Genomic DNA, 72,089 nt, shown 5'->3' on the forward strand with positions numbered 1-72,089 from the left:
AACAGAAGTGCTCAGAGTGGGCATCCTTGATTGTTCTTGCTCTTAGTGAAAAAACTTTCAGCTTTTCACATTGGGTATGATGTTAGCTATGGGCTTGTCACATATGACCTTTGTTATGCCTAGGTACAGTCTTTCTATACCTAATTCGTTGAGCATTTGTATCATGAGAGCATGTTGATTTTATCAAATATATGTTATGCATCTATTTACATGATCATACGATTTTTCTTTCTATGGTTTATCACATTTATTGATATGCCTATGTTGAAGCATCCTCGTATCCTAGGAATAAATTCCACTTCATCATGCTGTATAATCTTTAATGTGTTATTGAATTTTGTTTGCTAATATTTTGTTGAGGATTTTTGCATTTATGTTCATCAAGGATATTGATTTATGATTTTCTTTCCTTGTAATATCCTTGTCAGACTTTGGTATCAGGGAAATTCAAGTGAGTTGGGAAGTGTTCCCTCCTTTTCTATTTTTTGGAAGAGTTTGAGAAGGACTACTGCTATTTTTTCCTTAAATAGGGGTGCCTGGGTGGCTCAGTTGGTTGAGCCTCAGCTTTCAGCTCAGGTCATGATCTCAGAGTCCTCAGATGGAGCCCCCCCCATCCAGCTCCCTGCTCAGTGAAGAGTCCGCTTCTCCCTCTCTCTCTCTCTGCTCTTCTCTCTTCTCTTAAACAAAAAGTTTTCCTTAAATATTTTGTAAAATTCACTCATAAAGCCATATGATCCTGAACTTTTCTTTGATGGGAGATTTTTGTCTTTATTTCATTTATTTCTGCTCTGATCTTTGTTATCCTTTCTGCTAACTTTGGGTTTAGTTTCTTCTTTTTCTTTTCCTTGGGGTTAAAGATATACTAATTATTTGAGTTCTTTTTTCTTAATGTAGGCTATAATCTTTCCTCTTAGAACTGTTTTGTTGCATCCCATATGTTTTGGTATGCTGTGTTTCCATTTTCATTTGTCTCAAGATTTTTTTGATTTCTCTTTTGATTTTTTCTTTGACCCAGTTGTTTTCAGGAGCTCTTTTTTTTGTTTTGTTTTTTTGTTTTTTTGTTTGTTTGTTTTTTAATTTCCACATATATGTGGATTTTCCAATTTTCTTCCTGTTATTCATTTCTACTCTCATAACACTGTGGTTCGAAAAGATACTTAATATGATTTCAACTTTTAAAATTTCCTGCCTGCACTTGAGAAGAATATGTATTCTACCAATTATTAGAAGAAATGTTCTTTATATATCTTTCAGGTCCATTTGGTCTAAAATATAGTTCAAGACTAATGTTTGCTTTTTGATTTTCTGTCTGGATGATCTATTTATTGTTGAAAGTCTGCTACTATTATTACATTGATGTCTTGTTCTGCCTTCATATCTGTTAATATTTGCTTAATATATTTAGGAGCTTCAATGTTGCATGTGTATATATTTATAATTTTATATCCTCTTAATGAATCCATCCTTTTATCATTATATAATGATCTTCTTTGTCTCTTTTTTCAGTTTTCAACTCAAAGTCTATTTTGTCTGAGATATGTATAGCTACCTTTCACCTCTTTTGGTTTCCTTTTGCATGGGATAATTCTCCTATCCCTTCTCTTTGAGCCTATGTATGACCTTATGGTTGGAGTGAGTCTTTTGTAAGCAGTATATATTTGATTCTTACTTTCTATACATTAAGCCATTCTATGTATTTTGATTAGAGAATTTAATTCATTTCCCTTTAAATTAATTATTGATAGGTAAAAGGTAAATATTGACATCTTATTAAGTATTTTCTGGCTGGTTTATAGCTCCTTTATTTTTTTCTTCTTCTCTTGATATTTTCCTTTGTGAGACAATGATTTTCCATAGTGGTAGTCTTTGATTTTTTTCTCTTAATCTTTTGTGTATCTACTATAGGTTTTTGCTTTGTGGTTACCATAAGGCTTCTAAAATAAGAGATGTTTATCTTTTACTTTTAACAGTCTTGTTTAAGCTGATAAAAACTTAACTTCATTTGCATACAAAAATGTCACTTTTTACTTTTCCCAACATATTTTGTCTTTTGATGTCACAGTTTAATTTTTTATGTTGTCTATCCATTAACAAATTATTGGAACTATAATTATTTTTATTTGTCATAAAACCTTTATACTAGAGTTAAGATTTACACACCACTATTAGAGTATTCTGAAATGACCATAAACTTATCTTTACCAGTAAGTTTTATACTTTCATGTTTTCAAGTTACTAATTAGTATCATTTGAATAATTCCTTTTAGCTTTTCTCATAAGGCAAATCAAGTGGTGATGAACTCCCTCAGCTATTTTTGTCTGGGAAAGTCTTTATCTCTCCTTCATTTATGAAGGATAGCTTTGCAGGGTAAGACATTCTTCACTGGCATTTGTTTTTTTTCTTTCAGCACTTTAAATATATCACCATACCCTCTGCTAGCCTGTAGTTTCTGTCGGAAAGCTCTCTAACACCCTTATTGGGGTTCCCTTTTATGTGATGATTTTCTTTTCTCTTGCTGTTTTTAAATTCTCTTATCTTTGATTTTTTTACAGTTTTATTATAATGTGTCTCAGTAAAGACCTCTTTGGGTTCAATCTGGTGAGAGATCATGTCCATATTTCTTCCCAAATTTGGAAAGTTTTTAGCTATTATTTCTTCTTTTTTAAATTCTTTTAAAAGGTTTTATTTATTTATTTGACAGACAGAGATCACAAGTAGGCAGAGAGAGAGAGAAGGAAGCAGGCTCCCTGCTGAGCAGAGAGCCCTGATGCAGGGCTGGATCCCAGGACCCTGGGGTCATGACCTGAGCTGAAGGCAGAGGCTTTAACCCACTGAGCCACCCAGGCGCCCCTAGCTATTATTTCTTTAAATAAATTTTAGGCTTTTTATTCTTCTTTTGAGATTTTCATAATTTGTAAATTATTTCTCTTGATAATGTCATATATATTATATGGCTTTCTTCACTCTTTTTCAATATTTTTTTTTCTTTTTTGTCCTCTGACTGGATAATTTCAAATGTTGTGTCTTTAAGTTCATAGATTCTTTCTCCTGCTTAGTCAAGTTTAACTTTGACACTCTTTGTTGCATTTTTAAAATTCTATTCATTGTATTCTTCATTTTCAGTATTTCTGTTTATTTGGGTTTTTCTTTCATTCCTATCTTTGAGAACTTCTCATTATTCTTCATGTATTATTTCCTGATATTGTTTTTTTATTTGTGTTCTCTTGTAGCTCACTGAGCTTTCTTAAAATTATTTTTTAAAAAAACTTTGTCACATAATTTGTAGATAGATCTCCATTTCACTGGTGTCAATTATTGAAAAATCATTGTGTTCATTTAATTGTGTTTTGTTACTTCATTATGGTGTTCCATGAAGTCTTAGTGTTGCTATATTCTTTAATGATTGCTTTTAGCAGAGATATTCCATCACTAGTCAACCTAGTTAGGGATTCTGAGGATTTCTCAGATCCTTTCTATGGATGTACACACTCTACACTTCTTGTTCCCCCTTGAAGGGGAAGTCATAAGATTATATGCCTTCTCTCAATTCTACAGTACTAGGCGAAGAACTGAGAGCCTCCTATTTCCTTTCACCAAGAAGTGTCCTAAATTGCTCACGTCTGTATGCTTTCTCCCAATCCAGTAGATTCAGGCTTGCTTTCTGCACATATGTACTAGCTGTTTTCAAAGGCTCTCATTTGTTATCTGCAGGGGTACACACAGGTAGTCAGCCACAAGATGGACAGGTAGGGCACACAGAGCATTGGGTATGCTCATGAGCCAGTTAGGAACTTCTGTATGCAAGATGTGGCCCTCAGCTTATGGGTGGTCTTCCTGATAAGTACCACAAAGCAGTTAGTTAGATATATATCCCTTTGATGGGTTCTGAGCCCTGGCTGCTATATTCCCAATATCTCCCAGCCCCTTGGGCATATATATAACCTTAGTATTCTGGGTGGGGTAAGGAAAATGTAGATCTCTTTGGCAACATTCTGCAAGCTGCAGAAACCATGCACTCATTGACCATGCTCTCACTTCCCCCCATTGGAGAAATCTCAGGATGAAGGGTTCTCTATTGGCAATGGGTTGTGCCATCTTGATGAAAGAGTGATGTACATGAAGTAAACTGTCCTTACTCTCTTCAAAGCATTTATTCTTGGATTTTTTTTTTCTATAACAGTATGATAGAACTCCCAGACTGCCACAAAGGTTTTCTCATTTGTGGGTAATTCTTCAAATAAATGTTCTGTGAGAGGATAACACTTGAAAACTCCTATTCCAACACCTTGCTGACATTATCTCCTACCAATTTTTAATGTCCAAGAGTATTGTGAGGATAAAACTCTATCAAGAAGGTAAAAATTCTCTGTAAACAATTGAATCTACAGAAATGTTAATTGGTAATAACAGACCTAAAAACTCAGGAAATAGTAAGACAGATCATTGAATTTCTTTCCCCCTTTCACACTTGGATCTGAAACACAAGGGTGAGATTACTTATGGTGAGGCTACCAGACTATGAGCCAATCTAAGGGAAAAGTCTAGTGGGTAACGTCATAGTCATAGTCAACCTGGTGCCAGGAATTTTCAGAGCTCCTAGAAAGGAATACCTCATTTAATCCATTATCCTTTTTCCCATTTTACAGATGAGAAAACTGGGCAAAGAGTAGTTAAACAACCTGCTTAAGATGATCCGCTAGAATCATCAGGCTGCTGGAATTTGAACTCTTAACCCGCACATAAAGTTGCTTCTACAACAGCCAGAAGGAAGTCTGAAGTGATCATGAATAGAGGACCAAACTCCTTAGTTTCTTTTTAAAGAGTCCTTTCAATTGATACCTTTTCTTAAAATACCCTTGAGTTCTTGGGGAAAATATAGAATCTGATTACCTGAGAGGCTTTTGTATAACAAGAGAAGGCAGGTTTGATGGTAAGACTATAGTAGTAATAGGATCAGAAGAGCTTCCTTCGTTTTTCATAATCTGCTAATTTACTCTAGTATAGATAGTATAGATAGCTGAGTCAACCATTCTCATTTTCCTGAATTTCTTTAAAAACAATCTATGGAAAAGAGAATTCAGTACTGAAAAATCAACTATTCTTTCTCCTACGTAAAGAGCAAAGGCCCAGAGTATAGTTAAAGGGAAATGAAAACTGTGAAATCATGCTTACTGTTTGAACAGTCATTCCAATTAAAAAATGCCCTGGGATTGGTTCACGTCTGCTCATAACACACGGCAGACATCAAGAGTTCTGCTGGAAGCACATGTAGAATCATTTTGGCAAGGGCCCTCTTGGAGCCAATTGATCAATAGGCATCCCTCACCTCTTTCAGAATACAGCAGAAACTGAACACAGTCAAAAACAGGAACACCTCCTCACCAGGATCACGTTAACCCAAACCACAGCAGTGCCAGTACCAGCTCCTGGGAAGGTAGCCCTCCTGGAGATACATCAGCTATGGGCAATGTAGTAGGGACATTTTAAATTGGTTTAGCCACAATCTGGGGGAGTATTTCAGGAGCTGCCAGCACAGTCATTTTCTCTACTTTTCAGAGATCCTTTCTTTATATGTCTCAGTGGGTCATCAGGCACATTTCATGCCCAGGTATAAACAAAAGGAGCTGATCTACAAAGGAGGGATAGACTTCACAAAAGCCCAGTTTTGCATCAAAGCTTAGTCCTCAGGTAAAGGACTAAATCAAAAACCTTTCAAGTAGAACTAATATATGAAAACCTGATTTAATAGAAGCTCAAAATTGAAAAAGAAATCTGGAAAAAAATCAAAAGTTAAATAGAAAGAGTCCTGATCAGAAATAATAAGGGACTATTGGGCCACTCTTAAAAAGTTACTGTAAATTAAAATGTTTTTAATAGCTTTTTTCATATTAAGAAGAGATTAAACATTGCATCTCCCAAAAATGTGGAGGGAATGGCATTCCCCTACCTCTATTTTCTGTACTGTTCTTTTCCCTTGCCCATCCCCCATATTAGTTGTAAGCCAGCAGACCAATAGATTGCAAACTGCAATCATGTTCTGGCTTCATGGTCTTTGGCAGCTTTTACATTCACTTACTAAGGGCTTGAAATACCCCAACACCACCCAACTTGAAAAAATATTAAAAACATACAAACTAAACACACACAAAACAATCATATCTAAAAATGGGCAGAAGATATGAACAGAGACTTCTCCAATGAAGACATACAAATGGCTATCAGACACATGAAAAAATATTCATCATCACTAGCCATCAGGGAGATTCAAATTAAAACCACATTGAGATATCACCTTACACCAGTTAGAATGGCCAAAATTAACAAGACAGGAAACAACATGTGTTGGAGGGGATGTGGAGAAAGGGGAATCCTCTTCCACTGTTGGTGGGAATGCAAGTTGATGCAGCCTCTTTGGAGAACAGTGTGGAGATTCCTCAAGAAATTAAAAATAGAACTTCCCTATGACCCTACAATTGCACTCCTGGGTATTTACCCCAAAGATACAGATGTCGTGAAAAGAAGGGCCATCTGTACCCCAATGTTTACAGCAGCAATGGCCGCGGTCGCCAAACTGTGGAAAGAACCAAGATGCCCTTCAACGGACGAATGGATAAGGAAGGTGTGGTCCATATACACTATGGAGTATTATGCCTCCATCAGAAAGGATGAATACCCAACTTTTGTAGCAACATGGACAGGACTGGAAGAGATTATGCTGAGTGAAATCAGTCAAGCAGAGAGAGTCAATTATCATATGGTTTCACTTATTTGTGGAGCATAACAAATAGCATGGAGGACATGGGGAGTTAGAGAGGAGAAGGGAGTTGGGGGAAATTGGAAGGGGAGGTGAACCATGAGAGACTATGGACTCTAAAAAACAATCTGAGGGGTTTGAAGTGGCAGGGGGGTGGGAAGTCGGGGTACCAGGTGGTGGGTATTATAGAGGGCACGGATTGCATGGAGCACTGGGTGTGGTGAAAAAATAATGAATACTGTTATGCTGAAAATAAATAAAAAATAAATTTAAAAAAATACAAGGCCTTGGTGGGAAGAGAGGGAAGTCTATATTTCTAATAGTTTCAAGACAGATGGGATCAGTAAATATTTGCCAAATTCCCTGTGATTTGTCTATTCATCTTATATACTTACCTCACAATGCCCCATTTGGTTAGGGTAATATTTTGAGATACTGACCTGTAAGGTTTTTTCTATTTGCACTTTCCCCTTTCTCTTCCCTTAATTCAAGTAAGTACAAAACTGTGTTCCTTGCTCAAACTAAATATGGAAAAAGGAAGAAAGTAGCCTCCAATCTTCCTATTATCTTCAAAGCCTAAGATTTGGAGCTCTGTAAAGGAGGTGAAAAGAAGAGGATTTTCAAACATTGACACTATATTAGCCAGAAACATAAAGGGAAAGAGATTTCTCACAGAAAAAAAAGAAGCGGGTGGGTGGGAAAGGGGAGGGGATTTCTCCTGGGCAGAAAGAAGAGAGAGACAGACGGAGTTCTATGGGTCTGCAAAGCCCCAGAAAAGCTTTGCTCTGCTTGCCAGCAGGACCACAGGAATAAGCAGCAAAGCCACTGAGAGAAAGTAACTGTGTGCAGTAGAAAGGCAGACAGGACCAGAGGCAGCCTTGCAAAAGATTCTAAAGATTCAAGTGAACTTCTGGACTAACAAGTCCTAAGAAAAGGATGATAAATATCGTCTCAGCCAGCTGTGTGAGGCAAGGCAAGAATTTCAGAGGTTCACCCCCTCATCCCATCCTCTGTGACTTTGCTGGTGCTATAGCAGACTTTGGGGGACTCTCTCACTAACCTGAGGTAAAGTTCTACTTTCCTTCCTCCTGCATGAGATATTGTCTGTACCTATAAATACTCTAACACTTGGATTGAGTCTTGATGAAACAGAAGCCAGGAAGGGAAATATTTGGCCGGCATCACTCTGCTGGTTGGCCTGCTGCATTTACCCCCTGGGAAAATAAACACAAAAAAGCACATTATCCATTTGACTCCATGGAAGTAAAAATAGGAACTACAGGAAGAATAAAAGACATATATTTCTCAGAATATAATCTCAGCCATGTTTCCTAAATAAATATTTAATACCGTTACAAATGAAATGTGCTTTACCTAAATGCTATTCTTGCCAGCTCCAATACTCCCAGCCTCTAATTTCCACATCCTCAATATCTGGAGTGGGATATCTGTTCCAGGCTCCCTAAGGATCAGAGAGGTAGATAAGCCTAATGTGACAATTTCTCTTCTGTGTTTGCGTATATGTGTGTTGGGGATGGAAGGGGACCGTGTGATACTCCCTACCCCAGGGAGATTCTTCTCCCTGTCAGCACTGATTCCATGCAACAGAGAAACAGAGAGCTCAGCCACAGGTAAAGGAAGTCTTGCCCTCTCATGGATCTAGAAAAAATGAGTGCTGAGCAGCTCTCTTGGGCAGAATGCCTGGTCAGATTGGTCAGGGAAGGTGGGATCCAACCCAACTCTCCTCTTGCATGCAAAGCCACCAAATTCCCCTACCTTCACCTCAGTCTCTATGATGAGACAGAATAGCAATAAATAAATGAAGAAATGCCTCCCCTACTTGCTTACCATCCTCCTCAGGAAGCCAGAGTTCCCTTGGGTTCTTTTAAAATCTCTTTGGGTGCCAGGGGGTGGGGGGCAAATTCCTAATTGACTAGGATTTTTCTATCCCATTTCCTTCATTGTTCAAAATATGCCCATTTCCTTAAAGTCTTATAGCAATCACTAAAATTTTCAGGAAAAAATACCTCTGGCTTCATAAAAAAAATTACTCATCTTCTCAAGATCTCTTATAACAAATCCTATGCAACTATTTGTATGGTTAACATTAAATTAATCCATTATTAAGTTAAAAGGGCTAGACATCAGAATATAATAATTGTTCCAGCTCAGACACTTGGTTGCTATTAATTTCCCTGATAATAAAAGAAAAGTATTTTAACTGATAGCACTCAGATTGCCAGATAATTTCAAACCAACACTTTAAGGTCACAAAAAGTCTGACTTGGTGTTACAACTTAAAGACGCAAAAAAGAAAAAGGAAAATCTTCCTTACACGTTCCCCAACCTCCTCTCCCCAAGCTTCTACATTAATTGCAAACACTGTTGTGAGAACTATCAATTGCAGACTTTGTCAACCAAAAACACTTTTAAGCCAAAATAAAGTTAACTGGGGGAGGGGGTGCAGGGAGAGGTTTGGGGAAGTTTTTAAAAATTTCCTCTAGTGTTAATTAATTAATAATTAATTATATTAATAATTAATCTAATATTAATTAATTAATATTAAGAGTCATGTTGAGGACATAGTTTCAAAGGAACTCCTACTCTAAACTCACTTATCTCAAGGAACAGAAAAAAATGTTTTACTTTGAAGTGCTACGGGCAAAATGCTTCCTCTCATGTGTTCTGGCTTATATATATGCACACATATCCTGCCTTATACCAGCAAGGATATGAAACATTTAGCAAAAACTCATGCAATACCACAAAATATAAGAAAACCAAATTTTAAAACAGGAATAAATTAGGAAGGGAAAAGAAATATGCAAGTAAGAAACATAAGATGGTGGCACCTGGGTGGCTCCGTCGGTTAAGCATCCAACCCTTGACTTTAGCTCAGGTCACGATGTCAGGCTCAGTGCTGGGCACGCAGCCTGCTTAAGATTTTCTTTCTCTCCCTCTCCTTCTCTGCCCCTCCCCCTCACCTCTCTCTCCTTCTCTTAAAATAATAATAATAATAATAATAATAAGATGAACCCATGAATGAGATTAGCAGAAAAAAAAGAAGGGAGGGAAGAGGGAAAGGAGGAGGAATGAAGGAAGAAGTCTGATACCTATTAATTTGCCAGAAGCAAGCCAAAAACTGGGAATTACATCAGTCATACCAAGAAGGAAAACATGAACAATTATGTGTTTCTCCGTGTCCATAAGATAAAACCAACCAGTTCCTTAGAAGCAGCACAACTCTTCCTGATACAAAGAACAGTGAAATGTTTTTCACCCGGATCTGAAAGGAAGTAAACTGCATGAAGTAGTAGACTTCACCCTCCAAGGCACTCTTACAGTAAGTGTGACATTGTGTCTCATAGGACTATTTCTTTTAACACCCTCAAAGTACTCAAGTGATGTAATGTCCGAGGGCAAGTTGGCAAAAGCAATTCTATGGGGGAGATCAGAAATGGGGTAAGGTTCCAGTTCTTTTTTACCTGGCATGAACTAGCAATCAAACTTTAAACAGACTGCAGATCCTTTGAGCAAACCAGCATGTATGTTCTTTCAACCAAATTATCCCTAAGGACTGAGCAATGGTTAACCCCTCTTTCAAGTACCTAGATTGTTATTATTCTAGGTTGAAGGTTAATGGCAGTTCTCTATGCTATATAACAGCTTTAACTTTCAAACAGCACCTTTACTTACCCTATCATAGCATTTATTACTGTACTGTAATTGTCCGCTTACTCTTTCTATTGGGATTCAATTTACTTGAAGTAACAGAGAATCTAACTAATAGTGATTCAAATACATAAAAACGTATTTTTCTCACATAATAATAAGTCTAGAGAGAAGAGACTATCAGCACTGGTCAGTTCCATGGTATCTCTGGGATTCTCCTGGTCTTTCCTTCATGGTTACCAGGTATCTGACAATGCTTCATATGCACATTTAAGACAAAAGAAGGTGGTAAAAGAGAAGAGAGGGGGTTGTGCCATCAGTGTTGCTTCATTTACTAGGACAATAAAAGTGTTTCTAGGCAAAAAAAAAAAAACAAAAACAAAAACAAAAACAAAAACAAAAAATTCCTCCCAGAAAATTTATTTTAACTTATGTTTCACGGGCCAGAATTGACTCACATGGCCAGCACTGACTCCAGGGAAGGCCGGGAAAGTAGAGGACAGAGTGGCCATGAAGTCTGAGGCCTAAATTCTAAGTCCAAACCTTAGACTGATCATAAAATACATCTGGGACTGAGCACAGTACAGGGCAAGGAAGAAATCCAAAATAGGTATTAGCTAGTAATAAAAGACTTATCTTGCTTATCTATTTCCTGAGTTAGATGTAATCTTCTTGAGGATAGAGATTGTATCTGTTTCTTTGTTCTATTCTGCAAAACCTGGCACAGTGCCTGGCACATAGGAAATGCCTAGTGAGTGATTGTTGAGTGGCTGAAGGAAAGAATGAAGAAATAAATGAAAAAAATGAATGAAATATTAATGTACCAGCTGTTTATCACCATAGTTTGTACTTACATAAGGAAACAGACATATACATGCACACACACACACACACACACATATATATGTACACATAGCTTGAACACATTTGCATTCTAAGTGTGTTCTATCTATTCTCTATTTTATTCCCATTAAGACACTCAGAAAATGCACTCCTGACAATAATGACAAAGTCTCTATAAGACACTTTTCTGTAGAAAATCACAGTGCTAAAATAAAAATATAGTAAATATGTTAAAAGTAGGTAAAATATTTTCATTGGCTCCATCAAAACACAAAACCTTGTGCATGACACTATAGGAAACTTGTCCCTCCAAACCCAAAGAAGTATATACATATGATTAGTAAGTTTCATGTAACCTGTCCTTGCAAACTTAATATTATAATAAATTGCTTAGGAAAAACTCCAAGTGGAAGAATTATCACTTGTCTCTGAAAAAAAAGGGAAAAAAGTGTGACTACAAGACACATAATTTATGGAAGCAATCAATGAAATGCAAGTATTATATTGGATTTAAACAAGAGCTTGCATAGAAGTTAAAGGAGGGTTCTTTATGGATTTAATTAAAATGCTGCATTTGAGACCTTTCTAATCTTACTGTGCTGCAACAGTATTAAGATGCTCACATCAAAATATTTACATTTAAATATTTTATAATGCCACATTTTAAAATATTAATGATGCCACAAGTAATCCATGACATTTCTATAGCATTTTCTGTAGTAAGTTCATAAGAAAACAGCAGAGTCTACCCATGCTATCCCTAGTCAGCTATTTTAAATTCAGCTTTGCAAATATATAAGCTCACTCATTTCTGCAATTTTAATGAAAACTCCTCAAAGAACTTAACTTCTTGCTATTTTAGATTGTTCTTATTCTGTTCTAGATAGTGGCACCTAAAGAGAAGAAAAAGAACTGTTCTTGTATCATTAAGTACCACTGCTGAGTTTAAATACACCACTTTCCAGAAAGACGGATTTATGGAAAGGTTTCATTTAAAATGTAAGAAAGGCAATGGTAAAACATAATAAGTGAACAAGTCAGTGTTATATCATGTGTTCTACTGTGAAGAGAACTTTACAGAGACCTGGGGCTATTTGGAAACACATGGTACTACAAAACACTGCATTTGCACAAAGTCTTTATACTCTTAAGATTCATTTCTTAATATTGCCTCCTTGAAAGCAACAGAGAACTGCCATCTGCATAGTCATGGATACAGCTTTTTTATTTCTACTGTCTTTTTGTTGTCACTGGCCAAAAAAGGCAACTGAGGAAGACATGATTCAAACTCTTATCTCTATAAACAAGTCAAGCACAAGTTTGCTGTGACAATAAATATGGTGTAGATAATAAATGTTGGCAGCATCACCTTGGTATATGAAAGGGGATTACTCCATTTTTGTGTGCCTTAGAGGAAGCTAATTTTTAGGACTAATCATAAAGGAAGTTAGTGATTAGACGAATGGCCACCAGGTAACAGGGACTCTATAAAACTTGCCAACTCCAACATGAATTTGCTGAGGATATCAGATGCACCTGGCTATCAATTTTCTCTACAGAAAAAAAGTACACCATATCATTTGCACATTCATTTAAGAAATTTAAAACACATGTTCTGCCTTCATTGTTGATATTATAAAGCGCTAAAATGGTGATAATCTTGGATTTGGAATTGAGATAGGAAATAGCTGGGAAGGTATAAATCCCTTTTGGCAGAGGATTTTCCAACTTGCAAATAAAGCCCATATAAAATAATAATGATCTGGGGCGCCTGGGTGGCTCAGTTGGTTAAACAGGCTCAGGTCATGATCCCAGGGCCCTGGGAACAAGCCCTGCATCAGGGTCCTTGCTCAGTGGGAAGCCTGCTTCTCCCTCTCCCATACTGTTTCCCCCATTTGTGTTCTATGGCCCTCTCTCTGTAAAATAAATAAACAAAATCTATTTTAAAAATTATCCATTCAGAGGTACAAAATATAACTGAAGTCTCTTCAGGACAATTAATACCAATGATAGGGCAGGGGGTTATTACCTTTCCTATTTTTCTGAGTCAGTTCTCAAATGCTGTTTATAATCACCATCTGAACTAACTTCTTATCCCTTATGATGTTTTTATCTATAGCCTCAAGTTTTCTCTCTCACTTTTCCTGGAAAAAATATAAGTTTCTAAAAGATAATTTCTCTTTTCCTTCTCATCCCTTTTTATGACACAGCTAACCACCTGATGATACCAGAGTTTGGCATGCATATATTCCTTCTCATAGAAGGAAATGTCTACTGTACTACTTTAAAATACATTTAACCCACCTTTATTAGTAATAGGAGTTTTGAATCTTTTTCAAAACATTTGCATCATCCAAAAAATTGGAAACATAGTCTGAGTTTTTAATTCATATAATAAAATTAGAAGATAAAGGTCAGATCACCAATACAATAAAACTCATAAACATGTTATTTTATCTCTATTTCAGCTTTATTTATTGAGCCTTAACAGTAGAAGACATCCCAGAAAACATGCATGACTTTCTTCTCTATATTTGAGAAATTTGCATTCTAAAGCCCAACGTCCCACAGCAATCACCTTCCAAGCACGAAAGCAGATTGCCTGAAATAACTGGACAGTTTAGCTGGATCAGTCTGAATGTTTCTAGACAGCTGAATAACATTTCACTTAGCTTTAGAACTGAAGGCCCAAATTTAATGAATAAAAAGCCTTCGAGACAACAGACACATTTCATTCTTCTCCCTCTAGAGCAAAGTAATTTAATTCAAATGTATTTAACAAAAATAGGCTGTTAAAAATGCTATGGAGAACTTTAGTGAAGTAGAAGGGAACTTCCTATCTTCAGGCAGCTTACAATTGAGCTCTGTGGAGAACAACATACCTATTGAGGATATTCCCAAATAACAAGTGAAATGTGGTAGGCAGAATTCTAAGATGCCCCCCAAATCTCCAGCAATTCTTGTTACTCTCATTATTATGTTACATAGCATGGCAAAAGTCATTTTGCAGATATAATTAAAGTTACTAATCAGTTGACCTTAAAATATATTATCCAAGCATACCTAATATAAAATAAAATCATATAAGCCCTTTTTAAAAGCAGAAAACAGTTTTCTCCATCTAGTTCCAGAAGAGGAAGTCAGAAAGATTCAAAGAATAAAAAAGGATTTGAAAGGCATTGCAGACTTTGAGAATGGAGAAGGACATGTAGCAAGGAATGCAAGCATCCTCTAGATGAAAGAAGCTGATAGCCAACAAGGAAACAGGAACCTCAGTCCTACAACCCAAGGAACTGAACTCTGCCAATAACTGCAATGAGCTTGGAAACAGATTCCTCACCGGAGTCTCCAGTTAAGAGTTCAGACTTTCTGACACCTTGATTTCAGATTTGTGAAGCCTGAAGCAGAGAGCCCAGTTGAGCCTATCTGGTCTTCTGATCTACAGAACTGTTAGATTGGGTGTTGCTTTAAGCTGTTAAGTAATCTTTTGATAATTCATTACACAGCAATAGAAAGCAAATAAAATAGTATATAATTACTGTCAAATGGGGTTGCAGCAAAAATGGGAAGTATATCAACGCCAAAAGGAAGGAAAGGTTAATATGGCTGGGATGAACAGTCCCCCCTCATTTTCTGTAAGTATCATGCTTATTCCTACACCTGGGATCTTAGCACATTCTATACATCTTGCTTCTTGCAGCTTTCACCTTCCCTGTTAACCATGTATCTACGGAAGACCAACCTCTTCACTGATGCCTTCTGTGACATCTCTAGTCTATAATAATATCTCTCATCAATAACTACCATTGAATCATAGTTATTTCTGAAGAATTTCCCACTGATCTCATTGTTTCAGACTTTGTCCTCTCTTAGTATCCAAGCTTATAAGCTAAATGTTTTTGTGTAGCCAACTAATCAAATAAATTATTATTAAGTACCTGACTAATTAAGAATATGTGCTGGCTACTCTGTAGAGAAAGTCCTGAATAAAATTTATGGATTTTTATATTCATCCTAAACCAGATTATTTCTATTTCTTTTTTCCTACCACAATCATTACTAAACCCATAAGCTTTCTTCCTTCTGAATCACAGTTAAAAATAACTCTGCACGAGCAGTTTTATATACTCAGCACTGACCACATATTCAATTACATTGAAGATACAGGATGGTAAAATGCCCTTGCTATAAAAACTTGCCTACTCAGTTGATTCGTATCAAGAGCTGAACTATACCAGGGTGCTATTTTTAGTATTGCTACAATTAATTCTTGAGAAATTATTTTAGGGATCTCATCTACTTCTTAGAACATAACAACTAATGTAGAAATATTATCTTTATATTCAGTTGATATGATGCTGCTGGTTGGGCAACAATCAGTTTACCTATGGTCATCTGAAACTATTATCTCAGGCTAAAAAACCTTGTTCCCCTCTCTCTGTTGCAGTTCTGTCCTCAAGTGATTGATTGTTTTGTTTTTTGCCTTTTAGTTCTTCCCAAGATAAATTTCTGAAGAAAAACAATTGTCTCCAAAAAAGTGATTGTTGCTTAAAAGCAGAAAATATTTTTAAAAACTATTAATATTCTTCAAAAATTCTTCAGAAATTTAGATTCAGGGGTACCTGGGTGGTTCAGTTGGTTAAGCGGCTGTCTTCAGTTCAAATCACAATCCCAGGGTCCTGGGTTTGAGCTTGTGGTGCCAGGTTCAACCACTCAGTCTACTTCTCCTTCTCCCTCTCCCTCTGCCCCTCCCCCCACTCATGCTCACTCACTCTCTTTCTCTCTCTCTCTCAAATAAATAAATAAAACCTTAAAAAAAGAAATTTAGATTTATACAGCATCAATACAAACCCTTTCAAATATATGTGCCTGCAGGGTCACATGAGTGGCTCAGTCAGTTAAGCATCTGCCTTCAGCTCTGGTCATGATCTTAGGGATTGAGCTCTTCCATTGGGCTCCCTGCTCAGTGGGGAGTCTGCTTTTCCCTCTCCCTCTCCCACTTCCCCTGTTTGTGTTCTCTCTCTCTCTCTCTCTCTCAAATAAATAAATAAACAAATAAAATCCTTGAAAACAGGGGGACGAGGCAGATGCCTTGAAAGACTTTACTCATCTCCCAAAAAGCCTTTTTAAAGCTCTTTTTCCTTTCCCCATCTGCCACTACTCCATCTAGGAAGTTAATGTTACTTTAAAAGAGTTTTCAGTAGTTGCCATATTCGTAAAGACAAGTCATTAAGAACAATAAAAAAGAATGGTGATCTCGGTCATTTTTACAGAAGGAATCCATAGGTCACATTCATAAAATTAGGGTTTAGTTCAATTCTTCCAATTATGGACAGTCACATCTTTTCTTCTTCCTGATCCCCAAATATTACAACTATAAAACACAAGTAAATATACCTACTCAGAAGAGATCATGGGATGACAGAGAGAATCAAGTTATGCTAAACACATTACATTTACTTTAAAAGAAGCAAAGTGTCTTAAGAATTCAATGTACCTGATTATTGGTAAATTGAGATTATAAATTATATACTATATACATAAGTAAAAATGTCTCAAAATCTTAAATTTTCTCCAAAGTCCAAACCAAAACTGTTGTCAACTTAGTAAATATTTATTGCCTAACTAAACGTAAAACATCTGGCTCAAGACAATTAGTCTAATATAAAAACCTACTTCTCAATATAAAATCTATTCAGATTAATTATGTATTATGAATGTTAATTGTTATTCAGGACTAGGATACTAGTGCTTCACATTCATTATGTCCTTTAAACCTCATGACCACAACTCTGGAAGGTACGAATCATTATTCTCTTTCTACAGATGAGGCAGCCAAGGTTCAGAGAATAGGTTCAGAAAATGCCGGAGAACTGTCGAAGTCACAGAGTCCCTCTAGCAGGTAGAAGGACTGGGGCTTACACATGGTGTGTGGTCTCCAAAATTCCTACAACTTACTATTTCATATACATGAGAGTACAACAAAGAATAGTAAATAACAAAATCAAATGAAATAATAGCTTTCATAAGTACAATGGATAAAAGAAAAGGGTCTGGACCAAAATGGGAAGGTTTCATGGAAGCAGTGATGTTGAGCTGGAAAACGAGGTGTGACTTTTAAATTGGTGACTATTCCATGTAGCACTGATGTATACTATGCACAGCATGGACACTTAAATACTCACTGAATAAAGAAAACAAAAGTGATTTCCCTAGGCCTGGTACAGAGTACTTGGTGTAGAAGCCTACTTTCTAAGTTCAGCATTTTTATCTATACCTTGATTGATAAACTTCCTTCTTCCCCAGTTTATCTCCCCTGCTTAACATTATGTTTGCATCATCTAGGCACATAGAAGAGTGAGATACCCTTGAGTTTCTACTGATGTTGTCATCACTCTGAGCCATGTTCATATTGAGAAAATAAGTCATATAAAAACTCTATAAACAAAGATTTTGTTCCTGATGCCTTTAAAAAAAAAAAAAGACTTTATTTATTTATTTGACAGACAGAGACCACAAGTAGGCAGAGAAGCAGGCAGAGAGAGAGGAGGAAGCAGGCTCCCTGCTGAGCGGAGAGCCTGATGTGGGGGGTTCGATTCCAGGACCCTGGGATCATGACCTGGGCTGAGGGCAGAGGCTCAACCCACTGAGCCACCCAGGTGCCCCTTGATTCCTAAAAGACTCAGAACATGCAAAAGGATTTACTCTAAAGGGGTATTTTCAAAACAAGGCTTTGTAAATAATAAAGAGAAATTTCCACCTGGGTAAATGACCAATAATTAGCATTTTAATGATGACTATTGTGGTCTTCCATCCAGGAAGCTATTTATTTTCGCCTTTTAAAATGAACTAAAATCCACTGGGCAAGATTTCATTTATTTCCCTATTCTGTATTTCTGTTTCATTCAGTGTAGTATTGCAGATAATCATGCAAAATGACAGCTTTGTGTTTTAATCTTTGCTAAATATAGAAACTGGACAATTAAAATGGTTAAAGCCATTTCTTTCTCCAATTCTTCCAAAACTACCATTCTGTATCAGCCTAGACTCTTCATTTCTAAGTAATGGAAAACCCAATTCAAACTGACTTAAACAATAAAGAGGATTTATTGATTCATGTAACTGGAAGGTTCAGAGAAATGGAAGACTTCAGTGTTGGTTTGATTCAGCAGCTCAACAATGCCATCAAGGACCTAGTTTCATTCCCTCTTCCCTCTGCCTTTCTTTTAATCACCACTAGCCAATGTCTTTCTTCTCTGGTGTGACAAAAAAAAATTTTTTTTTTAAATTTAAAAATTCCTTCATCACTTTCACTTACTCAAAACACTATCCACAAGGGGAGAAAGTACTGATCAGCTCCCAACAAACTTCTCTTCACATCTCCTAACCCAAATTAGGTCATGATCCTTTCCTAAACCATTGGAGAAAGCATTCACTGATTGGCTTAGACTCTTCTCTGAACCCAGGGGCAAAGAGGATGTGATTGGCCTGCTAGGATTAAAAAAATTGGGACCCACCCCTAGTATTGTAGGGCTCATTCTACCCCTAACCACAAGACTACCACAAAATGGGAGAGAGAAAGATGGGATAATAAGAACACAATTGCAATCTCTACTAAACAATCCTATCTGGTCAAATAGTCCTTCCCTACATTTTAATATATTGCTGTAAATCTATATCATTCCTTGGTCCACAAGCTATCCCAGAACTTTTTTTCCTAGCAACCACTCCCCTGCTTTCTCCCTCATATTGCATGAAATAAGCAAACTGGGAAGGTAGTCTTCAAACTTCAAAGAAAGGTACTACAAATTATAGCCAAGTGATTAATACACTGGTTTATCAAACACATATTTCTGGGCTCATCCACTGACATGCTATGAACACAGGCACTTCAGAACGAGTACACATGTACAGAGAGAGCTAAAACAAGCAGTTCCACATTTCCGACCACAACAGCTTCTCAGGACACCATGGGCACACTTTGCTCAATGGCAGGTACCTGGGCACCAGGATATAATTTCACCTTCTTCATAAACCGGTGGTAACATTCATCCAGGTGGTACCAACCTGCCCAGCAATGTGCTCAGGGAAGGACTGTAACTCTAATGATATAAACATTAATTATATAGCTAAATGTTTTGGCTCAATCCCTCAAGAGGATTTTTTTTTTCCGAAGAGGAAAAATTAATAGTATTATGTATCTAAAATGCATTTTACCATCTAAGGGGAAAAAAAACTACATTGAAAGCCTTCACTGAAAACAAAAGACCTGTAAAGGAAGAAAACAAAGCAAATGTCTATATAACAGCAGAATATGGTTTAGTTTGAGCAATCCATTTTGAAAAGAAAAATCATCAAGATAAGCAGTCATCTGTTCACAAACCATGACGGACATTCAACTAAATTTCCTTTTATCTTTGTTTATGTGACAACTCTTATTATCATGTTCAAATGGACTTCTGTATTCTGAACCCTGAATTAGAAATGATACATGTAGCAAAGTTTTGTAAAATCCATCAGCAGGAAACAAAGCTTTTTAAATCTCATTTAAACATGGTTTGTATGTCTAGCAAACAAAATACATTTTCTAATATAAACTCAAAGAAAGCTTAATTAATTTAAGTGCCATGTTGATTACCTCAAGTATTGATCCAGTAGGAGAATTTACCAACATGCTGAAAAGGGTTGAATGCCAGTGTCTTTGCTTTTTCCTTATTTAGCACACAATAAAAATCATCAGATAATGTAAGAATCCTGGTTCTATATTTCAAGTTGCAAAATTCCCCACATAGTCATTATTACTAGATACAATTATGGATTCTTGGCAAATTTCATTTGTAACTTTTACTAATAAAAAAAAATGTTGGTTTTTTAAAAAAATATTTTATTTATTCATTTTTGAGACAGAGAGAGAGCATGAGTAGGGGAGAGGGGCGGAGGGAGAAGCAGATTCCCTGCTGAACATGCTGCCTAATGAAGGACTCAGTCCCAGGACCCTGGATCATGACCCAAGCTAAAGGCAGATGTTTAACCAACTGAACAATCCAGGTGCCCAAAATATGTTGGCTTTTAAGAAGAAACTGTTCTTTTTTTTTTTTTTTTTTTAAAGATTTTATTTATTTATTTGTCAGAGAGAGAGTGAGTGAGAGCGAGCACAGGCAGACAGAGTGGAAGGAAGAGTCAGAGGGAGAAGCAGGCTCCCTGCGGAGCAAGGAGCCTGATGTGGGACTCGATCCCAGGACGCTGGGATCATGACCTGAGCCGAAGGCAGCTGCTTAACCAACTGAGCCACCCAGGCGTCCCAAGAAGAAACTGTTCTTGCTCTCAAGATATTTTTCCCTGTATCTTCCCTGATACAGCACAAAGAAAAGAGGCCACAACTTGGAAGTTTTAGTATATTCTCTGTAGGCAAACATCTTCTCTCTTTTATTTAAAAACAAACAAAACCCTACAAATACTTTCCAAGAATAGTTCAAAGAAAGATGACAGATTTAGTACATTTGTCTTCTATTTATGATAGGCAACTGATAGCCTAGGATACTGAGGTGATTATAGCTCGTTCTACTACTAATAGCACCTTGGTAAACAGCCTTCTTGAGAGAATGAAGAAATGAAATATTTTCATTTAAGAGATGATGTTTTCCAATTACTATAAGTAATGGCTGATATTTCAAGTGAACTGGTTGCTGATTTGAACAAGAGCCTAGATGTCTAGGCCAACCTCAAAGTAAAGTATACTGGCCAGAGTACCAGAGTATAGACCTAAGGTTGATCAAGGGAATACATCCAGGCAATGGAGATTAGGCATCAGAACATGAAGACCAGGCACAGAGGCAGAGGTCACATGTGAGCTGGGAATGTTGGATTGGAATAGAAGGTATGGATGGAAATGCCCCCTAAGACTGCATACCTGAATGCCCTTTTAACAGCACTTGTGACTTCCAGAAGTAGACAGAAAGGGTGTATTAAGGGTACCAAATTGCCTCAAACATACATGAGAAGCCCACAGAAGCCTTTGCTGAAATCAGTTGGAGATTATTTTTAATTTGCTTCATGTTTTAATCTGAATTCTAGTTAGTTAACAGTGTAATATTAGTTTCAGGAGTAGAATTTAGTAATTCATCACTTACATATAACACCCAATGCTCATCCCAACAAGTGTCACCTATTTAGCCCATCCCCCACTCATGTCCCCTCCAGTAACCCTGCTTGTTCTCCATAGTTAAGAGTCTCTTATGATTTGCTTCCCTCTATTTTTACCCCTATGGTCATCTTTTTTATTTCTTAAATTCCACATGAGTGAAAGCATATGATATTTGTCTTTCTCTGACTGACTTATTTCACTTAGCATGATAATTTCTAGTTCTACCCACATAATTGCAATAGGCAAGATTTCATTCTTTTTGATGGCTGAGCAATATTCCTGTGTGTGTGTGTACACCACCTCTTCTTTATCCATTCATCAGTTGATGGACATTTGGGTTCTTTCCATTATTTGGCAATTCTTGATAATGCTGATATAAACATCAGGGTGCATGTGTCCCTTTTAATCTGTATTTTTATATCCTTTGGATAAATACCTAGTAGTGCAATTTTATAGGTGGTAGGGTAATTCTATTTTTAACTTTTTGAGGAGCCTCCATACTGTTTTCAGAGTGAGTGCATTCTGACAGGAAAGCTTGTTTTTTAAATTTTCTGCACCCTTGCCTGAGGCAAGTTTGTTATCACCAAAATAAGAGTTAAACATCCTTATCAAAATGATCTATAATTTCCTCTAAATAACAGGTTTGATTGTCAAATGTACACAAAATATTTTTTTTCCAAAGTCCAAATGGGAAAAAAGTGAACTTCCTCTAAAGCTTCCTTATGAGATCATGAAAACTACCTTTCTTTCCCAGGGAATGAAAGCAGCCCATCCAAACTTGTTTTATTTTGTTTTTATGAGACCCACATGAAACCACCGCTTTCTGAAAGAACAGGGTTCTACTGTCTCTAGACTATTTCAACTTTCCTTTTTCTCCCAAGATTCCTGCCACTGGGACAGTCCAAGGACATCAAGTGTGCCAGGTGAAAACCTCACCTCACTGAACACCTCACTGGGTTCTAAGAATATTGTCAGAGAAAGAAGAGTTTGAAGGCACATAGGGTAAGATTTTGAAAATCCTTTCTGTGGGAAATGAAGGACTAGACTAAAAACCTCACACTCATCCTCCTTCTTCTTCTGAATTTTCTAAGTAAATGGTTAAAAGTACCTCCCCACTTATCCAAAACCCATAACCACTTACAGGTGAATAGCAAATACAATGTCTCCTGACAAAGAGGTAAGCCCTGCTCTTAGGATTCAAAGATCCTCCATGAATTAGGCTTAACAAATTTCCATAACTGAAAGCCACCCAGACAGCTATGGTTCATCCTGTTTTCCAACAGATTCAGGCAGAAAATCTGTCTGCCCTTTCAAATGTATCCAGCTCTTTCCCTGCAGCCCCAAGTAGGTGACTAACAAAATAATTAGTTGATCATCATTTCTTTAAAAAGAATAAAGATAACAGAGTACCTATTAAATCAAATAGCTTTTTACAAAGTTTCAAATACCTTAAAAAAAAAAAAAACAAACTTGGTGAGTCTGATGATTACATTCTCTTTGAAATAAAAACCAGCTTTTGAAATGCAACAAAAATCTGAAAATGCATATTTCATCAGAAAGAAATTTTCATTAAAAGTGCAGATGGACTACATCTTACAGAACATTTGCATTTCTGGAAAAAATGTCTAGGAAATATAGACCTCTAAAATATTTAATGACTTTACTCATAAAATGCAAAGCCACAGGATATCAAACAGCTCTTATAGCTAAAAAGTAAAAAAATAAATTAATGCAATCCCCTGCCTTTGCAAATTAGATATTATCCCACTTTAGAGATGAGCAACTGAGGACTAAAAAAAATTAAGTGTGTCATCCAATGTCATAGAGTTAGTAAATAGAGGATATAACAGTAGAGTACAGTTTCCATGCCTCCTAATGAAGTACTTCTTCTGAAATATTTATTTATAATTGGTTGTAGCTAAGTGAAAATAAAATTTTGACTGCCACAAATATATTAAATACTTATTTTAGAAAATTATTTTTTCTAGTTAAATATTTATTGTACTCTAGAAAAATTACAATATCTATGTAATTTCAATGATTACATAATAACTAATGAGTTAAGAAGTTATTCTACTTATATCACATCATCCTTTCGCTACTCTCCTGAGGGATGGAATACATTATCAATGGATAGAGAATAAAGCCAAAACAAGTTGAATCCTAAAATGTAAGCTTAAAAGTGAGTTAAAAAATAACCAGGAAATAAAAGAGACTTAAGAAATAAGCATAATGTAGGTTAGCAAGAATTAACAATAATGTTTTTATTGTGAATGTATGTACCTATCCATACATAAAATACATATGTATGTATTTATCCTCGGGTAATTATCTATCAAGATAGCCTGGAAAACTACCTACTGTTGGTATCCTGATATCTGCAGACATATACATTTCAAGTGTCAAACAACTAACACAACATTTCACTCTGAACACAGACTTAGAGAAACTGATGATTTCCTATACCTTTCATTGGTTTGTGAATTCCATTCAGATAAGTATCTAAAGAAGTTAGTTCTCAGGTATTTAAAACCTCGGGAAAGTACTCACTCTAAGGAGCTAAGTTTATAGCTTTAAATAGCAAATTATTTTTTATTTTTATCATCTAGAATAGAAATCTTTATACATCTATTGCTTGCCATCTTAATCCAAGCAGATAGAAAATAATTTGTCCTTTACTGACTTAGAATTCTTTTGTGAAGAAGATGTATTCTGGGCCCACTGAGTCATATATGATAATTTATCTCTGCTTCTCAGTGGTCCCAGAATACTGTCATTTACTAGTGATTATACTTGTTTTGTGCATTTTTCTGTTTTGCCTCACTATCAGATTGTCAGTCCTCCATGTAGAGGATTCATGGTAGAGGAAAGCGGTTGGAGTAAATAGTCTCTAAGGCTCATCCTAAGTCCATAATTCTTTTCTTTCTGCTGTAACTTACTTTCCTAAATCAGTGAGGATGCTTTCATCTATGAGTAAGAAGACTCTGTTAAAGGTGACTTTAAAGACACATTATCTCACCAACTGAAAAAACTGAGGTAATCTCAAGGACTTATAAATTCATTGGTTCAGCAAAGTCAGAGCTCCAGTGCAATTTTGGTACAATTCTCTTGGTTTTCCCCTTACAGATCCAGGAAGGCCCTATCAGGTATCTTATCATGTATAGACAACATCAAGCAGAAGTATAATCTGCAATTTCCCTGTCTTGTGTCCTATTTTAAAAGAAAGAAAGTCTTCCCAAGAACTCATAGAGAGTTCTCCTGTGTCACTACCCATAATTACAACTCCTGCCTAGGACTACGTTGTCATGGAATGACCACCATGACTAGATGAGCACAATCAACACTCACCTATCTGGGAGGATTTAGCTAATGGTGAAAATGCTGTTTGACTAAAGCAGGAGACGAATGACTGTTCAATGTCTATTAACATCTTCTTTTTAACAATTTAAATGAGCTGCTTCTCCTCTGATATGAACATAGAAGTAAAAACACAGACTATTAAATTTGTGTATAAATTAAGATTAAATGCACACTGAGAGATAGCCCCTATTTTCCCATGAGTAAAATGTGAGGCTTACTGCATCAATTTCATGACAATTTCCTGAAATCTTGGTTGGAAGATTCTTTGGCCTAAATTGCTTGCTTCAAGCCAAACTACAGCTAAACATTTATTCTTTTAAAAATATTGATTAAGAAACTTCTACAATGCCAAGCATTATACCGGGTACTAGAGACCTGAGGATGAGCAAAACAGAAATTATTCTCACTAAAAGATAGCTTATAGTCTAATAGATCATAGTTGAATAAAAATGTTACTATATATACATGCTGGTTCCCAAAGATAAGAATTAGAAATCGGAAGTGGTGTGGTGTAAGCTTACTTGAATAAACATATTCTACTAACAAATAAAATTATTAGTTTTGAGGGTTTTTTATCAAAAAATAGTACTCAAACCTTGTTTCTCATTTTGGCTTTCATGTACCCAGAATTTCAACATCATGCTGTTGTTGTCCTTATTGTTGTTTCTTACCTTCTCAGAGTATATAAAATATTAAGTTTGATCAATGACAAAGTTCTACATTAAAGCTGACTTGATTGGTGGTTGATTTGTTCCATCACTCCATGCTTAATCAAAAGGCTGCCTAGTAAGATTTCTTCAGGTGATAATACTCTAGGAGTTTTGTCCTGCTGTTTCAGCAAATTGTCAGCTTTTAGTTCCTTAAATAATAAAAAATATACCTTCTTTTTAAAGATTTATTTATTTATTTATTTTAGGGAGAGAGAGAGAGAGAGCATGCATGTGCAAGTGGGGGGAAGGGTATAGGGAGAGGAAGAGAATCTCAAGCAGATTCCCACTGAGCATGGAGCCTGATGCACCACTCGATCTCACAACACTGAGATCATGACCTGAGCCAAAATCAAGAGTCCAACACTTAACCAACTGAGCTACCCAGGCATCCCTACCTTCTTTTAAATTTAGATTTAAAAATGAAATTCATGAGTTCTTAGTATCCTATTCACATATGCAGTTCCCTCAACCTTTCCTTTCATTTCCTTATCTTCATCTGCCCATCCCAAAGATTATTACATATATGTATATATATATACCTATTATATACCTTTTAGGTATACCGTGAAGCAATCAAGTAAAGCCATCTTGATGTCACAATTGTACTCCTTCTCTCAATGAACAAATCTAGAGAAGTCAGTCTTCTTCTCCCCTTGCCTCAAGAAAACACTACATTTGAAAAATTCTAATATATTTATTTCTAATATATTTAATATAAAATTTGTGTTAAACATATCCTGACAATAATAGAAAATTATCACTCCACAAAATTTGATGATGCAAAGTCCTTATGCCTAAAATAGACCACTATAAAAAGACATAAATTCAAAATTATATATAAAATGTTATACAAAATATGATTTACATTACTTGTTATTATAATATTGCTATTCATTTTAGAAGTAACCCATGAAGTAAGACACATACAAATAATGTTTGGTTACATTTCCAATTCTACTCTCAACATCTGTATGCAAAATCATAGCAATACTAAGCCTTTGGAACAAGCATCCATGAGTGTTTCTTTGATTCATGCATAATCCCAACCAGTAGTATTGACTTGCTGCTACAACTGAAAACAATCCAGTCTTGGTCAGCGTGTTCTTCTCTATCTAGATTCTGAATCCCTGAAGCACAGACACCATGTTTAATCACTCTTCTCAGTCCCAATACCATCCCACAAAATATTTTTCATGTAACATCAACAAATACTGAGCTTATTAAGATATTCTTTTCCCTCACTTTCTTGTGAAAATTAAATCACCAGAAGCAATAGTGATTGTTAGAAAAGACTGGAAGTGAATAGAGTCAGTTAGCCTTGGAAAGAAGAGAGAGCTTTGGCCATTTCTGGGAATGATAGAAACATATTTATTCAAATTGATAAACCTACCTTTCAGGATCTTACTCTCTGGCTAGGAAGTTAACTATATACAAAATATTACACAGAAAGAACTAGTAGAAAGCAAAACAAATGGCACAAGATTGCTAGAGATAAGTATTAAGCAAGTTCAGAACAAAGAAAGAAAGAAAGGAAAGAAGAAAAGAAGTGAAGCCTCTATGGAAAGTCCTTATGGAAGAGGAGGACCTATATGTAAACCATAACGGCAAAAGATTATTTCAAAAAGACAAAGGGCAATGGCAGAACTAAGAGGGGATGAATAAGAGTGTGAAGAAAGGAAGTTCCAGCCTTCATAAAAATTAACTCAAAATGGGTCATGGGCCTAAATGTAAAACACGAAACTTCCTAAAAGGTATCTAAGACATTGGAGATAAAAATATACAGCAAAGGAGTGCCTGGGTGGCTCCCTCTGTCTTCAGCTTGGGTCATGGTCCCTGGGTCCTGGCATCGAGCCCCGCATCGGGCTCTCTGCTCCACAGGGAGCCTGCTTCCTCCTTGCTCTCTGCCTGCCTCTCTGCCTAGTTGTGATTTCTCTCTGTCAAATAAATTTTAAAAATATATATATATATACACACACACACATATATGTATGTATATATACATACATATATATGCACATACATATATATGTATATATATACACACATACATATATATACACACAACAAAGAAAAGACAGTCTTCAATAAATAGTGTTGGGAAAACTGGACAACTACACACAAAAGAATGAAATTTGATCACTTCCTTACACCAGATACAGAAATAAACCTGAAATGGATAAAGGTCTAAATGTAAGACCTAAAACCATAAAACTCCTTAAAAAACATAGACAGTAAAGTCTTAAACATCAGCCATAGCAATATTTCTTTGGGTCTGTCTCCTCAAGCAAGGGCAATGAAAGCAAAAATAAACAATTGGGATTCCTCAAACAAAAAAGCGTTTGAAGATAACCATCATCAAAAAGAAAAGAGAACATAGTGAATGGGAGAAGATATTTGCAAATGATATATTCAATAAGGGGTTAACTCCAAAATTGGGGGGAAAAAAAGAGAGACCTCCTAAAACTCAATAACAAAAAATTTTAAAATGAGCAGAGGACCTGAAAAGAGACTTTTTCAAGGAAGATATACAGTTGGACACCAAACACATGAAAAGATGCTCAACGTCATTCATCATCAGAGAAATGCAAATTAAAACCATAATGAGATATCACTCACACCAGTCAGAATGGCTAGTATAAAAAAGACAAGTGTCTGTAAAAATGTGGAGAAAGTGGAACTGTCTTGCACCATTGGTGGGAATGTAAATTGGTGCTGCCATTATGGAAAACAGTATGGATGCTCCTCAGAAAATTAACATAGAAATACTACTCAACAAAGTGGGTTTGGAGGGCACATACCTCAACATAATAAAAGCCATATATGAAAAACCAACAGCTAACATCACACTCAATGGTGACAAACTGAGAGCTCTTCCTCTAAAATCAGGAACAAAACTCTGGCTACTTTTATTAACATAATACTGGAAAGCCTAGACACAGCAATCAGACAAGAAAAAGAAATAAAACGCACCCATAGTGGTAATGAATAAGTTACAGTCACTATTTGCAGATGGCATGATATTATGTATAGAAAAATGTAAGACTTTACCAAAAAATTATTATAATAAAACAATCAGTAATAATTGAATTCAATAAACTTGAAAAATAAAAAAATTAAGAAGCAAAATACAAAATTAATAGGAAAATGGTTGCATTTCTATACACTAATAACAGAGTAGTAGAAAGAGAAATTAAGAAAACAATTCACTTTACAATTACCATAACGAACAAAATACCTAGAAATAAACTTAGCCAAGGAGATGAGAGACCTGTACACTGAAAACTATAAAACAATGATGAAAGAAATTGAAGACAATACAAACAAATGGAGAGATGCTCCATGCTCATGGATTGGAAGAATTAATATTGTTAAAATGTTCATAGTACCCAAAGGAATCTATAAATTCAATGAACCCCTATTAAAACACCAATAGCATTTATTCACAAAACTGGACAAATAATCCTAAAATTTGTAAGGAACCACAAAAGACCCCAAGCAGCCAAAGCAATATTGAGAAAGCAAAACAAAGTTGAGGGATCACAATTCCAGATTTCAAAATATACTATAAAATTGTAGTAATCAAACAGTATGGTACTGGCACAAAGAGAGACACATATATCAATGGAGCAAAAGAGGGAGCCCAGAAATAAACCAATGCTTATATGGCCAACTAATCTACAACAAAGAAGGCCAGAATATAAAGTGAGAAGATAGTCTCTTCAATAAATGGTGCTGGGAAAGATGGATAGCTACATGTAAAGAATGAAACAGGGCTTTCTTATACCATACATAAAAATAAATTCAAAATGGATTAAAGAACTAAATATGAAACCCAAAACCATAAAACTCTTAGAAGAAAATATAGGCAATAATTTTTTTGATATCAGCCATAGCAACATTTTTTCTGGATATGTCTCCTAAGGCAAAAGAAATAAAAGCATATATAAACTACTGGGAATACATCAAAACAAAAAGCTTTTGCACAGTAAAGGAAACCATCAACAAGTAAAACCACAACCTAGTAAATGGAAGAAGATATTTGCAAATGAAATATCTGATAAGAGGTTAATATCCAAAATACATAAAGACTTATACAACCCAACACCAAAAAAACAAATAATATGATTTAAAAATAGGAAGTGGTGCACGGCTGGTTCAGTTGGTAGAGCATGTGACTCCTGATCTCAGTATTGTGAGTTTAAGCCCCCCCTTTGGTTGTAGAGCTTACAGACATACATACACACATACGTACATACAACATATATACATATACATATATACCACACATACATAAAAATGAGTGGAAGACCTGAATAGAAGTTTTTCCAAAGAACAGACAGAAGGCTAACAAACACATGAAAAGATGCTCAACATAAATAATCATTAGGAAAACACAAATTAAAACAACAATGAATCACTTTTTTAAATTTCAAGTTTATATTTAAATTCAAGTTCTTTAACATATATGGAAAAATTGGTTTCAGGCATAGAATTTAGTGATTCATCACTTATGTATAACACCCAGTATTCATCACAACATATACCCTCCTTAACACCATGACCCATTTAACCCATCCCCGACTAACCTCTCTCCATCAACCCTGTTTGTTTTTTATAGGTAAGAGTCTCTTACGGCTTGCTTCTCTTTTTTCTTTTCCCTTCCCTTCACCTGTTTTGTTTCTTAAATTCTACATATGAGTGAAATCATATGGTATTTGTCTTTCTCTGACTGACTTATTTTGCTTAGCAGAATACTTTCTAGTTCTATCCATAACATTGCACATGGCAAGATTGCATTCGTTTTGATGGCTGAGTACTATTCCATTGTATATATCTATCCATCAGTTGATGGACATTTGGGCTCTTTCCACAGTTTGGTTATTGTTAATAATGCTGCTATAAACATCAGGATGGATGTGCCCCTTCAAGTCTGTATTTTTGTATCCTTTGGATAAATACTTTGTAGTGCAATTGCTGGGTGGCAGGGTAGTTCTATTTTTAACTTCTTGAGGAACCTGCATACAATTTTCCAGAGTGGCTTCACCAGTTTGCATTCCCACCAAGACTGAAAGAGGGTTCCCTTTCTCTGTATCCTTGCCAACATCTGTTGTTTCTTAAGTTCAGAGTTGTTAATTTTTGCCATTCTAACTGGTGTGAGGTGGTACCTTATTGTGGTTTTGATCTGTATTTCTCTGATGCCAAGTGATGTTGAACATTTTTTCATGTGTCTGCTGGCCATTTGTATGTCTCCTCTGGTGAAATGTCTGTTCATGTCTTCTGTGCATTTCTTGATTGGATTATTTGTTCTTTGGGTGTTGAGTTTGATAAGTTGCTTATAGATCTTGGATACATTTATCTGATATGTTGTTTGCAAATATCTTCTCCCATTCCATAGGTTGCCTTTTAGTTTTATTAACTGTTTCCTTTGTTGTGCAGAAGCTTTTTATCTTGGTAAGGTCCCAATAGTTCATTTTTGCTTTTGTTTACCTTGTCCTGAAGACATTTCTAGTAAGAAGTTTGTGTGGCCAAGGCCAAAGAGTTTGCTGCCTGTGTTTTCCTCTAGGATTTTGATTGTTTCCATCTTCTGTCTTCCATTCATTTTGAATTTATTTTTGTGTGTGGTTTAGAAAATCATACAGTTTCATTCTTCTGCATGTCACTGTCCATTTTCCCAACATCATTTGTGGAAGAGACTATCTTATTATTGGATATTCTTTCCTTCTTTGTTGAAGATCAGATGACTATATAGTGGTGGGTCAATTTCTGGGTGCTCTAGAGTGCTCCACTGATCTGTGTCAGTTTTTGTGCCAGTACCATACCGTCTTAATGACTACAGCTTTGTAATACAGCTTGAAGTCCAGAATTGTGATGCCTCCAGTTCTGTTTTGCTTTTTCAAGATTACTTTGGCAATTGGGGTCTCCTGTGGTTCCATACAAATTTTAGGATTGTTTGTTCTAGCTCTTTGAAAAATGGTGGTGATATTTTATCAGGGATTACATTAAATGTGTAGATTGCTTCAGGTAATATAGACATTTTAACAATATTTGTTCTCGCAATGTAGTATTACCTCATACCTGTCAGAATGGCTAGAATCAAAAAGAGAAGAAATAACAAGTATTAGTAAAGATGTAGGAAAAAAGGAATCCTTGTTCACTTGTCACTGTTTGTGGGAATATAAATTGGTACAATCACTGTGGAAAAACAGTGTGATGGTCCTCAGAAAATTAAAAATATAAATACCATATGATCCAATCATTATATTCTAGGTATTTATCTGAAGAAATTAAAAACACTAATTTGAAAAAATATGTACACCCTATGTTTGTTGCAGCATTTTTTACAATAGTCAAGATATAGAAGCACCCAAGTGTCCATTGACAAATGAATGGATAAAGAAGATGTGGGGGGAGGGTATACACATGTATATACATGTATATACATACATATAATAGAATGTTACTCAGTCATAAAAAGGATGAGATCTTGTCATTTGTGACAACATGTGTAGACCCAGAGTGTATTACAATAAGTGAAATAAGACAAATACCATATAATTTCACTTATGTGTGGAATTTAAAAAACAAGTCAATAAACAAACAAAAATCAAAACAAACCATAGATATAGAGGACAAACTGATGGTTGCCAGACAGAGGTTGGAAGATGGGCAAAATTGGTGAAGAGGTATGGGAGATACAGGCTTCCAGTTTTAGAATAACGCATGGGATTAGAAGTTACAGCATAGGGAATACAGTCAATGGTATTTATTGCATTAGGGTTGTATGGCAGATGGTAGCTACACTTGTGGTAAGCATAGCATAACATACATACTTGTTGAATCACTATATGATACAGCTGAAACTAGTGTAACATTGTAAGTTAACAGTACTTGAACGTAAAAACTAGAAATACTATATAATCCAGCAATTCCACCTCTGGGTATTTACCTGAAGAAATTAAAAACACTAATTTGAAAAGATACACGCACTTCCATGTTTATTGCAGAATTATTTGCAATAGTCAAGATACAGAAATAATCTAAGTGTTCGACATGGAATGAAGGGTTAGAAAATTACTATATATGATAAAGGATATTTTCAACATTTAATGTTTATAGGCCCTGCTCCTGGGCTCCCAGGGAAGCTATACTTTAACATTTACCAAGGTCAGCATGACTTGAAAAAACCTTAAAGCATGGACTCTTTCTGCCCCAAGCATACATTGTACATCTGCTTTGTTAAAGAAAATAATCAGAAAGGAGCATTCTGAACACAAAAGATAAGAAAAAGTAAGAAACTTCCCTGGTTCCCATAAGATTAAACTCATACAGCCCTGCACATACTAGAAACTTAAGATAAGGTCTGCAACTTTCTGAAATGTTCTTTGTCAAAAATTTCATAACTTTTTATGTAAAAATGCATATAATTCTATACCAAATGTTCCCTTACTGGAGCACTTTCTTCTTTGTGAAGATGGTGTATTCCTGGCAGCTGTCTTAACTTGGGCTTGAATAAAACTCTCTCTCTTTTTTTTTTCTCTTTTCGAAACTCTAAAAGGTTCACTCATTTTGCAACCACATGATATATTTGCATCCACATACACAGAATATTTGTATTGTATTGTATTTTTATATTTATTTGTATTGTATTGTATATTTATTTGTATTGTATATTTGCATCCACATATACAGAATACTACTCAGCCATAAAAAAGAATGAAACCTTGCCATTTGTGACAATATGAATGAACTTTGATGGTATTATGCTAAGTGAAAAAGTCAGACAGAGAAAGAAAAATACCATATGATTTCACTTATCTGTTAAATCTATAAAACAAAACAAGTGAACAAACAAAACAGAAATAGACTAATAAATACAGAGAATAAATCAGTGGTTGTCAGAGAGGAAGGGCTAGAGGGATAGGCAAAATAGGTGAAGGCAATTAAAAAGAACAAATTTCCATTTATAAAATAGATAAGTCATGGTAATGTAAAGTACAGCTTAGGGAATATAGTCAATAATACTGTAATAACTATGTGGCAGTTAGTTACAATAGTTACAATGGTAACTAGACTGTGGTGATGCATATAAATCTTAAATTGCTATTTAATATAATACTGTATGTCAACTACACTTCAATTTAAAATGAAGAAAGAAACATCTACTTTGGGCAACTATTTCAAATGGTCCTTCAATCATAAAACAACAGGTTATTTTTAATATTCCTTCATGCATTTCTAGGTTCATAGGAAGTAAGTGAAATCATTAAGGATGGATTTCTTGTTCTCTCTCTCACATACACATACACATACACATACCTACCATGTACACACATACACAATTCAGAGCTGAAAACAGTAAACTTTAAGGAGAATGGAGAATCAGGATTTTCCTTAAGTCAACAGTTGACACTACTCCAGCAGTTAAGAGAACAATTCAGTGGAAAAACAAACCTGAAACCTCAAGACTTACTCCTGGGACCCTGTAAGGTGGCCATCCCCCAACTCCCTGTAGATGCAGTATAAAATATTCACCTGAATAACTGATTACTACTTCCAGCCCTCAGGATTTCCAGGGATGAAATCAACAAATATGAACTCACAGTCAACAACTATACAAAGAATTAAGCTATCCAGAGGAAATGAAGAAATAATAAACATTATATTTGGACCTGCAAAGAAATCATATGAAGGGAAAAAAGGAATCACATGGGGATTATAAAATGCCAAATACAAATAATTATATAAAATGTCCGTATAAACAGATGATGAAATCAGGAAAATGAACAATCAACATGAGATTGTAAAAATGATCAGGTAATTTACAAAAGTAGCCAAACAGAACTGTTAGAAATTATATATATATATATATATAGAGAGAGAGAGAGAGAGAGAAAGAGAGAGGGGAAACTAAAAATTGAATGATTAGGTTCAAGTACAAATCAGATCCAGCAGAAAAGAGATGAAGAGGCGGGAAGTGTAATGATCTCAAATAAATGCAGAAAAAAAAATTCAACAAAATTCAATATCTATTCATCATTTAAAAGAAAACTCTTGGAAAAATGGATGAGGAAACATTCTTAACCTGATAAAAAGAAGTTACAAAACTCTGGAACATTCCCTTTAAAATCATTTTTTTAAGAAAAGAAAGCCCTTTATTACTGATATTTTAAAATACCTGAGAGAAAATACAGAGAATATCATAGTCACCTGAAGAGAGGGAAGGATTTCTTTAGAAGGAAGGGGAAGGTATTCATCATAACAGAAAACTAAATATAACTACAATATAATTTAAATTTTTATTCATCATAAACATCAAAGAAGAGAAAAGCAAGTGGAAGAAGATATTTTTAACATATATAACTGACAAAGAATTACCATACACTATAAAGAACTTCTACTGATCAATAGGAAAAAGACAGAAGTCCAATAGAAAATGGGCAAAAGATAGGAACAAACATTTTACAAAAGATGCTCAGCTTTAGTCAGAAAAAATGTAAAGATATTAATGAGATCTAATTTTAAATCCACTAAATTAGCAAAAATTAAGAACTGCAAAGGTGTTGGAAAGGTTGTAAACTGACAGAAATTTTTATATACTTTAAAAGAAAATTATAAGGAAAATTTGACACAGTGGGTGATTTTATTTTTTCTCTCAGGAAGATTTACATTTATTTGTTGCACATTGTTTAAAAAAAAAAAAAAACTAAAATCCAAAGTCAATGTAATCTAATTCCAGGGAATGAGATGATTCAGATCTAATCTATAGTTCCTACAAGGAGCAGTGTGTTTCCCATCCTCTCTTACTTTCAGGGTGAACTCTTTCAAAGTCCCAACTCCAAGTATGCAAGAATTATCAGGGTCTCTGTTTGGCTTGCCTTAACCTTCCATTTTTGCCTCCCTCTTTCTGGGAAACTATCAAAACTGCTGACTTTCATCTACTACTTCCTGAATAAGCAGAGCTTCTTAGTGTAAAAGTGGCCCCAAATTCCTTACTTGCTTCTTTTGGTTTCTTTCTTCTCCCAGATCTTAACCCCCAAATCCTTCACAATTCTTATTAGCTTTGTGATACTTTCTCTTTTTTATTATAGTCATCTCAGGTATATGACATGAGTATATATTACAAAATAACCACAGTGAGTCTAGTTAACGTTTACTAATTTTCTTCTTGTGATGAGAACATTTATGATCTACTCTCTTAGCAACTTTCAGATATGCAATACGATATTTTTTGAGGATATTTCTTTTTTATTGAGGTACATTGGCATAAACATTATATTCATTTCAGGTATATAACACAGTAATTCATTATTTGTATACATTGCGAATTGATCACCACAATAAGTCTAGTTAACATCTATCACTACAAAATTTAAAACAGTCTTTTCCTTGTGATGAGAACTTCAAAGAGTTACTTTCTTCACAACTTTCAAATATGCAGTACAATATTATTGACTATGATCACAATGCTATACATTATATCTATGACTTATTTACTTCCTAACTGTAAGTTTGTACATCTTGATTCCCTTGACCTATTTCACCCACCACTCCCATTCCTCTCTCCTCTGGCAACCACCATTCAATTCTCTGTATCTATGAGGATTTTTTCATTATTTTGTTTTTTAGATTTCACAGATAAGTGAAATCATATATATTTGTCTTTCTCTGTCTGACTTATTTCACTTAGCATAATACCATCATGATTCATCCATATTGTCACAAATGGCAAGGTTTCATTCTTTTTTATGGCTGAGTAGTATTTCATTGTATATATCACCTTTTCCTTATTCATCCCTCAGACACAGGCTATTTCCCTATCTTGGCTACTGTTAAACAATGTTTTGATGAACACAGGAGCGCATATATCTTTTCAAATTAGTGTTTTCAATTTCTTCAGATAAATACCCAGAAGTGGAATTGCTAGATTATATGATAGTTCTATTTTTTAAATTTTCTGAGGACTCTTCATACTGTTTTTCACAGTGGTCGAAACACTTTACTTTTCCACCATCAGTGCATAAGGATTCCTCTCTTTCCACATCCTTGCCAACACTTGTTATCCCTTGTCGTTTTCATGATAACCATTCTAACAGGTGTGAAGTGATATGTAATTGTGGTTTTGATTTGCATTTCCCTAATGATTAGTGATCATGTCTCTGTTGTCCATCCATGTCTTCCTTGGAAAAGAAAAAAAGTCTATTCAAATGCTCAGATCTTCTATCCATTTTTCATTGGTTTTTTTTGTTGTTGTTGTTTTTTTTTTTTTTTTTTTTTGCTATTGAGTTGTGGGAGTATTTATTTATCTTGGATATTAACCTCCTATTAGGTATATGATTTGCAAACACTTTTCCCATTCAGCAGATTGCCTCTTCATTTTATTGATGAAATTTCCTTTGTTGTGAGAAGCTACTTAGTTTGATGTAGTCTCATTTATTTTTGCTTTTGTTGCCTTTGCTTTTGGAGTCAGATCAAAAAGATCATCACCAAGACCAAGGTCAAAGAGCTTACCCCCTATGTTTTCTTCTAGGTTTTACATTCAAATCTTTAATTAATTTTTGTATATTTTATAAGATAATAGTCTAGTTTCATTCTTTGGCATGTGGCTGCCCAGTTTCCCAATACCATTTGTTGAAGAGACTTACAATAGAGTATTGTGATACTTTTAAATATATAACTGGAGAGTAGGGCCAGCTTCTGTAATATTCCTCAATGGGTCCACCCTTAATGGAACTAAGTTAAAAGAAAAACTTAAAATTTCATTTCCCTGGTCTTTTTACTCTCCTTCCTACACATGGAAATTGTCCCCAAAGTCTCTTTTCTACCCACCTTGTAAACCTCCCAGGAAAACATTTCCAAATTTCTCTGGACATGTTAGTTTTCCCTCCCTTCATGCTTTTTTCCCCCTTACCCACAGCTCCCTGCTTTTTTGAATGAGCTAGCCTCTCTATTTCCTACAGTTCTGCCTTTCAACAATTCTTTTGATCATCATAAAAAACAAGGACTGGAAACAGTCTGATGGTGGGGATTATGGGTAGTTTTTTATTTCTTTATCTTTATTAGTATTTTCTAAAGTTTTATAACAAACAGGCCTTTTTTTTAACTTACCATGTTTAACATCACAGTGTTTCTTAACAGATTGCAGACCAAGTTTTGTTATTTCATACGTGCATAATGTGATATTTGCCTCTGCTACAATCAAATCAGCATGATCTATTTGCACAGGTGATTTCCCTGTTTCCTTAGGACTTTAAAACTCTGCAGCTGCTTTCATGTAGAAAATGAATTCCCATGCAGGTGTCCTTGCTTAAATGACAGATTCACAATTCTGTTTCCAAGCTTCCCTTTCAGCTTTCATTTTTACTTATTTGGCACTCATAGATGGAAAATGAGGGGGTCTTTTTCCTTCTTTTCTCTTTTTCAGTAGTGCAATGGGGATAATATTTTTTGAAATGTTTTCAGATACACTTTCACATCCTGTAAGTCATACGGTCCTATGACTTGCTGCCCAAAAAAAGGCTGACCTCAGCTAGAACAATAAAGTCATTGCTCAGCGTTAACTGCCAAATCATATTTTTAAAAATCACTAACAAGAGAATGGTCTTGAAAGCTAGCCTTAGTTGAAAGAGGAACATCTTATCAATTCTTTAAGCTTCAATTAACATATCAAGAGCCAGAACTCTGTCTCTGAGACACGAGTAAAGGTAACTCAGGTGTGAAATAAAAACTGTCCCTACAGGCACAAGCACTGGTGTCATATACGAACAATGAATCATGGAACGCTACATCAAAAATTAATGATGCACTCTATGGTGAATAACATAACAATTTTAAAAACAAAACAAAACAAACAACAACAAAAAAAAAACCTGTCCCTACACATACAAGGAAGTAAAGTCCACCCATTGAGGCCCATGGACTGCAGAAAGAAGAGAGCAGAAATAGAGAAGAGCGTCAGTCATATACACCTGGTATAAAATTCCAGGTGCGGAGGTATATCTGAATTGAGGGATCTATGTGACATACCTCATTTAGAACTGTAGGAGGAGACTAGAACACAGGATGGCTCCATATCAGTGCAGGAAGCTGCATTAAAACAGTATTAGTGGGGGGCACCTGGGTGGCTCAATGGGTTAAGCCGCTGCCTTCGGCTCGGGTCATGATCCCAAGATCCTAGGATGGAGCCCCACATCCGGCTCTCTGCTCAGCAGGGAGCCTGCTTCCTCCTCTCTCTCTCTGCCTGCCTCTCTGCCTGCTTGTCATCTCTCTCTGTCAAATAAATAAATAAATAATCTTTAAAAAAAAAACAGTATTAGTGGGATATGCATCAACAGGCAGAGACTGGGCTGGAGTAACTCCTTTGCCCTCCTTGGTGCTAAGTAATAGAGAAGAAACCTCAAAGTTACTGAAAGCCCAGGGGCAGGGCCTATGGTTCTCTTAAGGAATCACCATTCCAGAGGCTGTAAACTAGATAGCCTTGGGCTGTAGGGAAAGGGAAGATCACGCCTCAGACTCAGAAAGGAGGGAACCACAGTGAACCACAGTTCACAGGTGAACCACAGTGGTGCCAAATCTGCAAGGGTGACCAGGTTCTGTCTGATGTAAAGAAACAAAATTCAATTTTGTCTGCCACACATCACTAGATCCCAGCCCATGAGGCCAAGAACTATATCATGATGCATATACTGAAGTAGGAACCAAAAAGTCACAAAGGATAGCAAAGGACCTATTGACAGACTAAGATCCTTCCTCCCCAGTACCACACTGTCATGGCAATGTCCCCAGATATCCAGACACCATTTTGGGGAGAAGCAAGGGGAATGGGAAGAAATCTGAGATTCTGAGCACATACTAAAAGAGAGTGAGTTTCCTAAAAGACAGATTTTTTTTTTCAGAGATTTTGTTTATTTATTTGGCAGAGAGAGATATAACAAGAGAGGGAACACAGGGGCGCCTGGGTGGCTCAGTGGGTTAAAGCCTCTGCCTTCAGCTCAGGTCATGATCCCAGGGTCCTGGGATTGAGCCCCGCATCGGGCTCTCTGCTCAGCGGGGAGCCTGCTTTCCCTCTCCCTCTCTGCCTGCCTCTCTGCCTACTTGTGATCTCTCTCTCTCTGTCAAATAAATAAATTAAATCTTTAAAAAAAAAGAAAAAGAAAGAGGGAACACAAGCAGGGGAGTGGGAGAGGGCTTCCCGCTGAGCAGGGAGCCCGGTATGGGGCTTGATCCAGGACCGTGGGATCATGACCTGAGCCAAAGGCAGACGCTTAAATGACTGAGCCACCCAGGTGCCCCCTAAAAGACAGTTTTAACTGGCAGACTCAGATTCAATTCATTAGAAAGTTATAGTTTGTTCCTTTTTATCCCCACCGGCCACCACAATGAAGTTTGTGAGAAAAATTAGGTCCATTGTAGAAAGTAAACATTTATTAAGCCCACAAATAGACCTACTCATACACGAACATTTGATTTGTAATAAAGGTGGCACCACGGGGCAGCAGAGAAAGATGTTCTTTTCAATTTATATAGCTGGAACAATTAGAATACCATATTGGGGGGGGGAATGAAATGATCCTTCCATTGCTTTACAAAAAGTCCATATGAATAGCATTAAAAGCATGAATGGTGGAGAAAAGAACGAAGACTTCAAGGCATTGTCCATAGGTAGAAGAAAAAATTGTCTCGATATGGGTAACATTGGGATGACTTATCTTGGAAAAAGTAAATAGCCCCCTACACACAACTTCTCAAGGGAAAAAGAAATTATAATGTCAAAAATATGAAATTACTGTTAAAAGTATATAAAACCAAGTCTCTAAGTTGTGAAATAGAAGTTATAGCTCTATTCTGAGATAAAAAGTATACTTCTTTTAATAAAAATTCAAAACATGATCATTTTGTTATCACTCAAGTGCCAATCACTATCCAGTTTGTATTGTGCATGCTTACCTGCCCAGAGAAAAGTGTGTGTGTGCACATGCATACACGAACAGTGATGCATGAACAAAATCATTTTATTCTGTTTCAATTGTTTGATATTCTGGTCAGGATCAGCTATAGCTTCTTCCTTGCTATGTGTAACTATCTGAAAATTATGTCAACACAGAACTTGTTATCATTTTTGGAAAAATTTCAAGATTACCTGGTGAGTTATAAAGGATAAAATTTGCATAAAAATATTCTGTCACCATCAAAACACATAATCTTCTGGTAAAGATTAAGAACCAAATGCACTTACCTACTTCTCAATCTCTAGAATTCCAATGAAAGCATAGTAAAAAATAAATACAAATGACAAATCCTAGGAGCACTAATAGTATGAAAGAGAACTATTTCCTATTATAACTGAGTAGAAGTCTTAATGAATTTTCTAGAAGATGGAAAGAAAAAGCGGCAACCTAGAAAATCACAGGTTAGCCTGCCATAAAGGCAGTCCCTGGTTCATCTATGTGAGCCCATATGAAACCCAAGAGCCAAGCCAGGAGGTAAAGAGGATGGCAACAGAAAGAGCAGAAATCAAAATAAGTCAATTACAGAAAGACAACTGATCTCTCTGATAGGAGGAATTTGATCCTGATATGAGTAATTTGAGAGGCAGGGGAGGGGGTCATGGGGGATAGGGAGGGAAAAATGAAACAAGATGGGACTGGGGAAGGAGACAAATCATAAGAGACTCTTAATCTCAGGAAACAAACGGAGGGTTGCTGGAGGGCGTGAGGGGTGGAAGTGATGGGGTGGTTGGGTTATAGACATTGGGAAGGGTATGTGCTATGGTGAGTGTTATGAATTGTGTAAGACTGAAGATTCACAGAGCTATACCCCGAAACAAATAATACATTATATGTAAATAAAAAAATAAATTTTTAAAAATATAAATAAGCAAATAAGCCAAAATCTGCAAGATTTTTAAGTCTGCCAATAGAATTACTCCTCTCCTTCTTTCCCTCTCTCCTCTCAAAATACTCTGGCCCTCCCCCCACCCCAGGTGTTGTGTTTACTTCCTTTCATAAGCCAACACATCTGTTCTAAAGAAACCAATCTTCAGAGGTCCTTGGGTGGCTCATTCAGTTAAGTATCTGCCTTCATCTCAGGTTATGATCTCAGAGACCTGGGATTGAGCCCTGCCTTGGATTTCCTGTTCAGCTTCCCCCTCTCCCTTCTATCTCTCTGTTCTACCTCTCTCTCACACACATAATAAATAAATAAAATATATATTTTTAAAGTTTCACCCTCTCCCTCTGCCTATCTTCCTGTTCCACCTCTCTCTCTCGCTCTCTCTCATAAATAAATAAATATCTTAAAGAAAAAAAGAAACTGATCTTCTATCACTGTTCCATTTTAATAAGTTTCTTATCCTTTTGGAAATGGTTCCTACAGGTGTTCTGCAGACTGTTCCTCTCTGCCTAATACAAAGGACAGATGGTCAGCACTTCCAGACTTAACCTACACCTTTCTCCATACATATGTATACACAATCAAGAACCTCCAGTACTTTGAGAAAAATGCACAAAAGCAAAAAACTAAGGCAAACAAATAAAACAATCGACCCAGTGATAATTGGTAATTCAGAAAAATAGAGAACTTAATTTTTATCCTAATTAAGATTAAGAGTGGAAATATATTATACCCATAAGATTAGAATAGGTTGTTTCCATGTCTTGGCAGAGACAGATAAGTACCATATGGTTTCATTCATGTGTAGAACCTAAAAAAACAAAAAACCAAATTCATAGATATTGAGAACAGACTGGTGATTGCCAGAGGCAAGGCAGGATGGCAAGGAAATATAGTGGGGGGTAGGCAAAATGAGAAAAGGGTTTCAAAAGACATAAACTTCCAATTATAAAGTAAGTCATGGAGATATAATGTACAACATGGTGACTATGGTTAATAATACTATATTGCATACCTGAAAGCTGTTGAAAGAATATATTGTAAAAGTTAACATCATAAGAAAAAAATTGTAACTGTGTGGTGATGTATGTTAACTAAGATATATTGTGATCCTTTCACAACACATACAGATGATCAAATTATGTTGTATACCTGAAACTAATGTTATATATCAATTGTATCTCCATTTTAAAAAGATTAGAATTGGGTTCTATGCCAATGGAGCAATCAGAGAATTTTTTAAATTGTCTTGGCAAGCTAAATGTGTTTACCAAACTAAAAAAAAAAAAAAAATACAATAGTAGAGCTGGAAGGTGAAATTGAAAAATTGGAAAGGGAAAACACAAGAGAAAAGGCAAAGAGACCAGTGCTTCCCAAAATTAATGTGCATACAAATCACCTAGAGATCATGTTAAAATACAAATTCTGGGGCACCTGGGTGGCTCAGTTGGTTAAGCAACTGCCTTCGGCTCAGTTCATGATCCTGGAGTCCCGGGATCAAGTCCCACATCAGGCCCTCTGCTCATCGGGGAGCCGGCTTCTCCCTCTGCCCCTTGCCCCTTTCATGCTCTCTCTCAAATAAATAAAATCTTTTAAAAAAAAAATACAAATTCTGATTCCCTAGATATGGGATTCGGCATTTCTAACTAGCTCCCAAATGATGTCAGTGTTGCTGGCCCACAGCCCACATTTTGAGTAGTAAAGACAGGTGCTTGGAAAATTTCAGAGAAACCAAAACTATTTTTCTTTTAAATAATAAGCAGTCCTAAGAGTGAAGTCTTGTGGAGTCCAGTTTCAGTATCAAACCATCATTTGAGAGTTAAAAAGGAACTCAAGAATATTCCCATCTCCTGACTGGACTGAGTCCCCTTGCCATGTTCTCCCTCCTGCTCTTTTCTGGCTCAGGGTTTGTTCCTCTTCAGCTTCTTTTACTTTTCAGACCAACTCAGGGAATCATAATTAATGCAGTACTTTGTCTTCCTTAAGAATACAAAGTTAATAATTACAGTATTAAGACGAGGTCATAGTAACCTGTACCAAATTTTCTCTCATTTACTATATAATATAACCAAGAATATTCAGTTTTTTAAAACTATTTTATTTATTCGACAGATTGAGAGTGAGAGATCACAAATGGGCAGGCAGAGAGAGGGGGAAGCAGGCTCCCTGCCAAGCAGAGAGCCCCATGCAGGGGCTCCATCCCAGGGCCCTGAGATCATGACCTGAGCTGAAGGCAGAGGCTTAACCCTCTGAGCCACCCAGGCACCCCATGAATATTTGGTTTTTAAAATGTGAACATTTTGAATGTGGCTCTATGAAAAGAAAGACAATCATAACAATATTCTGACATTGAGTCTCCTCTCACTCCCAAAGTGACATAATCACAGAAATACTTTTTAACTCTTCTAAACAGGAGTAAATTCACCCTGTGCATGAAGCTACACAATTTGAATTTATAGATTTTGGGCTACATTGTATGCATTATTAGCTGTTTTTAAAGAATTTCTGAAGATTAAGGAAACATACGTTAGCAAATGATACTTGAAGATTCATGTAGCTGGCAAACCAAGAGCTTTGCTATCCTTGTTTTGCAATTTAAATTTATCTTTTGTTTAAAATGTTTATTATATACTGTTTCAGGACTGAATTTATCTTTTCTTAAAAGCTCTTTATCACATACTAATTGTTAAATAAAATCTTTCTAAAGAATTTCAAACAAACTATTGACCACTTTCTTTGTTCCCTAAAGTAGAAGCAATTAATACTTTATATTTATCATTGAGGGAAACAAGTGTTTATAAAACCATTTGGGAAAAAAATGGAGGATTTATGCCAAAAAAAATTATCTCTAGAAACTTCTACATTTTTTAGACTGCCTTCTTGGGGGAAAATATAAATTCTGATCCTCAGAAATGTTCCTAGCAACTTGTGAAGTATAGTAGAAAAACTGTGTTTATCAGTAGAATACTATAATATTTAGAAATATTTAAAGTCGATTACAGCATTTTATACATAATAAAACTAAATTTAAGTGACAATTGTGGGATGCTGAGGAAATTCAGAACTTTTTAAATGGAATGACTTACTATATGAGGGAAGGGCCTAACTTATGCAAAGTTTTACAGACTTGACATAAACGTTTCCTAGAATTTTTATTTTAGTAGAAATAGTGAAAAATTCAAGTTTCCTTAAAATTATATTAATGTAATCCATCTTGGCCATTCATTTATTCAGTAGCATGGTATTACAATAATACCCTTTCTGTTAACTATCTTTACTGCATAATTCTTCGATCTGGTCACTCATTATAGCAAGTACTAAGTGCTGTCCTTTCTATAAACAAAGGGAAGCACAGTGGCTTTGATAGTTCATGGATGATTCAGTACTATTGTCGATACTTTTTATATCATTTATAATACATATTATATATATTTATTTTTATTATCTAATATAATATTTATATAATATATAATATTTATATATAATTTATATATTATAAATATATAACTATATATCATATAGTATAAATATTATATATGTTAGATATATAATATATAACTTATAGATATATAACGATATATATGATATATCGTTATATATCTATAAGTTATATATTATATATCTAACATATATATATAATATTTATACTGTCTCAGTATCCCCAAACCTCTATCAATATTTTCTGCATTTCCAAGTAAACCACTTGCACATGAATCCTTATCTTGGCATCTACTTTTGACTGAACCAACCAGTAAAGGGGGTATCAGAAGTGGTACCAGGAATCAAATCCTCAGGAAGGGATTCTGGAATTGGATCACTTGCCTGCTAGAGGTAACAATAACACCATTTTTAGTACTTTGTAGGGTGGTAATAACCTTTGACATGCTGTAACATAACATTTACTAAAACTTTGACTGTGGTTAATTGGAAGGTCTAGAGGTAGAAGGGGAGACCAAGTCATTTTGAGGCAGAATGCTGAACAAGTGTATAAAGGGTAAACAACCAAAAAGGTAAAATAATAATTGAAAAAAAAAGTGTAAGCTACTGCATCCTCCTTCCTAACACTAAGAAAGAAGCACATTACATATATATTTCTTCAGATTTTACAGACTGCATACCACACTTACGGACTGCATACCACACTGTATACCATATGTGGTATACATGCTGCATACCACACTTAGCATACTTGTTCCAAATCATTTCTTGGGTAACTAAGGAGGCTGCCAGTTATGAGTAGATCCAAAGCAACAGATGGCTCTGCAGCAGATTCAAATTATGAAATAAACATCTCTGACAATTGGACTATACAATCCAGCAGATCCAAAGGTATCCGAGGTACCCAGGATCCATAAGGAAACCCTATATATTCCCTGGCCAACCTCAATAGGACAAACACACTACAGACTTCTATGATTCCAGAGCAATGCTATGTTGTCTACAGTAGAAAACTATGCTCTATTAGAAAGGCAGTTCCCAGCATGTACTGAGCCCTAATGGAGTCTGCGTTCTTAACCAGGGTATATCAAGCTACTATGCAATTAGAGATGATCATAATGAGCTTAGAATTGTCAGCCACTAAGTGATGTGGTCAAAATGACACAGCAACAACTCATCACCTGATGGAAAAGATATTTTTAGGATCAGACCTGAGCAGGCCCAAAAGGTATAAGTAATTTACTCAAATAAGTGGCCCAGACCTTCATGTTACCTAGCTCTGTTGCACTGATTCTAATCTCTCAACTCATACCTTTGTGGAGGTTAGTTATGATCAGCCAATTAATGAAGGAGAGGGAAAATCTGAGCTTGATTCATTTATTAATTTATTAATGATTAATTTATTAATCAGCCTGATTTATTTGTTTTTCTGGAAATACTGTTGCCACAATACAGTCCCCCTCAAGGGTGACCCTGAAAAATGGTGAATAGAAATCCCTTCTGTGGGCTCAACTTGGTTAATGGGTTTTAATGAATAAGTTGGGAAGCTTTGGGTTCAATGACAGAAAGCCCAGAAATGCTGGAGGCACTAAAAATAAACTTTGTCTAAGTTATGGACTGAATTTTTGTATCCCTCCCCCAAAATTCATATGTTAAAATCTTAACCCCAATGTGATTGGTGGCTAAGCCTTTGGGAAGTGATTGGGTATCCTTATAAAGAGACCCCAGGGGGCTCCCTTGCCCTTTCAACCATGTAAGGATACAGTGAAAAGTTGGCTATCTATGAACCAGGAAGTGGGCTCTCACAAGCCAAGGAACCTGCCAGCACCTTGATCTCAGACTTCTCAGGCTCCAGAAATGTGAGGAATAAATGTTTATTGTTTAAGCCACTAGATCTATGGTATTTTTGTTAGAACAGTCCATATATACTAAGGCAACGTCTTTATAATGTCTCTACAGTCATGCCAAGCTATCTCAGAGAGCCACTGATCTAAAAGATGCAGTACATAAAATGGGATCTGAATATAGACATTCCTTAGGGGCCACAACACTCCATCACTCAGTCAGAGAAAGCCTTATGTAGGACTTATCTACACATAGCAAAGAGCATAAAACTAAATTTCAAAACAATCCCTGTCAATGAAGATCAACTGCATTAAAATCTCCACCATCCAAAAATACCTCCATCATCCTCCATTATCCAGCATTATCTATGAATGTTCATTCTGGAAACACTCATTTTTTGGATTGTATTTTAAAAACTGGTAGGTGAGTATAAACACATGCACATAGGTAGGAGGAGGGGCAAGATGGCAGAGAAGTAGGAAACCCTGTTACAACCAGTCCCCTAAAGTAAGCTAATTAGCTATCAGAACACTCTGAATACCCATGGAATCAGCCTGAGATGTAAGATTATACACTTCTGGATCTCTACGGGGTCAGAAGACACCAGTGGAGAGGTAAAACGGAGTGTGAATGATCAGACTGATATCAGAGGATAAACAGAAGGGGGAGGGAATCACCAGAAGCAATCCATTGGAAAGTAATATCCCAATATGAAAGTGCTCTGTGATTGGAGACCAGCTTTAACTTGGAGTCTTGTTAAAAGCACTCAAAAAGAGCAAAAGATCTTAAGGGGCAGCTGGTGGAATCAGGCAGTGATGGGCACGGGCCTAAACCCAAGGACCCAAGACAGCCACTGCCGGTGACCACCCAACCCAGAGAGAGTGCAGTGGAGCCCCGGGTTTTCTGCTGCTTGCACCACCACGTGGCTAGGCACACTCCCACCTGCAAGCATGAGGGAGTCTGGTGTGGACACCAGCGGCACTCTCTAGAACCACAGCCTTTTGCACTCTGTACCCACTGTGCAACTGGGGTCTGAACCGACAGAGCTCCATGCAGGCGTTAACCAGTGGTTCCCAGGACTGGCCAACAGTCTGAACACTCCCAGCCCAGGCTTGGAAAATCTCAGCGCCTATCTCTGGTTGGGATCTTGCAGCGACTTGTGAAATCCTGAGGTCTGGACCCCAGATAGCAGTCCTGGCAAAGGTAGCCACTGGAAGTGGGCTTCCTGACCAATATCCGTTTTAGTGGCACAAGGGTGAAGAGACTAGTGGGAGCTTTGGACGACCCCTGAGACGGTGGCTGGGGGCATGCACTACCTGCGGGAGGTTGCATGGTTTAGTCGAGTTGCAGGGGCAAGGCTGTGCGTTCTGGACCACCCAGAGGGGAGCAGACTGAGGCTTCTCTCTGAGACAGAGGTCTGGATGCAGTCTGCTTTCCACTAAACCTCTGAAAAGTCACAAAAAGCCACCAAAGGACAAAAACCTCCAGAGAACAAAAGCCTGGAAAAACCAGTTTCCACAGAGCCCAGCCCCTAGAAAGGGACCAGGAGGACTCAACCCAAGCAAGACTGACTGAAACAATGTGACAGTCCCCTCCCCTAGAAAGCCAGCTGAAAGAATGAGAGGACAACCACCACAGGGTCCCCATAAAACTATAAAATGGCAATATCAGGAGAAAACAAGATATTAAGCTCCCAGTATTGCCCTAAACCTATATATTTCATAGATACAACTTTTATTTTTAGTTCACTCTCACTAATCTTGTACTTTTTAATTTTTTTGACCTGCTTACCATTACAACTAGAGGTTCGATACAACATATTCTATAACCTTTTAACTTGAACTTTTTTCATATATATACCTGTGTTTTTCATTTGCTTTGCTATTTTTTTAAATATACATATAGATATAAGCTTCAAGTAATCCTCCTTCCCTAATCAATACTATCCCTATATATAAACCAGTTTTAATCTCCCTTTATCTCTGGAAGGTCGAGTCCTTTAACAAAGATATCAAGATATACCCAGAACAATCAAAATAACCTTCCTCATCCACATCAAGGATTTACAACCACCCTCCCATCTTTTTCTTCTGTCAGTGTTTCTGTGTATTTGTTTTTGTTCTGGTATTATATAAATCTTATCCATGAGGTTCATTTTGGCTGGGGTTGTTCTTTTTTTCTTGTCATTACTTTTGTTGGTCTTTTTGTTTGTCCATTTTGTTTATATACCTTATAAATCTTACCTTTGGGGACCATTCTAGCTGGGTCTTCTCTCTCTCTCTCTCTCTTTTTTCTGTCTCTCTCTTTCTCTTTTTTTCTTTTTTCTTTCTTTTTGGTGGTGACTTCCGATTGCTTAGAAGCCTTCCAGGGTGCACCTTGCCTGGATCACGATTGATATATTCAGCTATACATCCCCTCAACCACCTCTCACCAAATGACTAGGAGGATGAACACCCAACAGAGGAAAAATTCAGAGACTGTGCCCTCTCGATCAGAACTACTGGATATGGATATAAACAGTATGTTAGAAAGGGAATTCAGGGTAACAATCATCCAGGCAATAGTTAGGTTGGAGAAAACCATTAGTGACAGACAACATGGAATCTCTAGGGGCAGAAGTGAAAGCCACTTTCACTTCTTTAGTTAAAAATGCTATCAATGAGATCCAAACTACTCTAAATACTCTAATAGCTAGTATAACCAAGGCAGAAGATAGAATCAGTGATCTAGAGGACAAACTGATAGAGAAAAAGGATCAGGAGGAGGACTGAAACCAACACAGCTTAGAAGCCATGAAAACAGAATTAGGGAAATAAATGACACCATGAAACATCCCAACGTCAGAATTATTGGGAACCCTGAGAGGGAGGAGAAAGACTAGAAAATACAGTTGAACAAATTCTCGATGAAAATTTTCCCAATCTGGGGAATAGAACCAGCATTCGGGTCCTAAAGGCAGAAAGATCATCCCCCACAAGATCAATGAAACTAGAAAGTCCTGAGACCTTGATTATGAGACTGATGAATCATAATTTTAGAAAAGAGCTCCTGAGGGCAACTAGGGGGAATAGATTCCTTCTGTGCAGGGGAAGGTCCATCAGAATAATGTCAGACCTGTCCACAGAAACCTGGCAAGCCAGAAAGGGCTGGCAAGACAAATTCAGGGCACTAAATGATAAGAACATGCAGCCAAAAATACTTTATCCAGCAAGGCTGACATTCAAAATGGATGGTGAGATAAAGAGCTTCCAAGACCAGCAAGGTTTAAAAGAGTATGTGACCACCAAGCCAGCACTACAAGAAATATGAAGGTGGAGAGGAGTTCTATAAAAGAAGAAAGAACCAAGAGTGACATAGAACAGAAATTTGCAGAGAAAATCTATAGAAACACAGACTTCACAGGTAACATGATGTCAATAAAAACTTATCTTTCAATAATTAGTCTCAACATATGGCCTAAATGCTCCCATAAAACAACACAGGGTTGCAGATTGCATAAAACAATAGGACCTGCCCATATGTTGTCTACAAGAGACCAATTTGGAACCTAAAGATACATCCAGACTGAAAATGGAGGGAAAGACAAGCATCTTTCATGCCAGTGGGACTCAAAAGAAAGCTGGGGTACCGATTCTCAAAACAGATAAATTAGATTTTAAACTAAAGACTGTAGTCAGAGATAAAGAAGAACAGTACATCATTCTTAAAGGGTCTATCCACCAAGAAGATCTAACAATTGTAAATATTTATGCCCCAATACAGGAGCAGCCAACTACATAAGACAACTTTAATCAAGATTGGGAGTCATTTAGATATGAATACACTAATAGTAGGGGATCTTAACATGCCAGTAATAGACCATCCAGTAATAGACCATCCAAGCAGAAAAATCAATAAAGAAACAAGAGCATTGAATGATACATTGGACCAGATGGACCTCATAGATATATACAGAACATTCCACCCTAAAACAACAGAATACTCATTCTTCTTGGGACACATGGACTTTGTCCAGAATAGACCACATACTGGGTCACAAATCAGGGCGCAAAGTATACCAAAGTATTGAGATTATTCTCTGCATATTCTCAGACCACAATGCTTTGAAACTGGAACTCAACCACAAGAAAAAGTATGGAAGGAATTCAAACACTTGGAAGCTAAAGACTACCCTGCTTAAGAATGTTTGGATCAATGAGGAAATCAAAGAATAATGTAAACAATTCATGGAAACCAATGAGAATGAAGACACATCAGTACGAAACCTATGCGATACAACAAAGGCAGTCCTAAGGTGAAAATACATAGCCATCCAATCCTCCCTCAAAAATTTGAAAAATCCAGAATACACCAGATCTACTTACACCTTAAACAACTGGAGAATCAACAACAAATTAAGCCAACCCCACACACAAAAAGAAAAATAATCAAGATTAGAGCAGAGATCAATGAGATAGAAACTAGAGATACAGTAGAACACATCAACAAAACTGGAAGCTAGTTCTTTGAAAGAAGAACTATAATAAGATCTATAATATAGTTCTTTGAAATAAGAACTATAATAAGATCAATAAACCATTGGCCAAACTAATCCAAAAGAAAAGAGAGAGGACCCAAATTCATAAAATTATGAATGAAAAGGGAGCGATCATGACTAACACCAAGGAAATAAAAACAATCATCAAAAATTATTAGCAACAGTTATACACCAATAAGTTAGCAACCTAGATGAAAAGGATGCTTTTCTGGAGACTATAAACTTCCAAAACTTAATCAGGAAGAAATTGACAACCTGAATAGACCAATATCTAGTAACGAGATTGAAGCAGTGATCAAAAACCTCCCAAAAAACATGGGCCTGGGACCTGATGGATTCCCTGGAGAATTATACCAAACATTCAAAGAAGAAATAATACCTATTCTCCTGAAGCTGTTTCAAAAAATAGAAACAGAAGGAAAACTTCAGGACTCTTTTTATGAAGCCAGCATTACCCTGATCCCCAAATCAGGCAAAGACCCCACCAAAAAGGAGAGTTTCAAACCAATATCCCTGTTGAATATGGATGCTAAGATTCTCAACAAGATCCTAGCTAATAGGACCCAATTGTACATTAAAAAAGATTATCCACCATGACCAGGTGGGATTTATCCATGGGATACAAGTGTGGTTCAACATTTGCAAGTCAATGTGCTAGAACAAATCAATAAGAAAAGAGAGAACCACGTGGTCCTCTCAACTGATTCAGAAAAAGCATTTGACAGGATACAGCATCCATTCCTGATTAAAACCCTTCAAAGCATAGGGATAGAGGGAATATTCCTGAATTTCATAAAATCTATCTGTGAAAAACCCACAGCACATATCATTCTCAATGGGGATAAGCTGACAACCTTCCCTTTGAGATCAGGAACACGATAAGGATGTCCACTCTTGCCACTCTTGTTCAACATAATACTAGAAGTCCTACCAACAGCAATCAGACAACAAAAAGAAATAAAAGATATTCAAATTGGCAAAGAAGAAGTCAAATTCTCTCTCTTCATAGATGACATGATACTTGATGTGGAAAACCCCAAGAATTCCAATTCCTAACTATTAGAACTTATACAGCAATTCAGTAATGTGGCAGGATACAAAATAAATGTACAGAAATCAGTTGCTTTCTTATACAATAACAATGAAAATATAGAAAGGGAAATGAGAGAATCGATTCCATTTACTATAGAACCAAGAACCATAAGATAGTTGGGAATAAACCTAACCAAAGAGGTAAGGGATCTGTACTCAAGGAACTACAGAACACTCATAAAAGAAACTGAAGAAGACACAAAAAGATGGAAGACCATTTCATGGTCATAGATTGGAAGAATAAACATTGTTCAAATGTCTATACTGCCTGGAGTAATCTATACTTTCAATGCCATCCTGATCAAAATTCCACTGGTATTTTTCAAAGAGCTGGAACAAACAATCTTAAAATTCATATGGAACCAGAAGAGACCCCAAACTGCTAAGGAAATGTTGAAAAAGAAAAGCAAAACTGGGGGCATCATGTTACCTGATCCCAAGCTTTACTACAAAGCTGTGATCACCAAGACAGCATGGTACTGGCACAAAAACAGTCACATAGACCAGTGGAACAGAGTTGAAAGCCCAGATATGGACCTTCAACTCTAGGGTCAAATAATTTTCAACAAAGCAGGAAAAAATATACAGTGGAAAAAAGACAGACTCTTCAATAAATGGTGCTGGGAAATTTGGACAGCTTTATGCAGAAGAATGAAACTTGACCGCTCTCTTACACCATACACAAAAATAAACTCGAAATGAATAAAAGACCTCAATGTGAGGCAGGAATCTATCAAAATAATAGAGGAGAACACAGTCAGTAGTAACCTCTTAGACATCAGCCACAGCAACTTGTTTCAAGATATGTCTCCAAAGGCAAAGGAAACAAAAGTGAAAATGAACTTTTGGGACTTCATCAAGATCAAAAGCTTCTGCACAGCAAAGGAAGCAGTCAACAAAACAAAGAGGCAACCCAAAGAATGGGAGAAGATATTCACACATGACACTACAAACAAAGGGCTGATATCCAGGATCTATAAAGAACTTCTCAAACTCAACACACATGAACAGTTAATCATGTCAAAAAATGGGCAGAAGTCATGAAGAGACACTTCTCCAAAGAAGACATACAAATGGCTAACAGACATGTGAAAAAATGTTTATCGTCATTAGCCATCGGGGAGTTTCAAATCAAAACCACACTGAGATACCACCTTACCCCAGTCAGAATGGCCAAAATCAACAAGACAGTAAATGACAGGTGTTGGAGAGGATGTGGAGAAAGGGGAACCCTCTTACACTGTTGGTGAGAATGCAAGTTGGTGCAGCCACTTTGGAAACAGTGTGGAAATTCCTTAAGAAATTAAAAATAGAGCTACCCTATGACCCTACAATTGCACTATGGGGTATTTACCCCAAATACAGATGTAGTGAAAAGAAGGGTCATCTGTACCCCAATGTTCATAGCATCAGTGGCCACAATTGACGATCTGTGGAAAGGAAAGAACAAAGATGCCCTTCAACAGACAAATGGATAGATAAGATATGGACCAGGTGCTCCTGGGTGGCTCAGTGGGTTAAGCCTCTGCCTTTGGCTCAGGTCATTATCTCAGGGTCCTTGGATCAAGCCCCATGTCAAGCTCTCTGCTCAGTGCGGAACCTGCTTCCTCCTCTCTCTCTCTGCCTGCCTCTCTGCCTACTTGTGATCTCTGTCAAGTAAATAAATAAAATCTTAAAAAAAAAAAAAGATATGGTCCATATATATGATGGAGTATTATGCCTCCATCAGAAAGGATGAATATCCAACTTTTGTATCAACATGGATAGGACTGGAGGAGATTATGCTGAGTGAAATAAGTCAAGCAGAGAGAGTCAATAATATGGTTTCACCTTCTTCTGGAGCATAAGGAATAACACGGAGGACATTAGGAGATGGGGAGAAGTGAGTTGGGAGAAATCGGAGGGGGGGAACAAACCATGAGAGACTGTGGACTCTGAGAAAGAAACTGAGGGTTCTGGAGGGGAAGGGGTTGGGGGTTGGGGGATCCTGGTGGTGGGTATTAAGGAGCGCACATACTGCATGGAGCACTGGGTGTGATGCATAAACAATGAATTTTGGAACACAAATTAAATGAAATTAATTTAAAATTTTTAAAAAACCACATGCATACAGAGCTTCCACACACAGAAAAGCTATTCTAATCTCTGACTTGTCATTTCTTAATTTCTTCTAAGACTGTTAGAGTACATGATAGAAAATCCCTCACAATGTCATTGTTATCATCATCTTTGTTTTTGATCTCCTTCTCTCTTCTCTCTCCCTTTTTCTTTTATCACCTGTCACTTGTCCTGTGACTCAGATTAAACACAGGAAAGTCTGCCTTTTACTAACATTACTGTCCTGCAGAACCTAATCAACTCTGTTTAAACAGAGAATGGACAGAATCATTACTGTACCATGGTTTCAGTTGTCCTCACTCGTTGCACAAATGGATTTGGACTATTTTTCCAAATGAAGCCACTTTTATCTTTTATTTTCCTTACTTCTGGGCTCAGTGCCACTCAGATGTTTGAGGGTACCAGATAACCAAAATTTATTGTAAATAAATGTAATGATTCTAAATTTGTTTATCATAGCTCCAACAGTGATGAATTTACAAGTCTAAGCTTGCAAGAGTAGATATAAGAATGGTCTTCTGATGAACATATTTTGCTTCTGCAGAATCATTTTTCTATGCCCTATTTTTTTCATGTTGTTGACAAGACATTCTGATTTAGTCATTTATTTAATGAGTATTTGCCAAGTTTCTGTTCTCTCTGAAGTTCCTTACTAGGCATTAATGATATAAGGATACATGATATACAGTCCCTCTTCTCAAGGAACCCAGAGTCTAAGGAGGAAACAAGCAAGTATGCAAGTGTTTTGTATCTGATTTGATAAATACTGTAGCAAAACAAAACAAAAGGCATGATGGGAATGCAGAGGAGGGAAGATTTAACTCTGCCTGGTGGGCTATGGAAAGTCCTCACATGAAGTGTGACATCTGAGCTATATCCTGAAGGATGGGTAGAAATTTGCCAGGACAAAGCCTTATAAATTATATACTAAAGAAAACACACATACCAAGGCACAGGAGATCAACCTAACAAGTTATCTACAGAATCAGGTGCTTATAATGAAGTGAAGGAAATAAGGCTTAGGAGTGCAAGAGTACAATCCAGAATGACCCATGTGTATCTTGCTAAAGACTGGCCTGCAACCTGAGGTGCTAACTAGAAAGTCATTGAAGGACTTTTTGCATGGAAGTAGCATGATCAGGTTTGCACTTTCAAAATCACTCTGACTATGCTAAAGGAAAAATGGGAGAATGGTTAAGGGAAAAAACCCGATGACTAGCCAAGAGATATAAGAACCCAATTTCAGCAGTGGTCAGGGTTTAGGAGCAGGGAGCAGAGAACAGAGACTAGAGAGACATTTAGGAGGTAAAATATATAGGATCAGACCATTAATCTGTATGTGGAGGACAAAGAGGAAAGGGAGACAGGAAAGCAAAAGAGAAGAGGCAAGCATAACACCAAGGTTTGCTATATCAAGTGGATGATGGCACTGGCTTTACTGGGTTAAAAGATTGAAAGAAAAGGGAAAATGATTGGAAGTCAAGACGAAGAGTTTGTTGTAGGAAATTTTTTTTTTTTTTTTGGCATGCAGGACATTTTATTTTATTATTTTTTTGTACTATAAAAATTTTTTATTTAAATTCAATTAGTTAATGTATAGTGTATTATTAGATTCAGAGGTATAGTTCAGTGATTCATCAGTTGTATATAACATCCAGTGCTCATTACATCATGTGCCCTCCTTAATGCCCATCACCCAGTTACCGCATCCCCTCATCCCCACTCCCAGCAACCCTCAGTTGTTGCCTATGATTGAGAGTCTGTCATGGTTTGTCTCCCTCTCTGGTTTTCCTCCCTTCCCCTGTGCTCCTCAGTTTTGTTTTTTATATTCCACATATGACTGAAAGCATATGACAACTGTCTTTCTAGAAATGGTAAATTTAAATAGCTTATGGGATGCCCACTGGAGATAAACAGAAGACTGCTATATCTCGGGATCTCGGGAGAAAGGTCAGAGCTAGACAGATAAGGCATAGGGGTAGTAATTTAAGTAAAACTATGCCTCCCCACACACAAATCACCACTCGAAATGGAAACCACACATGAAAGTATTATACTCAGAAATTAAGTGTGCATAGGGGCACTTGGGTGGCTCAGTAAGATAAAGCCTCTGCCTTCGGCTCAGGCCATGATCCCAGGGTCCTGGGATCGAGCCCTGCATTGGGCTCTCTGCTCAGCAGGGAGTCTGCTTCCTCCTTTCTCTCTGCCTGCCTCTCTGCATACTTGTGATCTCTGAATAAAATATTTTTTTAAAAAATTAAGTGTACATAGAAACCTCCCAAATGGAGAACCATTCACTCACTAATACAGTTGGTTATCTTCTGATGAAACTAATCAATACACTCTCTCCAGTGAAACCATGCTATCTTCCTTAACCTTGCTGTCTATGAAAATCAAACTCTTGGGGTGCCTGGGTGGCTCAGTGGGTTAAAGCCTCTGCCTTCGACTCAGGTCATGATCCCAGGGTCCTGGGATCAAGCCCCACATCGGGCTCTCTGCTCCGCAAGCAGCCTGTTCCCTCCTCTCACTCTGCCTCCCTCTCTGTCTGTCAAAGTTCACAAAGTTGTGATCTCTGTCTGTCAAAGAAATAAAGAAAGAAAATCAAACTCTTTCTCTTCTCTTAGATTCTATTCATTTATGCATTAAACATGTATTTGCTAATTAATGTAACCCAAATATTAATATCTTTATCTGTTTAGTCCTGACCTTACTCCTGAGAACCTGGGCAAGAGAGACCCTGCCTAGATCTGGGGCACTTCTTTTCAGTCGAAGGCACATTGTTCTACTCCAGATGTTTAATTATTTACTTAAAAATGAAATAATTATGTCATGAATTGGAAGAAATGACATTCAAAAAATATACTCATCCCAATTTTTTAAATATGTCCTTTAAAAAATAAAAGGCCTCCCAAAAAATCAGTACATTGGCTTCCTAATATGGTGAGTATTCTACTTCATAAAGTATTCTTCATCAGCTCATTCAAATCCTACAGTTCACAGGTTAGATATCTTGAAAAAGTAAGAACAAAAAAATAATATGGTAAAAGTCAAAGCTTCTTCTTGAATCTTACTTCAATTTAGTTAGAAAATGGGTTCTAATCACATCCTGATTGGTACAGATTTATGCAAAGAGTTTATGCAAGAATTAATGGACATTAAGAAAATCACTCCATGCATACTGATATATGATTATGCCTGAAGATGTGTAAAGTCATCCACAGCTGGAAAGACACTAAAATAATAGGGCTACAATTGTAAATGCTGTTTTAATTATGAATATCTTTTCTATTTCTAGATAGTACTGATCTTCGCTTACTTGCAGTAAAGATGAATTATTTCAAATTTTCATTCTTTTAAACTCATATATATGTATACACACACACACAGACACACAATTAAGAAAATACACTACTGACAAGTGTAATAGTTTGTACATTCAGCAAATTCCTGAAAGGTTTATATTTTCATCTTAAAGAGAAAAAGACCATAGTCACATTAAATTCATGTGTCTAATTATATTAGATAAGCAGAGTTTAATATGTGTTTACTTGATCCAAAAATTGTGATTAAGAACAGGGAAAGTTAAGAGGCATACTCAGTGGCTACCAAAAAGAACTGTACCATCCTACTTTTCATTGATTGGCTTCTAGATCATCTCTAAATTATCAAGGAAAGAAACTAATATGTATTGAGTAGGCACCTACCCAGTCATTTGATCGTACACAATTTACCTAATTTAATCCTTTTGATGCACTTTATTATTAGCCTCATAAAGGAAAATAGAAGCTTACATAAAGACCTTGCGGTGATTTTTAAATCTGTTCAAAAATTCTTTCCAGGGCACCTGGGTGGCTCAGTCAGTGAAACATCTGACACTTGATATCAGCTCAGGTCATGATCTCAGGGTCCTGCATTCATCGGGCCTTTGCATTCAGTGGGGAGTCTGCTTCTCTCCTTCTCCCTCACCCTCTGTTCTTCTCCACCCCTCCCAAGGGCACATACTGTTTCTCTAAAATAAGTGAATCTTAATATTGGAGTATAATGCTCTTCCTCTTGAGTGTGAGCTGGATTTAGTGACTTAGAATATGGCATAACTATTGCTTTGTGATTTCTGATGAGATGATAAAAAGATATGGAGACTTCCTCTTGGATGGGTCTTTCAGGGGCATACTGGCTGCCACATTGTGAGATTATTCAAGCAGCCTGACTAGTCAGGTCAGCCTGTCATAACAATCAGGTTCATTAAACAACAGAAATTTATTTCTCACAGTTCTGGAGGATATACAAGATCAAGGTGCCATCTGATTCAGTTCCTGGTGAGATACTCTCTGACTTGGACAATTGCCTTCTTACTGTGCCCTCACATGCTGGAGACAAACACTCTGGTGTTTCTTCCTCTTCTTATAAGGGCACCAGCCTATCAGATTAAAGCCCCATCTTTATGACCTTTATTTAACTTTCATTACTTCAGCACAGGCTCTGTCTCCAAAAATAGTCACATGGGAGGTTAAAGCTTCAATTTAATGAATTTTGGGAAGTCATGAATGATCAATCTAAAACACAACCCTACTGAAAATTTCACATGGCTAGGAACTAAAGCTTCCAGCTAACAGAGGTAACAGCTTGTACCTAGCCAACAGGGTAATAGTTCTTCCAGGTACAGTTAAGCCTTCAGATGATTGCAGCCTGGGTCAATACCTTAAATGTACCTCAACAAAGACCTTAAACTACAGCCACATGGCCAAGCTTGCCCTAAATTCCTTACTCTCAGAAACTATATGAAAACATACTTTTTGTTTAAGCCACTAAATGGTGTTATAACTTATAGCAGAAATAGATAACTAATATATGTAGGTCTCAGTAAGCAGTAAAACAGGGTTCAGAGACCAGATTTTTCTGACTGCTGAAGTATGGGCTCTTTCTACTTTCCACACTGCCCACATGGCCTCTCCAATATTTAAAAACCTCACTCATTTATTGTTAGACTTTACATATATTACATCAGTTTATCTTAATAATCTTGAGAGATTGGCTTTATAAAAAAAATAACACTAAGGTGTATTTTTATAATTAAAAATAATTTTTAAACCCAATAAAAGACATGGTTTTGATACTATAAAGCTCTACTTCTAATGATTACTTCACTCTGCCCACTTCTTTCCATCTCCACTATGATTATCTTAATCTTTGCTGCCATAATCTCTGGCCTAGATAAGTTCAGTGGCCTAACTTTTTCCTTGCTTCCATAATTTTCTCCTTGTTTTACACATATAGAAGGAATGAACTTTTTAAAACATAAATCAAACCATATTACTCTTCTACTTAAAATCCCTCCATGACTTTGTGACTCCTCTTGCTGGTTACACTTAAAATATCTAAATCAGAGTAAATAGTACTAATCATATGGTCACCCAGTTGGTGGCAACTCATCAAAAGTACAAAACAATAGACATTATATGATCACCTTCATTTCTTTTCACTTCCCTGCACATGTCTTTTTCTATCCCATGAACCCATCCTCAATCTGGTCTTAGAGTCTTTGCAACTTACAAGCCAAGAAAGACTATAATCTTAAGGGAATAAAATATGAACTCATCATAAAAAGTTTAAAAAGTTATGGAATAGCTGAAAAGTACAAGCACTAAGAAGTAAAGATGGCACCAAAAATTTCAGAACGTAGGTAAGAATATAATTAAAGTTTATTGAACATTCTTTTTTAAGATTTATTTATCTTTTTAGAAAGAGAGAGAACAAGTGTGAATGGGAGGAGAGCAGAGGAAGAGAGAATCTTCAAGCAGACTCCCTGCTGAGTGAGGAGCTGGATGCGGGGCTCCATCCCATGACCCATGAGATCATGACCCAACTTAAAACCAAGAGCCAGATACTTAACCAATGAGCCAACCATGCACCTCAACTGAATTTTTTAAAAGATTTTATTTATTTATTTGATAGACAGAGATTATAAGTAGTCAGAGAGGCAGGCAGGGAGAAAGGAGAAAACAGGCTCCCCACTGAGCAGAGAGCCCGATGCAGGGCTCGATCCCAGGACCCTGAGACCATGATCTGAGCCCAAGGCAGAGGTTTTAACCCACTGAGCTACCCAGGGCCTCCCCAACTGAACATTTCAATAAAACATTCCATGCACTAGTTATAAAAACAGAAACATCTATATAAGTAACCTAAATAAGTTGGAATTTACTTATTCTGCTAATTTCTCTGGCCAAATTACAAAAACCATAAATATCTAGGTCAATATATTAATTCATCGGTCTGTTCTGACTACTCTCCATGACACAATGTCTCAAATTCTCTCTCCTACTAAGTTGGTGCTGACCTTAATTACAGACATCTGTATATATATATTTTTTTAATTTTATTTCTTCATTTGACAGAGAGAGATCACAAGTAGGCAGAGAGGCAGGCAGCGGGCGGTGTGGGGGGAGGAGGAGAAGGGAAGCAGGCTCCCCACTGAGCAGAGAGCCTGATGCAGGGCTTGATCCCAGGACCCTGAGATCATGACCTGAGCTGAGGGCAGAGGCTTTAACCCACTGGGCCACCCAGTTGCCCCAGACATCTGTATATTTAAACACTTGTAATGGACCAAGCTCAGTGTTCATATATTGCCATTGCAATAACCATGATTCTGCCTCTCCTGGCAACTACCTCTTCATGTTCTTACTGAGAGTCCATACTCTCTTTGTTTCTTTTTCCTGCTTCTCTTTATATTTTTCCGGCTTATTTCTCAATCCTACACATTATGTATTCCTAATACTCCACTAGATCCTAGGGCTCTCTATTCTCTCTTTAACTCCTCTTTCACTACTTTTGCTCAACATGGAAAAACAATTTATTTATCTCAGAAATCCTACTGTTTTCCCAACAACACCAAAAAGACAATTCCCCTAAGAAATCTTACTTATCTAGGATTCTTGACACTGGTGATTAAGAATTGTCTTTATTTTTTAAGTGTCCTTATCTATTGCTATGTAGTAAAAAGGAAAATAACTACAATGGACTTGCCTCTTCTTAGTTAGGTTTTAGGTTTTATAACTCACAAGGCAAATATGGAAATTATTCTTGCAAGTCTCTTAGAAGACCTGTATTTGGAGACTAATATACCATCTCTCAAAAAATTGATCACAATTCTCCTTCTGAGGTGGACTGTGTTACTTTTTTTGGCTTAACGCCAGATGAGAGAGTAGTCTTCTGTTTGGAGTCCAAAGTGTACTAATAAATAATCATATTAAACATTGGAATCACAATCTGACACTAAGATCTCATGCTATGTGAGGCAGGAGACAACTAAAGGAAACCAAAAATCTAAAACCTCCTCTCTCACACTTAGTTTGGGTCAGATACACTAAGTAGAACACTGGAATCACCCCTGTGATTTAAATTGCGCGCTCTCCTCTCATTCTCTCTCCCTGTTCCCTCTTGTTGAGTATACCTTAAATCCATGGGTGATGTGACTACTTAACATATATGTAAAGTCATTAGTTGTCACAACTGAAAGACAGCTATTTTGAAATGGAAGGAAACACCCTCTCCTTGCTTTCAGGCCTAACTAGTCTCTACACATATATTATTCTGTGTTATAAGGAGTGAACACCAAATCTAGAAACACAAATACAGAATAAATAGTTCATTGATATATTATAATACACATTAAAATGATGTTTTCTATATTTCCAAATGCTATGGCTACTCTGTACACAAAATGGTTTGAACAATATAGTCTCTACTCTTGCTGATAAAATAAATGCTACAGATAAAAGCATAAAAGTGGTAGGACAGTTTAACCAAAATAACTGAAAATTTAAAATAAATGTAAAAATTTATATATCCAGTCTTCCTTTGGGTAGAAAGAAAGAATATGTGCATGATATAGAATTTTGTCTTAGTTTCTATCCTGAAAATCATTTAATTACACTTGCTTAGCCTCTCAAGAAATAAGAAATATACATTTACACCTTTTCCCATTATATTACTTCATAGATTTTCAGGTATAAACCTTTCTTTACAACTCCAAGCCCATGTCTAAAAAGTAAAAGTTAGATAAACTTCCTACCTGGTAATTTTAGCCACCTTCACCTTCTCCTTGGAAGAAAAGCAATTAGGTGTTAATTGGATGATTGTAAGGAAAACCTGCTGAGTTCCAGACACACTGGATGTGTCAGGTTAGAAAGAGAATGATTGTTCTCATCGATTTAGATTGGACACCTGGTAGGCCCTTTAGAGGACCTTGTACCAGTCTCAGAAAAGAGCAATATGGACTCAAAATGACCAACCAGTTATAAAGAATCATGATCATTTCATTATCTGCCAATAGTTTTGTAAGAACTACCAGCATAGAAAATTAAAGGTTTTATTGCTGGACAGATGGGCATGCATGCTGGGAAGCCATATAGCTGGCCCACACAAAACAGATGAACAATTCCTGGATTTTCATAACACTGCACTTGAAGACACAGCAATTTTCAGCCTAAGCAATAAGACCAAGGGAACAGGAAAAACTTCTTTTTAATATTTTTCCAGATAGTTAAATGTGAGTGTCTAGAGAATTTCCATTTATAGCTAGCTTGGCTCTTCTTGACATGCCTCCTACCAGGATTCATTATCCCACGCAGCTTCAGATGCCTCAGGGAGGTGGGACAGAAGGCCATGTCCACATCCCTGCTATCTGTTAATAGTGTCTAACTATGGCAGCAGCTGAGTTACATTATTACTCCTCTGGGGCTATTTATATTTAATACAAGATGCAAGCAATGGCTCCTAAATCCTGGTCTAGGAAGCATTAAAAATACAGTTTCTTTGGACCATATTATCTATGATTATGGCTTAGCGGGTCTGAAGTAGGGTGAAAGAACTTGCCAGAAAACAATATTTTTAGCTAATATTCCCAATAAACACACACCCACTCAGGAATCACTACTTAAAACATCAAAAAGGATAAGAAGCCAAAGTAAAACATCTCTAATAGTACAGCTTCACTCATGGGCAATGGATATAAAAATTTTGGAAGGGAAATCACACATTAGTAGCTACCTATCCACCTTTGCGTGAATGCTAACCATGTTGAGCTATTTTAAATTTCCATCTAGCCAACATCTGACTGCAGAAAGTTTGAACAAAATGACTTTTCCAACCTCACTTCAAAGATCATATGCAGTGATGAGCTAGTAAACGTTTAATAACTAGATCCTGGGGAAAAACGTGTGTGTATTTTATTCTTATTATACACTTATTCTTGTTGTATACTTATTCTTATTATACACTTATTCTTATTTATTATTATACATTTTGCTGATATAAAAGATATGTAACATACACAGAATAATAAAATGTGCAATATTCTTTGTTGTGAATTCCACATACCTATAGCTTCAGTGCAAGTTGTTATTTTTTGAAAATCCATTAGGCGTTTTTATGATTCTATTGCCAATAATAGTGTTACAAAATGACACTACAAATATACACTTGATTACTATCCAATTTAGCCAAGATGTCACTCCTGTCATTAACAAATGAGTGTAGTTTTGATGCAAAAGTTGGTGGATAATTTTACATTAAAATGAAAGATTAAAATGAAATTAAAAAGGACTGCATAAGAACTTTACTCCTCAATGATATGAGTGATTTCCTGGCTAAATTTGATAATAGTTTGTGAATACTAGAAACTAAGTTCCTCATTTTTTATGCTATTTTCAATTTAACAACTACAGACATGACACACTTTAAGTTTAATCAGCATTTAACATTTTCCCCATCACTTTTAAAACTTAAACAATCAAGACACTAAATCAAGTCCTAATTTGCACCATTTGCTGATTGCTATGATGTAAAGACTCCCACCTGGCTAATTTGAAGCTACCAACATGATATCACAGAGGGCTAAGTTTGGAAGAGATGTACGGCAGTATCTCTTCCAACAGACAATTGACATGTATAACCTTAGAAGCAGAGATAATGGTTAAAAGTAATTTAAAAAATTAAGAAGTTATGAATTTTGAATACTGAGTATTTTGTTTTCATGTAAAGTTATTATAAGCTTATATAATTTAATTTTTAATAATGTGGGCTTAATAGCTGGTTCTCATAGTTCCTGAAAATTTAACAATTAACTTACAAACCAGTTAGAACCACTGTCATATGGTGCTTACAATGTAGAAGTGAGAAGAGGTAAGGCAAAATAGGTTAGACAGCTCATGGCTATGGGAGGAGGAGAAGAGAAGACAATGTGGAAGGAAAAAATGTAGAAAAAACTTACCTATCTGCCTCCTTGACTCTCAGATATTCCCATTTCTTAATAATATAGGTGGCAACTTACTAGCAGACTCTTCAACAGAAGGGTGGAGTTCAATTAACATGGTCACTCACCAGGGAACCTTCTCTAGAAGCAGTAGGCCCATGGTTTTCAACCCTGTTGATCATCAACATCAGCCATTATTTATTTATGTATACACACACACACACACACACACATATATATACATATATACATACACACACATGTATCAGGACCACCTAAACTAAAATTTCCTAGGATAATTCTCCATTGGAAACTACTTTGAAGTTTTAGCTTGGAATGTTTGACATTTAATTTTGCCTATTGATTCACATTAAAGAGTCCATTTCAGAAAGCTCATCTTGAAACTAGGTAACTACTATATCAATTTCAGCAAGTATATGAAAAAATCTATTCCTGTGTTTAAATAGGAAACTGTATGCTGCATATTCTTTTCGGAATAAACTGTAATAATGGGGCTCCTGGGTGGTTCAGTCATTCAAGTGTCTGCCTTCTGCCCGGGTCATAACACCAGGGCCTTGGGATTGGGCCTTGTGTCGGGCTCCCTGCTTATTGGGAAGCCTGCTTCTCCCTCTCCCTCCACCACTCCCTCTGTTCCCTCTCTCTCTCTCTCTCTCTCAAATAAATAAATGAAGTCTTTTTATGAAAGGAATAAGCTGTAATAAAAAAAGAATGTCATTTAACAAAATTTCTTGCCATTTTTTTCTAGTACCCAGCCATAAATTCCTCAGGTGTGAAAAATTCATATTTACAATTTTCTATTGCTTTGCTATATTTTCAAAATTGAAAGATGAAGAAACAAACTTCAATCTGAGAATATGATAACAGGGACAGAAAGGGTACTTTTTAGGACATATTTTCCAAATTGTGTATATGAGATGACATTTCAGGTTTGGAAAATCCCATTACTTTAAATGGGATTTACATGGTTACATTCCAAACTGCTTTGAAATTTTAACCTAGAATGTTCAACTTTGATGGTGTCTATTTGACTTAAGCTCAGATGACTTACTTTTCTAAGTACTCTTTCAACACTCAAGTGCTTTGAAGAAGTAACCACCAAACATTTTTAAGCTTTGAATCAACTTTAACATAACTGTCAAGCTAAGTAAAAATTATTTTTAATACCAAAACACAAAGTTATTTCTGAACAACTTTATGTAATCAAAACAGTATAAATAGATTTAAGAGGATTACATTCTGAACGTGAATTTAGGAATATTGGTAATCATCTGATGTTCAATGCTTAGCATTATAATAAAAGCATCATATCAGAGCATTTATATTCACTACTTAAATTGCTCATCTTGAATGTTTTCACATTTTAACCATTTCTCTAATTGGTAGTCTCTCATTAGAGAGGTCAATATTCTCCTGATAACAAATAAGCAGTTTTGCTGGAGACCCTCTCTGAGTCTTCATTTACATATGGCTTCTCCTCCCACTGCCACACCTTACAGTGATGGAATGTCAGTATTGGTGAGAGTGCCTGGGGGACCATGAATCACTTTGGATGATAATCATGTAAATAAAGTTAGTAGCACAGCCATAAGGCAATCAGTTGCTCAGTTTAGGGTTCAATTACCCATTTGCCCCTGAATTAACACTCAATTTACAGACACAATGATTAACTCTACTGGAGGAGCATAAGCAAAAAACTGGGATGCAAACCATAAAATGTCACTACCCACAGTACTAACTTTCCATTTATCATTTCATTTTTGTTCACTTACTTCCATCTGTTTATTGCTTACAAAACCTTCTCATCAATATATTAGTCAGATACCACCTAATGTTCTCTGGCACTTATTACAGTTCCCATTAAGCTAAAATTCTAAAATAGCTTTTTAAATACTGGATTTTTATCTTTGCCAATGTGAAATTGTAAAACCTTCTTTATCCATTCATTGCATCAAAAACTTGATTTCCCCAGATGCTAAATCATTAATCTTGTCTGGATGTATTTCAAGATCAAAGCTCCCATTTTAATAAATTTACATGACAACCAACAATAAATCCTCAGATGCCCACCTTTTTGGATCACAACCTGACTAAATCCTTCATCTGAAGCTGATCCTACTACTTCTGGATTTGAAAACAAAGAACATATTTAGGGAATTAGACTTCGACAGAAACAGCAAGAAATCTTCCTTTTACATATTTTTCCTTGTTCTGAGCCCATACAATAAATTTAGCTCTGCAGGTTAACGGAAAACATGGATGTTATTTTACATGCGGCTTTGTTCCCTCTGGCTCTCTTCAAAATATCTAAGACTGGGGCCTCAAAGAATTTTCTATAACAGAACTTTGCTGCCACCAACTGAACACATTCACCCAATGCAAGTGAACTCTTTTTTTTTTTTTTTTTTACAAATTAGTGCTGGAAAGAGAGATGAAGGAAAGATCGAATATTCTCTGGTCCAGATCCCAAACCCCAGCCAGAACTCCATTTCTAATCCATTTCTAATCAGTAATACCACCAGAGGAACAGCAGCCCTCTCTACCTTCCTAGACCAATTTATATTAATATAAAACTTCTTTATATGTAAGCAAAGGGCACTTGTTTTATTCATATCAACAAGCATAAATCAAAGGCTTTATGTCAGGAGTGTCATGTCATGAAATGATGACATTGAACTGGTCAGTGAGCTGGGCTAAATGGGTTATCAGATCAGAAAGGCAAACTCTACTAACCGCATTCTCACTGGTGAATTCTTATTTTTAAGAAATGCACCAAAGTCTCTATAAGTGAGTCTAATTTCTTCTCTCAGGGCCAGATCCACAGCCCTCCCTTAGAGAGATAGATGTCATTTAGTCAAGTGGTCCCAGATTTTAGCAACACACAGAATCACAGGTAAAATATAAACTCTAACACCCCTCCCAAGACCTACCAATCAGAACCTCCCAGAAGAGGGTTTGGGCAACAGAAGATCCCAATTCACAGCTAGAATTGAGAATCCCAGCATACTCCTATTCCCACATTTTCTGCATGAGGGAGCAGGCTCAGAAAAGTAAAAGCAGTCCACCAAAGTCTATGCAGGCTCTCAGGGAAATGCTAAGAAGGCCTGGAGCCCTGGGTTTAGAGAGTATAGTACCTGAGCTCACCAGAAAAGTTTAACCTATATGGAAACACCTCTAGCAAGTTGACCTTTACCATATGCTTTGTTCTCTTGAAGAGCTCTGCATAAGATGAAAATTTTGTTTTGGTCGAGAAAACAGTCCTTCAAAGAGAATACGGAGAATAATTCCAATTTATTTTCACTTCATACCTGCCCTGTTTAATCTGAAATTTTTGCTTTGAATTTTATGGGAGCCGGAAATATCTTCACCATGAATCAAATATGATCTACTTTGTTAATTCCCATAACACTAATATTTTCCCTGGTGTAGCCCATATATGGCATGTTTTAAGTTAAATTAACATATAGTTCCAGTTTTTCGTGTATTTGGCTAAATATTTATACTACAGAAAAGGAAAGAACTTAAAGAACGGTATAATATTTGTTCTTACAATTTTGTAATTTTTTTGAAGCTTCCTGTTGGGAGGTTTCATTTTAGGTTTCTTTTAGTATCTTTTGAAAAAGTTTTATCCACCACTATTAGTGAAAGAGGGTTATTGTTTTACTTACTCTACTTTTTGGACCTCAACTCTACCAGCCCTGTCCCCATCCAACCCTAGCCTTAGATGACCCAGACATAACTTTCCTTCAAGGCTCACCCTGGTTCCATCTACCTCTGTTTTTAAGATTTATTTATTTATTTTAGAGAGAGAGCATGCAAGTGGGGTTAGGGGCAGAGGGAGAGGAAGAGAAAGGATCCTCAAGTAGGCTCCCAACTGAATGCGGACGCTGATACAGGACTTGATCCCAGGATCCTGAGATCATGACCTGAGCTGAAATCACTCCCAGTTCATCTACCTTCTTGCTTAGTGGTAACTTTAACCTGCTCTCCTAGCAAGCACCCAAGAATCCTTGGAATTAAATGAGCACTGCTGCTCTCACTGGATTAAGATGGCATCAATTCTTGACAATAAGAAGCTGGTTTCCAATGAATAATGGGGGATGGGGAGAAGCAAGCAAGATGGAGGTTAGTAGTGGGAATGGTTGAGACCACCATGAGTGACAACTATATATCTATAAAAGACTTCACCAGAAATATGATAGGACCAAAGAATGGACATTTTCTAAAGGTACCTAACCCAAAGGAATGAAATGGTCAGGCAGACAAGCCATTTTCAGCTAACAGAGCCTCAGTTATTGGAGGGGTAACTCTGCTTTGGTACCCATGTGAAAAAGTATAAAGCTAAAAGCAAAAGCATTTTTTATTCCTGCTTCTTAAAAGAATACAGAATGATCCCAGAATTCTGAGAACACTAACATGATTCTGCCCCCTGAAGGGCTTCAGAATATCAGTGGAAGACAAACCTAACAGACATGGTACCAGAGGACAGATCAAAAGAAAAGGCCGAGGCCAAAAAAAAAAAAAAGGAGTTAAAAACAGGGGCCATTCAGTCTTGAGAAAGACTAGGAGTATATAGAGATTTCCATTATGAACTTAAAAGCCATCTTACGGGGATGAAGGTGGTGAAAGTACAGATACAACTACTGAGTACCAACTAAGTTTCAGGCACTAGTCATAGAAATGAGTGGATTCTACCTCCAAGATGTTTTATTTGACCTCCCATTTGTAAACATATTATATATCTCTTGGAAATATAACATTATACCTTCCTCCTCAGTCCTGATAAGCACTTATTATCACAATCTAAAAGTTCCTATAAGAAGTTTTTAGCTGGGGGAAGTGAGGGAAGAGGCAGTATCTTGGCTAATTACTGTCATAAAGAATAAATAATATTAAATCTAAATCTATTATATTTATCAGCTATTGCCCTCTAATTAAATAAATAACACCAAAATAATCTCATTCAAAAACCCACTCTTATAAGAGTATATTTTATAGCCAACTTATCCTGTCAAAGCCAATATAGATTTTTATAAAATCTCAGTCTTCTACAGAGATCATATTGCAGTTCTATTATAGCAAGGTAATACTCGGCCTTGACTGTTTGCAAGCTGAAGTAATATCTTTGACACTTTAAGGTATAAAAATTCAGTTAACAACCAAAAACTTGTCTAAGCTTTTGAAGTTGTAAAATTCCTTTTTTTATAGAAAAAATTTGTGGCTCTTCTCACTAGTGTCTTTGAGCTGACATTACCAGGGTTAGAATTGCATTTCACTAAAAAAAGAACAGAGAAACAAATATTTAGTTGTGTTTATCTGGACAGTAAATGACCATATGTAACATCTGCACTGATTCCTCAGTCCTTTGAGTCCCATGGAGATGTACTTGGCCAACAGCAGGCTGCTACAAGTAGCCTTTGACAGGTCTATGGGGCCTGCCACTATTAGCTCTCCTACACTATCTATTATAGCCAACTGTTGTTTGGTATCGTGTGGGAAAGTCTGCCAGCCACAGACTGCTATATCATTGAAATAGGACACTTCTCTGCTGTTATAAAAATTCTGATGCACATTTGATCTTGAAAGAAAGCTTACTGGAAGTTTATTAGAAGTGCATCTTCTAGAGTTCCATTATATGGAACATATGACCTAACTTTGTGGTCCGTATGACTCACCCTTATGAAGTAGGAAAACCCACAGTTGAATTCCAAAATTTTCAAAATAAAATGTCATCACTGCCACATAAATATTTTAATTAACCAACTCATCATCAAGATTTCAAGAATTTTGTGAAAATTTCTAACATGATTTGATAACAATCTAATACTACTACACAAAACTACTGGTATAGTAAGAGTTCCTCAGAGATAAAGCCTATGAAGCCCAAACTCAAGGTACCACCATTCCAGTGATTATCAATAATTCACTGTAATATAAAGACACATACCAAGGGCCTAAGAAATATAACTACAGAAGATGACATCTCTCATTAATACTCACATTCTTATTGATGCATTTCTATTATTGTAAGGTATATCTTATAGTCCCACAATTCTACATGTACACTGTACCCCAATATAAAACTAGCAACCTCAAACATTTACCTGAATCATTCAGATCCTTAAAATGTATAATATCTCAGCACATAATTGATGAGTAATGAGTTAGCCTTTTGTTTAAGCAGAGTAATGAGTTAGCCTTTGTTAAGCAGAGATTTCCATCTCAACTTGGAAATTTGAGTATTCCAAGTAATTCTTGGTACCCAAAACTGTCTCCCTAATTTAAAAAACTTCAATCTTGGGGCACCTGGGTGGCTCAGTGGGTTAAGCTGCTGCCTTTGGCTCAGGTCATGATCTCAGGGTCCTGGGATCGAGCCCCGCATGGGGCTCTCTGCTCGGCAGGGAGCCTGCTTCCTCCTCTCTCTCTGCCTGCCTCTCTGCCTGCTTGTGATCTCTCTCTCTGTGAAATAAATAAATAAATAAATAAATAAATAAAACTTCAATCTCTTTAATTTCACATCTGGTAACTCATCTTGTATTCCAATTCAAAGTAGAAAATATTTCCCAAAAGTTTACATATTTTATTAATCTACACTAAAATCATTTATTAAAACTGAATTCTTTAGTTGGGATTTGAAGCATTGAAAGAGGTGCTGAAAGTGGCCTGAAAAAGGAAAGACAATTATATAAGAAGGAATGACCAAAGAAATGACAACTGGAGCGCTAAGAACTTGCCTACTCCCCAAGTTACGTAGTTCCCAAGCCCACAGAGTGCTCTTGGCACACCAATATATTCCTTCATCACTATAGTGGCAGAAAAAGAAAAATGGCACAGGAGACAAAATGTGATAATGGGAAAATCTGGCCATGGCAGAGACTATTTTATAAGAATTGTCCACCAAGGAAGACAGAAAACTATAGTAGAAAGGGGGTCAAGCCATTACATTATAACTCTGAGCTTCATCTTCTTTCATATATGATGTTGGAAATATACCAACGGCAACCTACCTTGACCTTAGTGAGCATAAAGTAAGAAAATGTACATGAAAGCATTCTGAACACCATTAAGTATCATACAAAGGTAAAATTTATCACACATATCAGGTTCAGGACATGTCACCGAATTCCTTTCCGGTTGTCAAAATAAAAGCTCCTAATGAGTCTTTATGACCCTAAATTTCCAGGACTAAATCCATAGAGCTTTGTCTGTCATCCCCATTGCTTTCTCTTCTTCCTTTTGGGGGCAATGTGAAAAATGGGAAGCAAGGATTCTAGCTGCTTCTGATTCCCAAGCTTCTCTGTGCACCACTAGTGAGATTCTCTTTGATTTTCATTTGGTTTTTTGTCTGCTTTATTAGCACATCTTTAACTGAATCTGCAGAAGCTCTAAGCATCAACAATCTGTGCAAAGAAAATGAATC

The sequence above is a fragment of the Mustela putorius genome, unplaced genomic scaffold (assembly GCF_011764305.1).
Source record: "Mustela putorius furo isolate JIRA1106 unplaced genomic scaffold, ASM1176430v1.1 tig00000129_pilon_pilon_pilon, whole genome shotgun sequence".
Taxonomy (NCBI): Eukaryota; Metazoa; Chordata; class Mammalia; order Carnivora; family Mustelidae; genus Mustela; species Mustela putorius.